Genomic DNA, 72,089 nt, shown 5'->3' with positions numbered 1-72,089 from the left:
TTAGGTATGGTCTCAAGACCCCTAACACCTGGGGCTTTTTGCAAAGCCCACGAAAGGTCCAGAAGTATAATCCATATCTGGGGGACAAAGACACCAAAAGGGGATAAAAGAGGGGCTTCCACCATATTGGTTTACTCAGATTTTGGAGGTGACTCTGCTGAGATCGCCGGTGTAATAAAGCTGTGTAACTCCATTTCTCTGTTGCTTGGGTTTCTTTGGTCTTCTACAACATGACAAGCCAATTCCCTGTGCCATTGACTCTCGCTACCACAGAGCTGAAATAATTTAGCCTTTCTTCCTCATTTGGCAAACATCTTTGAGTACATTCTCTGTGTCAGGAGAAGTGATAATCCTGGGGACACAAAGGCCAATAAAATCACAGACTAGTAGAGAAGGCAACACTCAAACTGGAAAGTGTTGAGTCATGGGCATGAATAGATAGCTGGATGGGATGGGTGGGGACCCAGCAGAAGGAATTGGTCAAAGCGGGGAGTCAGGGAAGGCTCCCTAGAACAGGTGAGGCCTAGCTGGGTCTTGAAGGATGAATAGGAGTTCATGAAGCTGAGGGAGTGAGAAAAGGAGGGAGGAATAGCATTCCAGGTGGGGGACCATGTGGGCAAAACATAGACCGATGTCAGCCTGGCTCGTCAGGGGAATTCAAGGTGCTGGGCATTGCTGGGTCAGGATGCCACTTCGCCCAGGTGCTCTGATTTCAGAACCTCCCAGAACCAGTGGAAAGTTTTGCATGCTTTGAACATGTGCCATCAAACAGGCAGATGCCAACTGCTGTGCTTGTTTGCCAGTTACTGCAGCAAAGCAACTCAGTGGAAAGTTCTCGGGACTGTCAGCCCTGGAGGACCTGCTGTAAGTTAGAACAGCAGAGAATGAGAGAAATCGTTTCCATTTGTGGAAAAGATTGTTTCATGCTTCATCCCTGTAGGCAAACAGTTTCATGGTTTCAGGGACCCCTCCCCAGTTGCTCTCAGATGGGGTGTGCAGGAGTGTATGTATGTCTGTGTGTCATTTTCCTTTGTTTTGGAAAAGTACACTCCCCACTAGGATCAGCAGGCATACATAGGTCTGAGAGAACATGTGACTCACAGGCCTGCCCGCACCAGTGAGTTGAAAGGCTGTGTTGAGTTTTCAGCAACGTCTGCCACCCCGTAAAATGTGCTATACCTTTGATGCTCTGGAAAAGTAATATGGTAGGGTATTTATATGTGTAGTTTGTGAGGTTTGTCCTGTGTGCAGCTTTACTGTTTTAAATGATATATTCCTTTGGGGTAGAGACTGTGCTAAGCCCTCCCTCCTGTCCCGTGCATAGACACTGCACATGAATATCTGAAACATGATAAAAACCAGGGGAAGAAAGTGGGGCTGGAGGGAGTAGACCCTAAGGTACCTCCTGCCCTTTGCCTTTCCCTCTTCTCCCTCTCCACAGTCCCTCAAGACTTGTTCCCTCCCCTCCACAGTCACTACAGATTCCATGTGTCCCTCTGGACAGCTGGGTGGGGAGCTGAGGGCTGAGCTCATACCTGGAAATCACCCAAGATGGAGAGAACCTATGTGGGCCCAGCAGGAGGGGGTATGTTGGGGGCTGGAGTAGAGTCTGCCAGGAGAAGGCAGACAAGGTCTGTGCCTGATGGTTGGCAAAGGTAAGTGATGTCAGATAAGAGACTCTTTTCCAGCCCCGGAGCAGTTTCCAGGCGTGGAAGGAGGCCTGATGCCAACCTTTCAAGTCATGTTCAACAGACAAGTTGTAGATTGAGCTGCAGAGAGTGGGCCTGGATGGGAGAGAAGTAATCCAACCAAAGTGGTGTAGCCTGATCCTTCATGATTTCATCACTCAGCCCAGCTGGGAGGAGGACTAGAGCTGCAGCCCTGGGCCAATTTCATGTTGGTAGGGGGGAGGGCCCTGCTTCTGACTCCCACCAGGCTTCCACAGAAGAGAGAAGGGAGACGGAAAGGCAGTGGGCCTCAGTCTGGGTTGGTGACTCCAGGTTATCTGATAACAGAGTCCAGTTCAGCTCCTGATTCAACTGGGGTGGACAAGAAGTTAGGAGCTCCCCTCCCCACCCAGACAGGGGTGTTGCTGCTGACACTGTGATGTAGGTGACACTGTCACCTTCTTACCCCTGCCCCCACTTGCTTTGTCTGTACTTGTTAAGAGCTGGCCCTACAGTCACATTCATGACTTAGATTCTGATTCTTCAGGAGTTGGAGGTGCAGGCTGCTCTGGCCAGCTGGGCCTGGGGTTAGAGGCAGATTCTGACCTCTGTATGCACAGTTTCCCTTAAGCAGCTACAATCTGAGAGCGAGGGCTTGTGGCCCAGACATCCAGACAGAAGCTCTGGTCATATTGCTAAGCATCTACATTCAACATTTGTCTGTAGAATGTACGGTATTATTTCAGTTTTGGTCTCTGTAGATATGACATCAAGGATGTGTACTCCTAATGGCACACATCTTTCTTTCTTTTTCAAAAAACAGACTTTATTTTTTAGAGCATCTTTAGGTTCACAGCTAAATTAGGTAGACAGTATAGAATTAGGTAGACAGTATAGAATTCTTATATCTCCCCCACCTTATATCGCCCCCACATAACTTCACCTATTTTTTTTGTCTTTAATTTCTTTATTGGTTAAGGTATTACAAATGTGTCCTCATCCCCCCATTAATCCCCAACCTCCCCCCTGCCCCCCACACTCATGCTCTCATCCCCCTGTTGTCCGTGTCCATTAGTTTGGCTTATATGTATGCATACCAGTCCTTTGGTTGATCTCTTCCCCTTACCCCCACCCTCCCCTACTTTCCTTCCGGGAATTGACAGTCTGATCACTGTTTCTCTGTCTCTGGATCTGTCCCTGTTCATCAGTCTATGTTGTTCTCTATATTCCACAAATGGGTGAGATCATGTGGTATTTCTCTTTCTCTGACTGGCTTATTTCACTTAGCATAATGCTCTCCAGTTCCATCCATGCTGTTGCAAATGGCAAGAATTCCTTCTTTTTTTACCACAGCATAGTATTCCATTGTGTAGATGTAGCACAGTTTTTTAATCCACTCAACTGCTGATGGGCACTTAGGCTGTTTCCAAATCTTAGCTATGGTGAATTGTGCTGCTATGAACATAGGGGTGCATATATACTTTCTGATTGGTGTTTCTGGCTTCTTGGGACATATTCCTAGAAGTGGGATCACTGGGTCAAATGGGAGTTCCATTTTTAGTTTTTTGAGGAAACTCCATACTGTTCTCCACAGTGGCTGCACCAGTCTGCATTCCCACCAGCAGTGCCAAAGGGCTCCTTTTTCTCCACATCCTCTCCAACATTTGTTGTTTGTTGATTTGTTGATGATAGCCATTCTGACAGGTGTGAGATGATACCGCATTGTTGTTTTGATTTGCATCTCTAGTATAATTAGTGACTTTGAGCATGTTTTCATATGTCTTTTGGCATTCTGTATGTCCTCTTTTGAAAAGTGTCTATTTAGGTCCTTTGCCCATTTTTTGATTGTTTATCTTCCTTTTGTTAAGTTGTATGAGTTCCCTGTAAATGTTGGAGATTAAACCCCTATCGGTGATATCATTGGCAAATATGTTCTCCCATGCAGTGGGCTTTCTTGTTGTTTTGTTGATGATTTCCTTTGCTGTGCAAAAGCTTTTTATTTTAATGTAGTCCCATTTGTTTATTTTCTCTCTAGTCTCCATTGCCCTAGGAGCAGTATCATAGACGAAATTCCTTCGGCATATGTTTGTGATTTCACTGCCTGTGGATTGCTCTAGTATTTTTATGGTTTCCCGTCTTATGTTTAAGTCTTTTATCCATTTTGAGTCTATTTTAGTATATGGTGTGAGTTGGTGGTCTAGTTTCATCTTTTTGCATGTATCTGTCCAATTTTCCCAACACCATTTATTTCAGAGACTGTCTTGACTCCATTGTATGCTCTTGCCTCCTTTGTCAAATATTAATTGGGCATAGTGGTTTGGGTCGATTTTTGGTTTCTCTATTCTATTCCATTGACCTATATGTCTGTTCTTGTGCCAGTACCAAGCTGTTTTAAGAACAGTGGCTTTGTAATACAGCTTGATATCTGGTATTGAGATCCCACCTACTTTGTTCTTCTTTCTCAGGATTGCTGCAGCTATTCGAGGTCTTTTTTTATTCCAGATGAATTTTTGGAACGTTCGTTCTAGATCTGAGAAATATGCCATTGGTATTTTAATGGGGATTGCATTGAATCTATAGATTGCTTTGGGTAGTCTGGACATTTTGATGATGTTGATTCTACCAACCCATGAACACGGTATGTTCTTCCATCTGTTTATGTCTTCCTCTATCTCTTTTTTCAGTGTCCTGTAGTTTTTCGCATATAAGTCTTTTACCTCCTTAGTTAAGTTTATTCCTAGGTATCTTAATTTTTTTGGTGCGATGGTAAATGGGATTGCTTTTTTAATCTCTCTTTCTGTAAGTTCACTATTGGTGTAAAGAAATGCCTTAGATTTCTTGGCATTAATTTTGTATCCTGCTACATTGCTGAATTCATTTATTAAGTCTAGTAATTTCTTGATGGAGTCTTTATTGTTTTCTATGTACAGTATCATGTCATCTGCAAATAAGGACAGTTTTACTTCTTCTTTTCCAATTTGGATGCCTTTTATTTCTTCTTCTTGTCTGATCACAATGGCTAGTACTTCCAGTACTATGTTGAACAGGAGTGGTGAGAGGGGGCATCCCTGTCTTGTTCCTGTTCTCAGGGGAAATGGTTTTAGTTTATGACCATTGAGTATGATGTTGGCTGTGGGTTTGTCATATATGGCTTTTATTATGTTGAGGTATGATCCTTCTATTCTTACCTTGCTGAGAGTTTTTATCAAGATAGGGTGTTGGATTTTGTCAAATTCTTTTTCTGCATCGATATGACTATGTGATTTTTATCTCTCAATTTGTTTATGTGATGTATCACGTTTATTGATTTGCGGATATTGTACCATCCTTGCATCTCCGGGATAAATTCCACTTGGTCATGGTGTATGATTTTTCTTACGTATTGCTGGATCCAATTTGCTAAAATTTTGTTGGGTATTTTGGCATCTATGTTCATGAGGGATATTGGCCTATAATTCTCTTTCCTTGTGTTGTCTTTATCTGGTTTTGGTGTTAGGGTGATGCTGGCTTCATAGAATGAGCTGGGAAGTGTTCCTTCCTCTTGAATTTTTTGGAATAGTCTGAGGAGGATAGGTTTTAGTTCTTCCTTGAATGTTAGGTAAAACTCCCCTGTGAAGCCGTTTGGGCCCGGGCTTTTGTTTGCTGGGAGCTTTTTGATGACTGCTTCAATTTCTTCCATAGTTATTGGCTTATTGAGATTTTTAGAATCTTCCGAATTGAGTTTTGGAAGATTGTATTTTTCTAGGAATATGTCCATTTCCTCCAGGTTGAGTAGAGTTGTTCATAGTATTTTTTAACAATTCTTTGAATTTCTGTGGGGTCTGTTGTTATTTCGCCTCTTTCATTTCTGATTTTGTTTATTTGAGTCCTCTCTCTTTGCTTCTTGGATTCAGTCCTTTGCTTTGCAACACTTTGTATACCTCCTTCCATTCCCTTCTAGCTTGATGTGTTTTTGTTGAGAAATCATTTGATAATCTGATGGGGGATCCTTTGTAGGTAACTCTTTGTCTCTCTCTTGCAGCCTTCAAGATTCTCTGTTTGTCATGTACATTTGCCATCGTTATTATGACATGTCTTGGTGTGGGTATTTTGGGGTTCATCTTGCTTGGGACTCTGTACTTGTGTAACTTTTTTCTTCCCAATATCTTGGAAGATTTCTGTCATTATTTCGTCAAATAGATTTTATAATCCTTGCTGCTCTTCTTATCCTTCTGGCAGCCCTATTCTGCGTGTTACTTCATTTCATGTTGTCCCAAAGCTCCCTTAGGCTTTCCTCCTGCTTTTTAATTTTTTTCTCCAGTTGCTGTTCAGATTGAGCTTGTTTCTCTACTTTATCTTCTAACTCACTAATTCGGTCCTCTGCTTCTTCTAGTCTACTGTTGAAACCTTCCATGGTGTTTTTGATTGTAGCTATATCATTTTTCATTTATTCCTGATTCTTGCATAGGTTGTTGATTCTCTCATCCATCCGGTGAATGAATTGTACAACCATTACTCTGAATTCTTTTTCTGTCATGTTGCATGCTTCAATTTCATTAATTTCCTTTCTTGGAGACTCCTCATTTTCTTTCCTCTGGGGATTGTGTCGTCTCCCCATTCTGACTATCTCCAGATGGTTCAAACGTTGAGTTGCATGTTGCATGGGTCTGGGCCATGTGCAGTGGGAGCTTTGCACCACCCTAGTGTCACTGAAGAGCTCTGACACTAAGATGTGTGGTTGTGGTGGGTTGGTGGGAACCTGGCTCGCTCAGAGTCAGTGTTACCAGCGCTCAATGTGGCCTCGTGTGCGCACTTAGAATCAGGTACCCCGCCTGCACCATGCTGAAACAGAGACTCCCCTGGAGTGTGTTGAAAATCAGAGCCCCCTAGTGTGTGCCAGGAGTCAGAGCTCCCCAAGAACCCAGTATCAGAGTCTCTGTTGTTTCGTGTGGCCTCACATTGAGAATCAGGGTCCCTGTGTGCACATGCACCAAGAATTGGAGTCCCTGGCTCTTAGTGTGAATGCACAAGGAATCAAGGATCCCAGGTGCAGCTGATAAGAAGCACAGTCAGGTCACTGGTGCTTGGTGTTGTCCCCCACCAGGAGAATCGGGGTTCCGGAGCCCCTGTTGTGGGGAACAAGCCCCCAGTGTTCATGCACTTCCAGGCCAAGACTCCTGCAGCCTGTGCTGCAGGGAACAAGCCCCCAGTGTTCACACACTTTCAGGCTAAGACTCCTGTAGCAGCACTGAGGTCCGGGCGAGGGGTGGGTCTATCAGTTACTATGGTGCTGCCCGCGAGCTTGCAGGGAAGGGGGATGGGCTCTGTTACAGAGATCTGCCACAGGGATGTCTGGATTCTTGGTGTCCCTGGGTCTGTAGCTGTGGTTGCAGGTCTCCGTCCCCAGTGGCTGCAGGGTTCTGGTTTGTGTCGGAGACCAGACTGGGTGGTGCTGAGGCCAGGATCTTAGTCTCAAGCAGCTCTGTTTCTCAAGATGGTGTGGTCTCTGTGCCCACGCTGGAAGCCCAGGAGTGTTGGCGCTGGGAGCGGGGCTCCGCTGTCTAAGACAGCCCGGTTTTGCAGCCCCTTAGAAGACCTATAGAATCTAATTGTCCCTAGCTCATACACATGCACACCACATACGTCCACACACTCCTCTATCACTCCCTCACGCCCTCACTCTCTCTCCCTCCCTACCTTCCTGCTGGTCGCCATCTTCCTCCATAACTTCACCTATTATCAACATCCCAAATCAGATACAGTGGAACTTAATTTCTCAAACTTAATTTGTTCTGGATGGCTGCTTGGGAAGTGATTTGTTTGAAAACTGAATCATTTTTCTCCATTAGAAATAATGCAAATTGAATTAATCCCGCCCAGACCCCGAATGATTCTGTTTTAACCTTTCTTTTATATAGTACATGTCTAATGTACTATCTATATATATAAAAGGCTAAGTAACTGACCATCTGTCCATCCAACCATCTGACTGACCCACTGGCCAGTACATATGATGTGCATTTGCAATTTAAAAATAAACGTTGACTTGCACGTGTGTGATACATATAAAGGTTTCACTGATGCCAATTGCACTTGTGTGTTTCAATCTGTCATTGTCGATCATGAATTTGGTTGACACTTCTACTATAGAGAAAGGGCAAATAGTGATATTAAAATATTTCTTCCAATTTCCTTTCAATGTGCATGAATCTGTGCACTGGCCCACTAGTTTAATCTACGAATAAACACTTCTTTTTAAAAATTTATGGAACCACCCCCTCCTAGCCTTAAAACAAATTTTTCATATATCACTGCCACCAAAATACTATCACTGGCTAACTGCTTTTCTTGTATCCAATCAACAATTTTTCTACCTAGTCAATTGCCTGTGATTTTTTTTGAGCACTTTCACACCCGTAGATACATTAGCACTCTTTATGTTTTAAAATTGTGCTAATCATATATTTAGCCAGCAACAAAAGCATTCTCTCCTTTGTTTGTTGCCTGAGAGATGCTTTTTGTCATGCGGAGGTATCAACATGAAAGGGTGGCCAGGTTAAAAACTGAAGATTTGGTTGTCAACCAAGATATTTTTTTCTGTGAACAACTTGGTTGAGAACTGAATTGTTTGAGATGGAAGAAGTTCTAGAAATGAGGTTTGTAACAAATGTCTATTTGTTACAATCGATTCACCCGAAGTCCATAGTTGACATTAGGGTTCACTCTTGGTGTTGTAAATTCTGTGGGTTTGGACAAATGTATAATGACATGTATCCACCACTAGTGTCATATAGTTTCACTGTCCTAAAAGTCCTCTGTGTTCCACCTATTCATCACTCTCCCACCCTCAATTCCTAACAGCCATTCATGTTTTTACTGTCTCTACAGTCTTGCCTTTTCCAGAATGTCTTATATTTGGAATCATACAGTGCATAGCCTTTTCAGATTGGCTGCTTTCACTTAGTAAATGCATTTAAGATTTTTTCATGTCTTTTCATGGCTTGCTGGTTCATTTCTTTTTAGCACTGAATAATATTCCATTGTCTGGATGAACCACATTTTATCCATTCACAAAGGGCATCTTGTTTGCTTTTAAGTTTGAGTAATTATGCATAAAGATGCAGGTTTTTGTGTGGACATGTTTTCAACTCCTTTGAGTAAATATCGAAGAGCATGATAGCTAAATCATATGGTAGGTTTTGTAGTTTGGTAAGAAACTGACAAACCATCTTCCAAGTGGCTGTGCCATTTAGCATTCTCACCAGCAACGAATAAGACTTGTTGCTCCACATCCTCACCAGCATTTGGTGTTGACGGTGTTTTGGATTTCAACATTCTGATAGCTCATTGTTGCTTTAATTTGCAATTCCTTAGTGATATGGTGTGAAGCATCTTTCCATGTGCATAATTTGCCATCTGTACTAGTACATCTTCTTTGGCAAGGTGCCCAGGTCTTTTTCCTATTTAAAAAATGGTTTGTTCACTTTACAAATATTTTTTCCCTAGTCTTTGGTAAGTGGGATTTGAATGTTTTCTCACTCACTTCAGGCAATTTATTTTTTATAATTTTCTGAATTTTACAAATTTTCCATAATACAAATGTATACATTTTAGCATCAGAAAATGTAACTTTTAAAGCGCTAACGTTTTACTTTGATATTTTATTATGGCCTGACTTCTGCATTGGAAAGATCATCTGGCTGTGATATGGTGGTGAGAGTGAAGTGTGGCAGGCAGTTAGGAGGCTGTTGCTGTTTTTAAGACCAGAGCTACTGCAGCTAATACTAACTTGGAATAATGAAAGTGATGGGCAATGGTAGGATTCTAAATTGTGGAAGTGGAGTGACATGGCTTACAGATGTAGTAGTCATGGGGTAAGAGTGAGTTAGAAGAATCAGACTGGATGAATGGTCATGACATTTACTGAGTTAGGAATATTAGGGGAGGAAAGGATTAGGGATGGACAGCAAGTTCTCTTGGGTCAAGTGGGCATGTCAGATAGGCTGCTGGGTAGTGAGTCTGGAGCTCAGGGAGGTGAGAACTAAAGATATAAATTTGGGAGTTGTTGGGTGTTGGTGATGTTCAAGTCATGGGAATGGATCAGATGTCCCAGGAGCATAAAAAAGAAGTCTGGGGACTGAGGCTTGTGGCTTTACAAAATTTAGATCTAGAAGACAAGTGGCCAAAGGAGAGAAGATGCTAGGAAGGTAGAACAAGGAGAAACATGGGAGCACAGGAGTTGGAGGAAGTGGTATTTTCAAAAGGGAGGGGTGGTGGGTTTAGTCAACTTTTCTTAGAGGAAGTTGGAGAGTTATGATGCAGAATGAGCTGGGCTGCTGGGTAGTAGCATAAACTCAAGATGGTTGGGTCCAAGGTGAAGAACAGACAAGGTCTTCCACCAGAGGTGGATCCCTGAGTGGTGGTAGCCTAAGGTGGGATTGGGGTGTGTGTGGGGGGATCCTGGGGTGACAAGCATGTTTGGTTCAAGAGCTACAATGCAGGGTTGGTACATTTCATCTCAGCTTTGCCACATACCAGCTGTGTGACCTAGGGCAAGTCACTTGATGTTTCCTGATTTCAGATGCCTCTGCTGGTAAGGAGGGAATCAGAGTAATGATCAGTCTAACTTAATTAATCTATCTTTGCTTGCCCTGCTCAGTGAAGGAGGAAAATGAAAATATTTTCACCTGCCCCCAGCAGCAGCTATGGAGAAATCGGAATTCCATGGTAGATTATCAAAATTATTTAAATGTAGCTAATTTTGCCTTACTTTCTGGTCTATTCAACAACACAAACATTACCAGATATTTTAATGCTAGTTCCTTTCTTAAGAGGCAGGAATGTGGTTAACAAAATGGTCTTTACTGGAAATTCTCAGGGTTGGGTTTCATGGAATTACTTCATTGGGTGAACTGGAAACATACCTTTCTCTCTGCTTCATTTTATACAGTTGTGGATCCATGTTTGTGTCAGAGAAAAAAGGGTAGGCAAAGAAAACAAGTAGTGGTAGAGGGAGAGAGACATTGGGAAAAGAAAAGTAGAGAAAAGGGCGTGTGAATTAAACCAGAGTCAAGATTAGTCTAATACTACTGCCAAGCTGTAATGAAGAGGATGTTGAGTGTCAAATTTAGGCAAAAGGTTTGAGTTTCTATGAGATGGTAAACAGCAAACAGCAAAGGCAGCTGTGTTTGATCAACATTCTGGCCTTACTTTGGAAAGTGAAGGCTGGGGGCTTGGAAGGTGTTAAGAGGTTGAGAACTTGAAACTTACTAGATACCTGCAATTCCTTAAGTTCTTTTCCTTTTTTAGTGAAAAGTTTCAAACATATACAAAAAGATATGCAAAGACTACAATGAATTCTCAATATATCTCACCTAGCTTCAGAAATTCTCAGCTTATGGCCAATCTTATTTTATTTTTAGCTCCAACTATTTTCCTGCCCTGTAATTTTGAAGGGAATCCTAGAAATAATACAATTTTATCAATAAATATTTCAGATTTTGTCTTTAAAGGTAATCAGAGTACTACTGTTAAACAGAAAAATAAAAGTACTGAACTTCAAATATCCAGTCAATAGTGGATATTTGATTGTCTTGTTAAAAAAGTTTGTTTGATTTAGGTTCCAATTAAGTCCATACATTGCAATTCTTTGATATGTCTCAAGTCATAGTTAGAAACCTGAGATACCTAAATTAGAATTTGAAATTAATCAAATTCATCAGAATGCTTTGCTATTAGCCTTACAATCACATCCACAAAGTGGCCAGATATTCAGCTGTCTTCAACTCAATTGCTGTTTGTGATTATACTTCATCCTAAATGGCTTAATAAGATGCACAAAATGACCTAACTAAATCTTTCTTATTCATCAATTAATTGCAAAAGTTTATGTATAATTTTTAAAAACTTTTGTGAGGTCTGCCAGTACTTCATCTTACCAACATATTCTGGCAAATGTCCCCCAAATATCCACCAGCCAAGAAACCTTTAAGGGTGATTGTTTGTGTGCTTTTTTTAATTGTATAATTCATTTATACAGAGAAATCATTTGGATTGATCTATATACAGTCTTTTTCAATTTCCACTTCCCCTGGCCAATTATAGTTCACATACCAATCAACATTTACTTGAATTGATAACCATTATAAATTTGCCATGACACAGGACGTTTAGTTCGCAATTACAGACTAGGATCTCATTTGAACAGGAACACTTTATAATAAAAGATTAATAATCAGTCTTTTCCCCCCTCTTATGAATAAATTCACCAAAATTGATCTAATATGGTCAAAATTTCAACATATTCCATTGTCTTTTCAAACCCATTATTTGCAGGCATTATAAACCAAGGCAAATAAAGTCCACTTCCCCCATGCCTTCTACAACTTACTACACACCCTCAAGTTTAGCTTTTACTATCTCCTTTCACATTCTGGCACAACCAGATAGCTTTCCTTTAAGACAAAACTACTCTCTTTTCCCTCATTTTTTTTTTTAATACTTATTACCAGTCAACTGCCTTCCCTCTTGCTTCTCAGACAACACTAAAACTTTCAACAAAATTCATAAGGTGGTTTTTCTTTCAGTAATCTAGTATATACTGTCAGTTCATGTGTGTTCATCGCCTCAAAATGCTACACTTTAAAAATGGCAATTTTCTTAATTGGCTCAAAAACAGTATGGCTTGGTTTCACTTGGTAAAGTTAATATGATTTAAAAAATATATATTTATATATATATACACATATGCACACAAACACATTTTTAAATCAAGGAAACAAAATACTTTAAAGACATGCCAATCTGAAAGGCATCAAAGTAAAAAAATAAAAGCAAATCCTAAAAACTACAATAAAAAAATTAAATAATTGGCAGGTTAAATGAACGAAAATGAGGAATGTGTAGTGGAAAAACAAACTAACATAAAGCATTCCAGTTGATAAAATGGAAAACCTATTACGTTTTATGGTTTGTTTTCCAAGGAACTTATGTTTCAATGTAAATTCTGAAATATTACATGTATTCCATGTAAACTTTAGATGCCAAAGTTAAAAATTCAAATTCTGCACACAAAGCTTATCAAAATAACACTGGTAAAATCCTAGTATTTGCAAAATTTTAAGTTTTGGCAAATGCTGTAAATTCCACAATTGGTTAGTATTGAAAAGTCATGATGAATGCAGAATGAAGAGAAAACCCATTTCATAATATTTCATTTGACTGAAAATATCAGGCTTGAATGTTCTAAATAATTTTGAGAAAATATCTGGGGGGAAAAAAAGGATTGCAGTTTAACAGCAATCTGTGTATATATATATATATATCTTTAGCTGCCTTAACAAAAAAAACAAAACAAAAAAAACAAAAACAAAAAAAAAAAACAAAAAAAAAGGGAACAACCACCAAAACCAACCAAAAACATAGAAAATGTTAAGACTGGTATTAAGTAACCCTGCAATGCTCCCATGCTCACATTACAAGATAAAACAAACTGTACACATTTATAAATAAACAGTTTCTCCACTAGTTAACACTCTTTATACCAAAGTCTCTTTCCGTTTGCCACTAAAGTGGGCTTTGTCCCTTGATTTTCGGAAGCCGGATTGTGTTCGGTGTGCTTTGACACTCTTAATGTTGTCTGCGGCGAGCACTGGGGAGCCACATTCTGAAGTATCTCCATCAACTTCCACCTGAGTCACACTCGACACCGTAGATGACCTTCTCTGGGCTCTGATGTTCCCGGCGGCAGGGTTGTTCTCTTCATACTCCTCATGGAGCTCTGGCAAACCTTGCAGCTCAGGTGAACTAGTAGCCTGCTGGAAAGGGGCAATAGCAGTGCGAATACAATTGAACCACTGCTGTTTGTGGAACACATCATTTGCTTGTAGAGTGTGTGACTGGCCCGGAGAGGGATCTTGGAAGCGAACTCTAAAGATATTTTTAGCTAGAGAAATAAAAATGAAAAAAATAAAATAGCAGCTTTAAATAAATAAAAAGATTATTCTAGATAACATGGTCCTACTATCTTAATAAGGGTGCTGGTTATCCTATATAATAAAAGGCTAATATGCAAATTATCCCCTTGATTGGGAGTTTGACCAGGGGGTGGGGCCAGTCAACCAACCTCCTGTGTCCCCTCCCTCCAGCTGGACCAGCCCCCTAGTTTATATAATATGCAAATCAATTAGGTAGATACATGATACAAAGTTTATACATGACTTATCAGATACACCTGCAGGTGTTAGAGCAGCAAAGCACTTTACACATTAATGAGTATAATAGTATATATAGGACAATGGAACCTATTTCATTTCTAATTTTTTGTGTAGGAACAGAATTCTTAAAGATTAAAACAAAATATATTTAGATTCTGAGTTTGTTTAAACTGTTTTAAAGCTAGTATTTTTACCTTTATCTGAGTTGCTGAAAGCCCCTCGAAAGGATCCTCCCATTCTCACATCTCCGTCCTGTAGGTCTTCCAAGACCAGCTCTTGGACTGGGATAGGCTGCCGGTAAACCTGGTAAGAGTGACGGTCATTTCGTGTAACAGGCCGGGTCAAAACCAAGATGTCTTGAAACAGGAAAATGTAAAGTTTCTGGAGAAAGGGAAACAAATGCTTCTTAAGTATGGCACTTGGTGACTGTAGGTGATTGCAATCCACTGTTAAAATAACTTGATTTGACATTAATTTCATCACATTAATTTACTAAGATACCCTTACAAATGACCCCATAGAGATGGTTATTCAAGGCTATGCATATTCTACACAAACAGCTTTTCTAATCTTAGACTACATAAAACCTTTACAATTGGTGTGTAACATTAGATTAAGCAGTAGCTGAGTAAATGCTACTCCCCACAAAGACCTGATTATCAGTAGTAACATGACTAGAAACACCATTACTGTATTCCATAGTTTTCTAACAAAGGAAGAATTAAAAAATGCAAGCTGATAAAAATGTTAATTAATGGTTCTGCTTTGTCACAAATAAAAAAATCAGAGATATCACACTTCAACTTTTTCCAAAAAGAACCTCAACTTATAAACTGAGCTTTTGGAAAGCACTTCATGAAACAAAAATACTATCTATCCAAGCTTAAACTTAGTTCTAGCTGGTGCTTTTGTAATTATTTAAAAAATAAGTTTGCTTTCATTCAATCTGCTGCAGAAATGTGTTCAGTAGTACTAAGAAAGACTTCAATCACTATAAAATAAACTCTACATTTTTTGAATATTCTTTGTTATTAAATATTATGAAACTAACAATTTATTTAGAAAGGAATCTCCTAGCCAAACAAGTTGATGACTTATGCATCAAAACGAAATATTATTGATTCTCCACTAAGGCATTTAAGTAATTCATGAGAAATCATGTTTGTTTATCAAATAACATGAAATAAAGACCAGTAACCTTCTTTCATTATGTGATAAATTTAAACAGGGCTGGAAAAGAAAAATAATAGCTCACTTTATATTAGCATTTAAATGCACTCACATGTCCATTTTTGTTCTTCAGTTCCCCGTGACAAAGCAATACTTTGCTTGCCTCAATTCTAGGATCCTTCTGCTTTTCATCCAGATATTCCAGTTTGTCAATGTAATATTGGCATTCTGATTCGCCTTTCTTCAAGTTGATATCAGAGAGAACGCCTTGTATTATCAGTACCTAAAAATTATCAAAATATTGATGAAGCATTTTCAGCTTACTAATTTATCCTGCTCCCCTATAAGGCTAAAACATCTTTTAAAATGATAAAATTTTAAAGCTTACAGGGACCCTAGAAGTCAGTAAATTCAATCAGTCCCTTCATTCTATATATAAAAAAACAGCCTCAGCCAAATTGGGTGATTTGCCCCAAGTCACATAGCTAGCTAGTGAAAGAGATCAGATTAGAATCCAGTTTTGTGATTAAAATATATTACGTCTCTTTATACTATGCAGTGCACTACGATACTGGGTACTAAAAAAACAACAAAAACACTTCACTATGCTGGTGTAATATGCATTAAATTTGTGAGTATCACTGTAAATCTTTCTAAGGCAAGCTAATATATAAATTTGCAAAACATAAGTGTCATGTATTTGACTACTTACAGCTTCTTCCAGAAGCTGGACATCAGGATGGTCTTTTGGAGTATGTCTAAGAATTTCTTTTAACAGTAAAGGGTATTTGACTAGGCGACTTCGAGGAATATCTAGGAAGCTCCAAAGATCTAGTTTTCGACTGAAGGGAGACTCAAGACATCGCTGGAGAAAGTCCTGGACTCTTGGATCTTGTTTCTTTTGATCAAGAAGAGCTTTGGCTGCTAGCTGGTTACTACAATAGCCTTTGTAGGCATTCAAGCCTGGCAACTACAGAGTAATTAAAGAAAACAAAGTATGGTAAGTTTCTGTTACGATTTAGTCCATTAGTAAGCCTGTGAACACGAAACACAAAAACTACAGCTATTCTTAAAAGTTTTAACAAGCTGTGAAAATTTTCCTGCAGGTGACAATGGGGGAAGGACAGTGTTTTGGGTTGATATCAGAACACCCTATTCTGATAATTTGACTAAATTCAACCAAAGACTCATGACTTCCCCCAAATTCAGTTAGATGCTATTCTTCTGTATTCCCAGGACACCTGAGTGTTCCTCTGGCACATTTGTCACCAACCCTGAGACTTTTATATAGTTGACAGATATTCTTTCACTAGATTTTAAATGTACAAACTGTCTTTCATCACTGAATCTCCTGTGATCCCTCCTAGAACACTGCCTAGTATCTGGCAGGCACAAATGTTAAGCAAAAGAATGAAACAAATAATTAATGACATATACTGTGGGGATTCTGTCCAAAGAGGGAATATATATACATACATACATATATATATTTAAACTATCATTCATGAAGTATTTGTTTTTTAAACAGAGACTATACTAGTAACTTCTTATAGCTACATAAGTTTGTTCAGTTTTAATGTCTTATCTATTTTTATAATCCAGTTACTGGATCAAATCATCTGATATTCATAAAAAATGACAAGTATAGAAAATATGTAAAAAACTATCTGAAGCAAACAACTCGCTACATACCCAGTTCACAAGAATGTCACCAATCTGCTCTATTGTTCCAGAAGGTTTGGTTGCTTCTCCTAATCTTGCCAACAAATCTGAAGTATAAAAAAGTAGAAATACCAATAGTAGGCTTATTTTTAAAGTACTTCAGCATTAAATTAGTAGTTTAGATGCAAAATTATCTGTGTTATTACTGTTCAGATACTAATAAAAATTAAGGAGCATGTTTTACCTTCATGAAGAGGTATATAAGCATCCAGATCACCAAATATTTGTGTTAGTTCCTCTTCTGACATAATAGACAACTTTAACATGGGGTCATGGTAGGCCTATTAGATAGGAAGAAATGTGTCACACAAAGATATTGAGCAAATAAACACGAGAGGGTCTGTATTTGAATGTAATTATTCCTTTTTCTTAAAAACTAGCGGGGAATTCTATTCGTTACACATAAAAGACATTAAGGTATATATTAATCCCCAAGTAGATGCTCTTACTGATATTCATACTTGAAGAGATGTGTTTAATAAATCTCATCTAAAAAAAGTATTCACTAGTAGGTATTTTCTACTTTTCTTCTTGTAAAGGTTAAGAGAACTATCCTTTAGAATTTGTGAAATATTTTTAAAAACTAGGGCATATAATAAAGTTATTTACTGACCTTTCTTGCAAGCTTGAGATCCTCAATTAAATCCTGTTCACCTCGAGACATTTCATATATTGCCTAAAAAAAAGTCCAGCAAACATGAAAGGTCATTCCTTTTTTGAGAAAAGAAAATTATATACAATTGATATTTAGAACACTGCTTTTTAAAGTGACTCAGTCTGAAATCTGTAATTCAGAATGGAATCTCAAATAAGAGGCTGCCATGTTTCATAATTTTACCCTCTCCTTAAGAGTTGTTAAGTTTGATGACCATTACCCATCAAAAAGTGCTACTCGGATACAGAAATGCAAGTTGATTTTGTCACAGGCATTAATTTGCTATTCTTCTTGCAAAATACGTTTAAAAAATAGGGACTATTTTAAAAAATATAAGTCAATAAATATGGCCTACTGGATGCCAGCATACCTCCTGACGTTTAATTTCTTTGGTAGTTAAAGACTCCTTCATGCTGACGTCTAACATCTCTGACCACAATACACTACTTCTCCTTTTAGCAGGTGTTGGGACTGTTGATCTGCTAGACCACTTCTGGGCAGAAGCTGGAGATCTATTGTCACCACGAAGGGTAAATGACTTAAAAGAAAACAAACAAACAAAAAGAGGTGGATAAAAGAGAAAAGATTTGGAAGACACAGTAATTATTCCCTTTTCTTAATAAACAGACAAATTAATACCAAAGTTCTGAGAATTTCTCTATGCATAAAAGAGCCATTTATCCAAGCTTTAATTTATCATTTTAAAGTATTTATCAGCCAAAATTACTTTTTGGGAAGAAAAACAATCCAAGACTAAGATTTGATATAAGATACAAAGTAATAAAATGAAGCCACATTAGTATGCTCTGGTAACAATATTTCTTACCAACATATTCCAAAATGAAAAATTATGTTTAAGTATAATAATATAAACCTGTTTGTACAACTCAAAGAAAAATACAAATCTGAGGCTTCTGTAAAATGTCCCTGTCACTGCATTACTGCTCCCCATCCCCTCCCTCACTGACCTGTATTGTTTGACCAAAACGTCTGACTGCTCCATTTCTTACGGGAGAGATTAAATTTGCCAAGGATGTGACCCGAGCTAGAGGTCGAACTCTTTTATTGCTTGGCTCCTGTAAAAACAAATACAGATTATGTTAAAATACTAAGAATACTTATCTTATATAATAAAAGCCTAATATGCTAAGTGTCCGGTTGATCAGTTGGCTGTTCAACCAATCAAAGCGTAATATGCTAATGATATGCTAAGGCTGCTCAACCGCTCGCTATGACGTGCACTGACCACCGGGGGCAGACACTCAGACTGGTAGGTTAGCTTGCTGCTGGGGTCTGGCCAATTGGGACTGAGCAAGACGGGCCAGACACACCCTAGAGCCCTCCTGCGGTCCCTCCCTGGCTGGCCAACCTCCCACATGTCCATCCCTGGCCCCAATCATGCACCGAGGGGTCCCTTGGCCTGGCCTGTGTCCTCTTGCAATCTGGGACCCCTCAGGGGATGTCGGAGAGCTGGTTTTGGCCTGATGGCAGAACAACTGGCCGCTATGACACGCACTGACCACCAGGGGGCAGACGCTCAACGCAGGAGCTGTCCCCTGGTGACCAGTACACTCCCACAGGAGGGAGCATCATTCAGCCAGAAGCAAGGCTCACAGCTGGCAAGTGCAGTGGTGGTGGCGGGAGCCTCTCCCACCTCTGCAGCAGTGCTAAGGATGTCTGACTGACGGCTTAGGCCCGCTCCCCTAAGCCGTCAGTCAGACATCCCTCAAGGGCTCCTGGACTGCGAAAGGGCATAAGCTGGGCTGAGTAACCCCCGCCCCTTCCCCAAGTGCACAAATTTCGTGCACCAGGCCTCTAATTAAAAAATAAGTGGTATAAAAAGCCAGTCAAATATCTGAATTATCACTGGGCACATGACAAATATCATTAAACAGAAGAAAAACTAAAATTAAAACAAAAAATAAGTGGTATAAAAAGCCAGTCAAATATCTGAATTATCACTGGGCACATGACAAATATCATTAAACAGAAGAAAAACTAAAATTAAAACAAATTAGATTCTAAAACCCTATAGAACTTCTTAGTTTAATATAGAGATTAACTTTTTAAAAACCATAGTATTATGAAAATTATCAAACATACATAAGAATGGAGAATAGTATAATGGATCTCATGTGCTTATCTCTCAGCCTTCAACAGTTTTGGTGGAAAAATTTGTTTCATGTCTGCCCCTACTGGAATATTTTAAAGCAAATCCAAAACTCTGTATCATTTCATTCTTAAATACTTCATTTAGTGACTAGCTTTTAAATGAACATGTATGACACTGGAATGGATCATAGGCGTGTTCAAGCAGAGGCAGGGGTCAGTGGTTAAGAGCATGCAGGCTCTGGAATAAGACTAGGCCTAAATCCTGGTTATAGCACTTGCTAGGCAACATTGTGGGCCTCAGCTTTCTTATCTGTTAAATGAAGTTAGTATTAGAACTTCTCTTATAAAGTTGTTATGAAGGGTAAATAAAATATGTTTAAAGGGTTCAGATTAGTGCTTGAAACATACTAAGTTTTATTTATTACTAATATTTTTTTCTCAGAAATATTTCCACTTACTATGTAAATTCTGGGATTTAGAAATAATTAGATCTTCTCTTAATTTATTAACTTAAAGGAAAATAGAGAGACATGCAGAAGAAATACTTATTTTTCTACATGTATTATTTAAAAAATAACAGTATATAGCAAACACATCACTTATTCAAGGATCTCACAAGTTTACTAATTTTACTGCTAGGAAAATGGAGGCATACCATTAGGTGACTCATACAACTATTGAAATAAAGGACAGATCATAAAACAGGCCTATCGTTTATGTCTATGGAGTATAATTATTTGTTTGTATTTGATGCCTTTGACAATTGTGGCATCTTGACAAAATAATTTTGATGGGTATTCAGAAGGATCTATAATTAAAAATTTATATTAAAGTTAGCACTTAAAAATAAAAACTACCATTTAAAAATGATGGATGAAATTTTTTTTTTCTAAAAATTCTTTGATATGACTAAAGTCATACAAAAAAAGTAAGGGCTGTGGAAATTGAGTAAAAATAATCTCTTAAAGTAATTTAAGAATAAACTGACAGAAAGAGTTAAAATTCTCTGGAAAGAAACTTATATGATTCAAATAGTCAAAGAAGCAATTAGACTTATTAAAGCTACTACATATATTATCAACCTTTTTCAATATATATATATATATATATATATATATATATATATATATATTGAAAAAGGTTGATTATATATATATATATATATATATATATATGAACAATACCTACTAAAGTAAGGAGACTTTGTAGATAATCAATTCAGGCCTTTGAAGGCCTTAAGAGGAACTCTAGACCAACCCTCCCCCACCAAAATAATTAACTCCAAAGTAAAACTTTGACTATAAAGCCACTAATGTGCAAAGGTTAAATGAACTGAAAAAGAAACCTTCAAGATATGTTGTAAAATGACACACTGTGTGGCTGAGGACATGTGTGAATGCCTTTACAATATACATCTGTGCAAGACAGAAGTGACACATGCATGGGCAGAAGGTCTAACATAAGGCATTCCTTTCTATTTAGTAAAGACAGAACAAAGAATCTTCTGTTTGAATGGAGATACAATTACCTCACAAAATAAGATATGCCAACATTAACTAGAAACAAAGCAGATGTCAGAAATTCTGTTCTACTTTTTGGAAAAAGGTTAATTCCTCTTCCTTGTTTAAAACATAACAAATTTGACTTCCTAGTAAATCACAAAATATTTAATTTCAATTTAAAAGTCTATGGAAAGGTACTATTCCCAGGAATTTGAAAGGAAAAATTAGTTTAGCTAGGAAGAAGATAATATTTGATATCTTATTACATAAGATCAAATTAATGATAAAAAGTCTTTATAGGGTCAGTTTACTATACAACTATTTTCCTGATAACTCAAATTATGTGACATTTAAAACTAAAACTACAGAATTTAGATTTAGATAATTAAATGTAAATATATCAAAAGCATCTTTCTGAAACTACTGTGGATTTTGTTTATGCAGTCTCTTTAGGGTGGCAGGATATCATGCTAAAGCAGTAATCTGGTGGTTAAAAATGTTCCACAGTCCTTTAGAAACCCATCTATAATCTCACTTTTTCACAAAGGATATATTAGTCTTAAGAGTTTAATCTAATCTAAGATGTCCAGGTAAGAGTGCCTAGCTAGCTCAGTAAGTAGAGCATGAGACTTAAAATGTCTTGTTAAGAAAGTATGGTACTAAATCAGGAAATGTGGGTGGTGGCGGTGGGGGTAATGGGAGGACACCTTTGTACTTTTCACACATACTTTTGGGGATCCAAGGACATACTGAGTGTTTGACAGAAACAACACAAATATTTAGCATATATATTTCAAAAGTAAAAAAAAAATTAATGAATGACTTGGAAAGTGTGATTGAAATGTGAAGATGTAATACTGAATTATGATTCATTACTAATTTCAGGATATATACACTATTTGAAAAAAATATAATACAAATACTTTTGTGGAAAAGTGATATGGATTGATTAGGCATTCATGAGTCACCCAGAGGACTGGGACGAAAATCTATCTTTTAAAATACAGGTTTGGATTTGGCTCATGTGAGCTACAACCAGAAATAGTTTTCTTTAGAGATTCAGATGAACATATTTAATTCTCATAGATTGGTTAATAAAAACCTAAACATTCACACTGTTGAAAACATATTTTGAAGACAAAGTTTTTCGAGAATTGGTATCAAACCTACCCTTTGCATAGATATCAAACCTACCCTAACGATGCAGGTACAGTGTTTGGAGGTGATGAAGGAAGAGAGGGGGCAGGAGTCTACCTATCTTATCATCACTCAAATTAAGGCTTACATAATGGTTTTGTTGCTGCTGTTGTTTAATTTTATTTGGAGTGCTGTTAACAGCATTATGGTGACTACAAGAAGCTTAAAAAACAGGTACCAGATATTGAAACTATATAGCTCTGCAAAAGACAATCTGAAAATCTATGTGAACAAAGAATACCAAGAAGTTTTACATGCTAAAGGAACTTTCTATCACAGGCAACCTTTCACCAGGGCAAAGTTCACTTAGATGGGGAAAAACATTCAACAACCTCTACCATAAATTTATGTTGTTTATTTAGGTTAGCTTTTAATCAAACTATCTAGTTTAGCTAGGGGAATCTGCCTTGAGACTGAGCTTTTAATCAATCTATTTATTTTACTAATCCACCTGTAGTTAGATTTTATGCTTTAAAATATTTTCTAGATACTTATCTATAAACAGAAAAAATGTTTTACTGGGATGTACCTTGCACATAAAAGCAACAACATGGAAAACTTCTATTGTGAACTGAGTTTGTGTGTGTGTTTTTTTGTAAAAAGGTTTCTTCTACTAATGGTGTCAAATGGTGTCATATAAGAGGATATATATTACTAATGAATCCCAAACTGTACTTTATAAATAAAAAGAGTACGGGTTTGGTTCACTAGTTTGGGTTACTGGATAAATAATTTTCTCTTCTACTTGGCAAGAACTTTAAAATAAGAAGAATGAAAAAGTTACTTATAAAAAGATAAAAGTGAGTTCAGAGCACATAGGATTTATTCCCTTTCTACTTAGTAATTGAAATAGCCAAATTTAGTTATTTATTTGAGGCTGTGTTGCTAGCACCAAAAACCTGACAATATCCCGGTTGTTTTTAATCTTTGGAATAAAGGTACATCAGAAACATGGCTAGTGTCTAATACCAAACAAAAAAGGTTAGTTTTTTTATGGTCCAAAAGATGATTAGTTTCAGTATTTACACTGGTCACCATGTATGACTTGCTCTAATCAATGAAAATGCTTAGATTATTTTGAGAAAACTGAAACATATAAGCAAAAACCAAACAGAGAAACAAAAACCAAAGTTAAGCCACACCAAAAGAAAGCATACCTTCTAAAGCTGGCAGCTATTTTAACAACCAAAAGGTGTATGTATGTATGATTCACAGCTTTACTTAACCTTAAGAACTGCACATATTTAAAATATGTAATTCACAAGTTTTGATATTTGTATATAGCCACAAAACTATCACCACAATAAAGTGTATACAGTTAATGAAGTACAGAAACATTAAATATACTGTATTCTGTAGTATAAGTGGAATATTCATATGATATTAAATCAACTGTCAACATTAAATAAAATAGCATAAAAATCACAACTTATTTTGATAAATGTTCATACAGATTTCTAAAAACCACACTGACTTCAAACAATTAAAGCCAGGAGGGTGGCTGTAGCTAAATAATAATTCACTGGTTTAAATATTTTAACATATTTTTCTTTCTGAAGAAAAAAAAGTTGCATACAATTAACTTATTAGATGTGGAAAGAAAAATAAAAACCAGCACTAGATCAGATCGCATTTTAGTTGCAGCTTGTTCACTAGTTGGCAGAGGAGTCTTATTTATTCCATAAAGTAGTTTCTAAAACTAGATAACATAAATGTAAGTTAAAAAAATAGTAACTATTTAATAAGCATTAGAAATGTGACCAATTTAACCAAATTGAGCAGCATAACACTTAAAATCTTTTTCTGTTTCAAGTTTGCATACACTCATACTATGCTATGTATAAACCTAACTATAACATAGTTCCTATCTAAACTTTACCAAAGTTCCTGAACACACTTCAAACTTGCATTTTAACACTCAGCAAGATCAAAAATTAACTTTAAAATTATACTGTTTATAAATTATTAAAAATCTTAAAGTTCTGTGGAATTAGAAGACATCCTTTTGGCTTAATTTTTCTCTAAAAGTCTTACCTCTGGTTCTCTGAAGGACTGATTATTCACATCTAGGACTCGTATAGTCCTTTTAATAGGTAGGAGACCACCAATCTCATCATGAGCCACCATGCTTCACCAAGTATCCCTTAAAATCCTTAGAGTTAATCCACATCCAAGTCGCCCTATAACCAAGCACTACTCAGACACACAGGCTTTTCTTCTGAGTGTTCAGCCACCCTTGGCAGCCATTTGCCCATGCCTCTTCCTTGTGGTGGAGCTAACTGCCTCTGGGAGCAGCAGTGAAAAAGCACACAGAACTCAAGGCTCTGTGGGAGGGGCTTGCTTCGGACCAGGCTCCAGTGGGCGGGCACCTAACAGACACGTGACTACAGCTAACTGACAGCTGGGCACACCTAGGCTTCTCATTTTTCACTGTGCAAGAGAAAGCTCTTTATCAAGAGGTTTGGAATGTCTACATTAAGACCAGAAGGGAAAAGGAAACTGGGTTAATGTAAAGCTTTTCCTGATTTAAAAGCACTCCCAAAGGGAAATTAATCGCTTATTTAGGTTACTTACTCTAGTACTTAGTCATAGACAGGAATCCTTTTTCTATAAAACCATATTGCCTAGAAAGAAATTTAGTATGGGCAAGTTGACAACTTTAAGAAAATAATAATTCAGAATTAAATAAGTGTATATACTGAAGGAAAGCCTAATTATCCTGGGACCTTGCCTTTATTTTACTTAAGTATAAGTATATTCACAATTGTAAAATTATGTAAGTCTTTAGAAACTGGTTCCCACCAAGTTTTCTTCAGACTAACAGAGTAAGTGCAGTAGGCACACTTCAGGTCACTCTGTTCTTGAATAAATGTGAAGTATAATTGGGCTATCTCACAGTTTAAAGTTCAGTATTTCTTAAGACTTAAAGGCAGATACTTTTTCTTTGTTTTAAAATTTTGATATCTGTGTAATAGATTTTTATAACAAATACACAAAAGGTGATTTCTGTTCTAAAAATGTGTAACAGGGTCCTTCTCTATTCTGAATTAACCTTGATATAGTCCTAATAGGGTCAAAAATCTACATAAAAAGTCTTGCATTTTACAGCTGAAGAAATGAAGTTCACAGAGTTGAAGTGAGGTCACATACTAGTGACAGTCTCTAAATTTCTAGTCTAAATCCTTTCTTCTCTGGAAGAACACTACTTCTGTTGGTTTGGTAGTCCTGCTATGAAACCGATTTTCTTCTTTAACATAAAGTACTGTATTCTATTTTGAAATGCAGGATTTTTATCCTAACTATGGGAGGCACACTGCTGGTAATCTGCAAAAATACTTCCATTCTTAGGATTTATTAGGAGCAGAGAAATCTGAAAAATCTACTGTGTAGAAGGCATTATTCTAGATAATGAGGGTGGTACAAAAAACAGGTTTCATATCTAATCCTAAAGTGCTAATAGGCCACTGTGTAAAGGTAGGGCACACGAAGAGTTAACTAATATAAGACAGCTTCTGAAAATTCGAGAATAACCTATATAGCTAGTAAGTGTTACAGGAGTTCAGAAGGAGAAACCACTCCTGGTAGTTTTCTGAGCTGAGATGAGGAAAGATGCTAGGGAAGAGGCTTTAAGATGTTATTTCATGCCTTGAAGGTCATGTTATGTCTTTCATAGGTCTGAGCAAGGGAAGAGTGCAAGGCTTTCTCAAAGGAACAAAATGAATTCAGTGCGAGGTCACGGGCTATGGATAAAGACAAAGGAGCAGAGGGTTTTATTGAGCAGATGTGAGAGATAAATGAGTTATGTTGTAAAGTGGTGTTGAAGATGGTTTTAAAGATGACTGGAAACAATGCAAAAGTCACAATCAGGTATCAAGAACTCTGTGTAAGGTAGGAAACTATATGCAAGAGACAATATATGCGAGAAGTCTAAGATGCCTATGATTTTCAAGTTCAGAGGGGTAACTGTTAATGCAAATAAAGAAATATGGAGGAATGAGCTTTGAAAGAAAATTCTGAGTATCATTTTAGATGAGTCTGAGGTGGTGGAAGAACATGCAATTGAAAATACTGACCTAGTGCTTGGAAATGCTTGGCAAGGACTTGGAAGAGGTCAGAGGATAGAATTAGACTGTGGAGTCAGACACAAAGAAATCAGAGTTGAAGTTTTGGGAGTGAATGAAACACCTGGGAGAGAAAATCTGGACAAAAAGAGCAGGGGTCCAAAGATCTAACTTTGGAGAAATGCTAAGGGAAGAAGAAATTTGCAAAAGGAGCAGTCAGAAAGAAACAAAGCAAGATGCCAAAGGGAGAAAAAGTATTAATTACAGCAAAAAGGTTAAGAAGAGTAAGAAAAGATTCATGGATTTAGTTTAATTGATAAGTTTAATGAGGATTTCAAGTGTGCTAGTTCACTGAAATAAAGACAGAAGATTACAGAGGTTGAAGAGTGAATAGAGCAAATAAATAGTGAGCATAGCCCTAGCTGGTTTGGCTCAGTGGACAGAACGTCAACCTATCAAAATAAAACAAAACAATAAAGTGGGCATAGACTATTCATGATGACAATCTATACAAAACAATTTACTAAGGTTTGCCGGACAATGTTACTTCTTGCAAGAAGAGCCAACACTGCTCTTCTGTAAACACCAATGTGTTTTGTATTCAAGATGATGCTAATAATTCATCTTTCTGTATTGAGGCTTTTTTTTTTAATCCTCACCTGAGGATATTTTTCCATTGATTTTTAGAGAGAGTGGAAGTGAGAAGGAAAGACAGAGAGAAATATCAATGTGAGAGAAACACATTGATTGGTTGCCTCCTGTAAGAGCCCCAACCAGGGCCCAAACTGCAGAGGAGTCTGCAACCGAGGTACGTGCCCTTGACAAGAATCAAACCTGGGATCCTTCGGTCCACAGGCCGACACTCTATCCACTCAGCCAAATAGGCTAGGGTGTATTGAGACTTTTTTAAAAAAAGTAATGGTGATTGGTTATATTTCATCATCTCTCATTTATTACCCAGTCACACCTGAGCTATACGTAATGTGGTTGGCCTTAAGAATGGTTGACTGTTTGTAGAAGATAGTTCTATATAGTTTTAAAGTGGGATCACCTTAGAGATAATGAAATCCAGATCCCTAATTTTATAGGTAAGAACACTGATGTGCCCAAGTCCTTAGAGATAGTAAGAAAGTAGATTAGAACCCAGTAGTCTGATTCAGTTAGTTTCTTCAGTTCAAAAATGTAAGGTCAATACTTTATGACTACTTAGCTTCATAAAGGAATAAAGAGCTATGAACAGTGAGAGGAAAGAAACTCCTGGGGCATTCTCATGGGTCTCTTACCTAATGTCTTTCTCCAAACTATGTTCTTCTATACAGTTCTGATACAGGTAAGGCCAAGATAATGAGAGGAAGAGATATCTCTCATTTCTCTCTTGTAGTTGAGGACCCATGAGGTAAAGGTAGAAGTCTTTATATATATAAAAATGAAAAGCCTACAGAATCCAAATAAAGTCTAATAGTGATAGTCACAGCACAAAAATCCTGGCTCACCAACTCTAAAATCATATTTTCATTTGGAATGTTCAGGTTTATGTACTAAATATAGACAATCGTAGATAGCATCAAAAAAAGCAACAATGAACACAGCATGTTCAATTAGTACTCTGAGTGATGGGCTTGCGACAGTCTTGACTCTAATAATACTCAATGAAAATCAGAGGGCTGGAAAGGTCCTTTGAGATTGTTAACCCATCCTCTTCAGTTTTCTTAGGAGGAACTTGAAAGATATCGTGAAAAAGAAACAGGAAATTTGAGTTTTTACTCTGTGCTAGAAGCTTTATGCATGCTATCTTATTTAACCAGCTTTATAAAATATGTATTATTACCTCCATTTTGCAGGTGACAAAACCAGATTCAGAAAGTTTAAGAAACTTGTCCAAAGTTGCATGATTAATCAATGGCTGAATAGGTCCGAATCTGGTCTATTCAACTCATATTAGAATATAGTGACTTCCAGAGAAGTCACTAAATGTAACACCTTTAGTACATGTTGGGTGCATGCTCAGTGCTCACTGTCATGCTGTGAATCAGGGGCAGAGCTAGATTTAAAACCTTGGTCTCCTAGTCTCAGGCCAATGTTTGTGAATAACCACCAGCATTTTATAGAGAAGGAAACTCCCCAAAAGTTGAGAGATTATCTACTCTCTATCCTTTGTATATCAAGGCAGGTAAGTAAAAAGATAAAATAGTTCCAGCTGCTTAAGTTTTAGAAAAGATCCTATTTCAATTGATGATTTATGTAATGATCATATTATTAATAGCAATTATTTATATAACTTTCTACAAATGACATACTTGAAGAAGACTGTGTCTTCTATGTATGTAGAAAATCTAGAATTTATAAACTGAAACCTGAGTTATCTAAAAATAATGCAGCTTTGTAAAGGATATCAAGTTTTGGGTAAATCTGGTTTCCAAAGACCAGGTTTAATTATAGCCTGTTCTGCTTTATGGGCCTGTTGATGCTTTCTTTCCTAAAAAATGATTAAGGAGAAAGATAACATTGTTTCCCTTTTCCAAAGAAAAAGAATTGTTATGCTGTACTTAACTTTTTTCTCCCTTTAATGTAAAATTAGACTTCTGGAATTTAGAAACAAATGAGAACTGAAAAATAACCTTTGCTTTTTTTTAGTCTAGATATTATTACTTGTTTCCATTTACTTCTGTCTGGAACAAGTAATTAGAAATTAAGCCATGATAGGTAGAGAAAACTAAATCTAAGCTCTCTGCTGCCCTCTACACGTGATAATGTGAAATGCAACTGCCAACCTGCTTTTTCCAACTTTGTCATTGTTTTTAAGGATCTTATATTGAGGAATACATAAATGATCTTTTTATTCTGTAGAGAAATATCGATGACAGTAAAATTTGTATTTTCAGCCCTTGTGTACTTCTCATGTTTTATATTACTAAATTAAACATATATTTAAAAATATATACAAGTGTATAAAAAGATTCCACAAGTTCACAATAAATATTTTAAGCACTTTTTCTAAATATAAGAAAACTATGTTCCACTTTAAAACACTAGAGGTAAAGATACAAATAACTACTATGTATCTCACTTAAAATAGGTTAGTTAAAAATAGAATTTCAAATCTTACTTAAAAGGAGCACTGATTGAAATATTAACAAAATAGAACTTTTTAGAAACCAGTGTTCCAAATTATCTAGTAATGAGTTAAAACAACAACATCAAAGAAGATGTGATAAAGTTAATATGTGGATTTGAGTTTTTAGAAATCATCTAGAATAAAAATTTGATTGTTTCCAAGCTTTACTAAGAATTTGGTTTGGGAAACGATAATTCAGATAAATTAAATACTAAAAAAGACTACAAAAAGAATAGATGAAGACTAAGAAGTCTGATATTACTGAAAACATGGTTCTTTTTACAATTTTAATACAAATAGCAAAGAAAATGGGGTAGTGGTGCTGGCTGTTAGTGGTGACTTTTTACCTCAAGTACACAGGATAACAATAATTTCCAGTATAATAACGTAAAATCACTTATGTTCATGTAACAGGGTGTTGAGTGGGACTTCCCCTTGAAACTAAGGTAAGGCCAGTGCTCAGCCTCCTATTTTCGTAGCCCACTTTTTACTTCAGTCAGTTGTTGCTCCAGCAGCTACCAGCTCCAGGACAACTTGCCTCAGCTGAAACATGTATCTCTTGCTTTCCACCCTGGGTTTCTCGGATGCCAGTGTGGCCTTTAACATGTGCAGCCTGGAAGTGTGTGGAATTAATAGCCAATGGGCCTGTGAAATATGCCGTTGGTATTTTAATGGGGAGTGCATTGAATCTATAGATTGCTTTGGGCAATATGGACATCTTGATGATGTAGATTCTACCAATCTATGAACACGGTATGTTCTTGCATCTGTTTATGTCTTCCTCTATCTCCTTTTTCAGTGTCCTGTAGTTTTCCACGTACAGGTCTTTTACCTCCTTAGTCAAGTTTATTCCTAGGTATCTTAATTTTTTGGTGTGATGGTAAATGGGATTGCTTTTTTAGTCTCTCTTTCTGTAAGTTCATTATTGGTGTATAGAAATGTCATAGATTTCTTGGCATTAATTTTGTATCCTGCTACATTGCCGAATTCATTTATTAAGTCTAGTAATTTTTTGATGGAGTCCAGCAATCCTGAGGAAGAAGAACAAAGTAGGTGGGATCTCGATACCAGATATCAAGCTGTATTACAAAGCCACTGTTCTCAAAACAGCCTGGTACTGACACAAGAACAGACATATAGATCAATGGAATAGAATAGAGAACCCAGAAATTGACCCAAACCTCTATGCTCAATTAATATTCGACAAAGGAGGCATGAACATACAATGGAGTCAAGACAGCCTCTTCAATAAATGGTGTTGGGAAAATTGAACAGATACATGCAAAAAAAATGAAACTAGACCACCAACTTACACCATACATTAAAATAAACTCAAAATGGATAAAGGTCTTAAACATAAGATGGGAAACCATAAAAATACTAGAATCCACAGGCAGCAAAATCTCAGACATATGCCGGCCGAAGCAATTTCTTCACTGATACTTCTCCTAGGGCAATGGAAACTAAAGAGAAAATAAACAAATGGGACTACGTCAAAATAAAAAGCTTTTGCACAGCAAAGGAAACCATCAACAAAACAAGAAAGCCCACTGCATGGAGAACATATTTGCAAATGTTATCACTGATAAGAGTTTAATCTCCAACATTTACAGGGAACTCATACACCTTAACAAAAGGAAGATAAACAACCAAGTCAAAAAATGGGCAACAGACCTAAATAGACACTTTTCAAAAGAAGACAGAAGGCCAAAAGACATATGAAAACATATTCAAAGTCATTAATCATCCAAGAGATGCAAATCAAAATGACAATGCAGTACCATCTCACACCTGTCAGAATGGCTATCATCAACAAATCAACAAACGACAAGTGCTGGCGAGGATGTGGAGAAAACGGAACCCTTGTGCACTGCTGCTGGGAATGCAGACTGGTGCAGCCACTGTGGAGAACAGTATGGAGTTTCCTCAAAAAATGGAACTCTCATTTGACCCATGATCCCACTTCTAGGAATATATCCCAAGAAACTAGAAACACCAATTAGAAAGGACACATGCACCCCAATGTTCATAGCAGCACAATTCACCATAGCTAAGATCTGGAAACAGCCTAAGTGCCCATCAGCAGACGAGTGGATTAAAAAACTGGTAGATCTACACAATGGAATACTATGCTGCGGTAAAGGAGTTCTTACCATTTGCAACAACATGGATGGAACTGGAGAGCATTATGCTAAGGGGAATAAGCCAGTAAGTGAAAGATAAATACCACATGATCCCACTCATTTTTGGAATATAATGAACAACATAAACTGATGAACAAAAACAGATCCAGAGACAGAGAAGCATCGATCAGACTGTCAAACCTCAGAGGGAAGGTAGGGGAGGGTGGGGGTAAGGGGAAGAGATCAACCAAAGGACTTATAAGCAAGCATATAGGCCTAACCAATGGACACAGACAACAGGGGGGTGAGTGCATGAAGGGGGGGGGGGGGGTTTGAGCGTAACGTGGGTATAAGGATACATATGTAATAACTTAATCAATAAAAAAAATTAAAAAGAAATAGCCAATGGGGTAACTGTTGTCTAATGTAGCTGGTGGATAAAAGCTCCTTGTTCAGTCCCTTGAGAAGAAAATTCTGCAGTGTATTTTACACAGCTCTACAGAAGGTCCCAGCAAGATTAAGCTTCAGTTGTATCCAGTGGTGACCATCTTAATTATTGACACTTGCATAAACTACTCAGGCCCTGATTTCTGGAGGGAATCCTGGTTAAGACACTGACACTGAGGCTAGCCCTAGTGATCACACAAACAGGATGGGATTCTGGAACTAGGTGACTCATGGTAAATGGTGATAACAACTACAGGTGTGGATTGGATACAGATGGAGAGGTGAAGTAATGGCATTTGTAGCAGTGGTGGCAAATGAACAACACAGAGACAATAGTAACTGTAAGAATTGTAGAGTTGGTTGGCTTTGTTAATTGCTTTAAAAATCTTGAAAAAGCAGCTGGTAACCTTTATAAAGTTCTCAAAGTCATTATGACCGGAAGGGCCAAGTGGTAGCCCCTGAAATTTTATCCCCTAGACCTGGGCCAAGATAATAAATAGAAGCACAATTGCACAGTAAGAGAAAATACAGAGATTGTCATCAAAGTTACAGCAAGCAGGATTGGTAGTCTCCACTGCATCTCCATTCAATTAATCTGTATGTCTTCTACAATGAGAGGGATTGTGATGACTAACAGTGAACTACTATAAACTTAAACTTCTTTTTAATATTTTTTTAATTTTTTATTTTTTAATTAAATCTTTATTGTTCAGATTATTACAGTTGTTCTTCCCCCCCCACCCCCCCCACACAACATAGCTCCCTTCCACCCGGTTCCCACACCACCCTCTGCACTTACCCCGCCCCCCATGTCCTCATCCATAGGTGTACGATTTTTGTCCAGTCTCTTCCTGCACCCCCACACCCCTTTCCCTCTGAGAATTGTCAGTCCACTCCCTTCCTATGCCCCTGATTCTATTATATTCACCAGTTTATTCTGTTCATCAGATTTTTTATTCACTTGATTTTTAGATTCACTTGTTGATAGATAAGTACTTATTGTTCATAATTTTTATCTTTACCTTTTTCTTCTTCCTCTTCTTAAAGAATACCTTTCAGCATTTCATATAATACTGGTTTGGTGGTGATGAACTCCTTTAGCTTTTTCTTATCTGTGAAGCTCTTTATCTGACCTTCAATTCTGAATGATAGCTTTGCTGGGTAAAGTAATCTTGGTTGTAGGTTCTTGCTATTCATCACTTTGAATATTTCTTGCCACTCCCTCCTGGCCTGCATAGTTTCTGTTGAGAAATCAGCTGACAGTCTTATGGGTACTCCCTTGTAGGTAACTAACTGTTTTTCTCTTGCTGCTTTTAAGATTCTCTTTATCTTTTGCTCTTGGCATTTTAATTATGATGTGTCTTGGTGTGGTCCTCTTTGGATTCCTTTTGTTTGGGGTTCTCTGCGCTTCCTGGACTTGTAAGTCTATTTCTTTCACCAGGTAGGGGAAGTTTTCTGTCATTATTTCTTCAAATAGGTTTTCAATATCTTGCTCTCTTTCTTCTTCTGGCATCCCTATAATTCAGATGTTGGTTCGCTTGAAGTTGTCCCAGAGGCTCCTTACACTATCTTCATATTTTTGGATTCTTTTTTCTTTTCTGGTTGGGTGTTTTTTACTTCTTCGTATTTCAAATCTTTGACTTGATTCTTGTGATCCTCTAGTCTGCTGTTGTATAATATTCTTTATTTCAGTCAGTGTATGCTTAATTTCTATTTGGTCCCACTCTGACTACTGGGAACACTGGCACTTGGATCTCTAAGGAGGTGCTAATTTAGCCTCTGCCTGAGGCTACCCAGCAGAAACTACGGACAGATCTGCAGATTCCTCTTGCTTGGGATTTGGAGGTGCCCAGATGAGGCCCAGCTGTGAAGCAATGCAAGCTGCTGTGGGGCCTTGGGCCTTCTTTTGGATGTTCTGGGTCTCTCTGACCCACTTGCAGTTTGTTAGGTAATTTTAGATAGCAAAGGGCCAGGTCATTCATATGCAAAAGCCTCTGCGCACAGCTTGGGTGGGGCGGGGTCTCAGGGAATCAACAGAGAGGAGCAAACAGCTATGACTGATCCTCAGCCCTGCCCTAAGAGGCCCCGGGTCTCAGTGTCCTGTGGTAATGGCTGCAAGCACCTCTGAGAGAAAGCCACCTTCAAGTTCTGCCCAATGCCAGACAGTCCAGTTTCTCCCCGTATGAGTCTGGGTCCCCACAGACTCGCCAGAAACTGGAGTTCAGAGCAGGAGCGTGTGTCTCCCTCCTGACTGAAAAAGACAACCGCGTCTTCAGTTGCCAGCCCTTTCTGCGCGAGCCTCCATACCTCTGCACTTTACTTCCGCACCTCCTCTGAGTCTCAGTGTGCTTTTCTCTTTCCTTCTAGTTGTAGAATTTCCACTCAGCCAGTCTTCCTGTGGTTCTGGATGATGTCCGTTTTGTCTTTTAGTTGTATTTTTGAAGTGGTTGTGCGAGGCAGCAATTTCAGGTGTTTACCTATGCCGCCATCTTGGTTTCGCCTAACTTAAACTTTAATCTCTGCTATTGTGCAAGATGTAGAACCTTTACTGGAACAGATCAATACATCCTCCAGCATTTGGTATATAGCTAGGATCTGGCCCCTGTGTTCTTTTCAATTCCTATTAATAAGGAGGACCAAAAGTAGTTAGCTTTTACATGAGAAGGACAGCAATCTGTATTTCATGTCCTGAGGCTATTAACTTTCTGTTCTCTGTCCCAGAGTGTCCACATGGACTTTGATATCCACAGAGAGTAATGTTAGTCTAATACACTGATGACATCATACTAACAGGACTTGGTGAACAGGAAATGGCAAATATTCTGGACACGATAGGAAGTCAAATGCATGCCAGGAAAATGAAGGGCTACTAGCACACCAGGCCTGGAATCTCCCCTCTAAGGTAAAGGACAAGTTACTGCATTTTGCATGCTCTAGTATTAAGAAAGGGGCATGGTACTTGGTAGAACTCTACCTGTTGGAGGAAGCATATACTGCATTTCCAAATGGAAATTCTGTGGTGCAAGGTGCTCTGCTGCTCATGCCATGTGACCCAGCATTCTGATTAATGTTGAGGTATCTATGGTAGACAAGGATGCTGTATGCTGTCTCCAGCAAGGCCAGGAAGAGGATTGCAATGAAGTCCCTAAGGTTCTGAAGCTAGGCTATGCTTTCCAAGGCAGGAAATACTTGCTGTTTGAACAGTAGAGCCTGGTGTGCTAGCAGCCCAAGTAAACACTGTTTCCTACAGTCCTTTAACCAGCTTTACTATTCTGTCAGTTCACTCATTAATATATTAAACTAGAAGTCTGGTGCACAAAATTTGTGCCCTCGTGTGTGTGTGGGGGGGGGGGTGGGGAGAAGTCCCTCAGCCCAGGCTGCGCTCACCGTGAGCCAGGCTGGCTTCTGGCTGAGCGGCACTCCCTTTGTGGAAGTGCACTGACCATCAGGGGGCAGCTCCTGCGTTGAGCGTCTGCCCCCTGGTGGTCAGTGCATATCACAGCAACCAGTCATCCCACCATTCAGTTGATTTGCATATTAGCCTTTTATTACATAGGATCTTTGACAGGTCTTCACTCTTTAAAGAAAAAAAAAAAAGCAGATAGAGCAATTAGAGTAACAAAACAGAAAACCTAATCTACAACAAAATGAAAAGACAATGTTTCCTCCAAAACCTTTTTTAGTGATATTCAGCTATGCACCCACATGGTATCAGTCTTTGTGCACAAAGAAGCAAAAGTAAGGCAAATGGGCTTCTCTAATGGCCCAGAGAACAGGGGAACCCCAACAATGGCATGCTAGTCTGAGAACAGTGGTCTAACATGGAAAGGACACTAAGGATCAAATTCTTAGGCTGAGGGCAAGAACACTGCTATATAAGGGGTTTATAGGTGTTGAAGCAATCTGGAACATTTATATTCTCAAAACTAACACAGCTATGAGAAAAACTGCTAGGATTAGGATCCAAATTGAGCAGAAGAAGGCAATAACAGCAAAGACAAGAAAAAGTCCAGATAAAAGAGAAGGGAGCAGAAAGGAAAGATCTCAGAAAGCACAAGGATGAATATTTATTTGTTTGTTTATTTACTTATTTATTTTAATCCTCCCCCAAGGATATTCTTTTCATTGCTTTTTAGAGAGAGTAGAAGGAAAGGAAGGGGAGGCGGGGAGAGCAACACCAATGTGAGAGAGACAATTGGTTGCCTCCTGCATGAGCCCCAACTGGGACTGGAGATCAAACCTGCAACTCAGTACATGCCCTTGACCAATAATAGAACCTGAGACCTTTCTGTGAGCAGACCAATGCTCTATCTGCTGAGCCACAGGGCAGGGCTTATTTATTTTATCCCTGATCTGGAATCAAACCTTCCATCTTTCGGTGCATGGGATGATGCTCCAACTGAGCCACACCAGCCAGGCTGGGGGAATGAATTTTTAAAAATCATTTGATGAAAACAATAGAAGAGAGAGCTCTAGAGTTATGAAGCTGAAAACAGGCTATCTTGGCCTAAAATTACAGGAAATACAGGCCTTAAAAAGTGAGCAACAGAAAAGAATCATTATTCTGTGAAGTAGCATAAAGCTATTCTATAGCATAAAGAAAATTACAGAAGCTATGAAAGAACATAAAACTCAGAAATTAGGTGAACAGAGAAAGGTGATATAACTAAGAATTAAAAATAAAAAAAATTATTTTAGGATAAGGGAAAAAACCGAATGACTAACACATTAAGAGAAAAATGAGATAAAAGGAAGATGAGTTTAAAAAAAAAAAATCCAAACTAAGTATAAAGAGCAGGGAGGGAAGACAAAACAAGCCAACTTTTCAAGACTGGCTCTTTATGCCAGAAAAGAAACGGAGTAAAATATTTAATAAATTCAAGGAAAGAAAATGTGAGGCATGGATCTCATCTCCATTCAAACTAACTTTAAAGTATAAAGATTGCAAACAAACTGATATGCACATTCAAATCACTCAGGGAATATGGTATCCATGAACATTTCTTCTGAATTCACTCAATTCTGAAAGAACGGTCAGCAAACTTTTTCTAAGTAAATATTTTAGTCTTTGCAGGTCATTTAGTCTGTCACAACTATTCAACTTTTGACACTATAATGTTGTTTTTAAAAATCATTTATTTATTTATGTATTCATTGGTTGATTCTTACATGTGCTCTGTTTGGGGCAACACTGGTGTATTGGGAGAATGTTCTAACCAACTAAGCTACCTGGTCAGGGACTGCCACTGTAGGGTTGCTAAAAGCAGCCATAAGAGACGGAGAGGCCAGTGCACTTTGGAATGGGGGCCTGGAACCACCTGTGCAGAGTGACAGAAATATAGGACATACCACCGCTTGTAGATTTGAGTTTTCTTCCCTGTTTTTTTTCCCCCCTCCCTTTTCCATCTTCTCTCTGCCTCCCCAGAAAGAAAAAAAAAATCCCCTGGTTGTCTTAAAAAAAAAAAAAAAAAAAAAAGGAAAAAAATGGTTTTAAATGGAATACCAGAGATTGTCAGACCCCCTGTAACTATAGAGCTAGCTGCCTGTTGCTAGGTGTTGCTGAGGGTTGGTGTGGTTTCTCAGGATGGCAGGAGGCTGGAGTGGAGGCCTGAGATAATGTATGGAAAAGAGCCATTGGTGATCATTCCTCATGCCACTGCCACATCAGAGCTGGTTAGAAAAACCTTTGCTGCTGAGGAGGCTGGAAGCATCTTCCCTGAGAGCCATACCCCAGGTGCTCTCTCCCTCCTACAAGGGACTGGGCAAGTTCCACCTCACAGACAAATGGAATTGACATTTGCAAGGAGGGAGGGGCACAGTAAATGGATTATAGTAAAAGGGCCTCTACTTTGGGAAGGAAGGTATGTTCTTCTGAGGCAAGTGACAAGGGAGAAGCTGGGGATGGGTGGCCAGCATGTTCTCTCCCAGGGGATCCTATTTATAATTTGCTCCAGATTGTCTAAGGCTCCCTGCACTGTCATGGGTTTGCCTCTCCATCAGGCTGTGTAGTGCTTCCCAGGCCTCCCACCTTCAGGCATAAAAGTGCAGACTGGCCAGAGTCCTATTGCTGTGGCCAAGGCCAAAGCCTGCTCTGAGCCACAGCACTTGAAAGCCCCTTCTGGGGCCTGGTCCCCCAGATAATCTCTTGTCCTTGGCTAGCACAGGGAAATCCAGACTCAGGGTTCCAAAAATTCCCCATTCCCAAAACAAACAAACAAATCATGGACCTTCCCATTAAGAGATAGAATCAGCCTCTTAGAGTGCAAGATTCTGGAAAGGGGACATGTCCCATATAATCAGCCTTCCTTCTTCTTCCTTTGGGGCAGCAGTCCTCCTGTCCTGCTCCTGTGCTGCTGGGCAGCAGTGAGGGCCCACCTGGTAACTCTGCAGTCCTTAGAGAAGTGACAATGGCTGTAGGCAATTCAAGGGTACTTTCCCTCAGTAAGCTTTGATGTGGTCCCAAAACAGCCTTAAATCAAGAATATCTGTGGTGGAGGTGGGTCTGGGGGAGGGGTGGATAGTTTAGGTTTGTGCTTTGTAATCTTGGTTGGCATCCATGCTTTGTGCCTGCCTGCCTTCCCTCTCAGGTGTAGGGCCATGCTTGGCTCTGCTAAAAGCTGCTAAATAGATTGTGGTGAGTGGTGGGGATGAGACCAGGGAACTCTTCTAACCCTTTTTGGAAGCAGTTCTCCGGTCAAAGACAAGTTCTGTCTCAGGAAGATGGCTCCTATCTGTGCCTGGGTGTGGTGAAAATGTGGCCCAGAAGCTTTCTATGGAGCAACAATTCTAGGCAAAGCCAAGACCATCTGAACACGTGTCTGAATTCCCAACGTGTAGTCCTCTGCACTCTGTGTGGTTTTCCCATGCAGATAGGGAGAAGTCAGTCTAATTAAAGACTGTGCATTTCTTAGTGACAGGTGCCAAGAGGTTATGATCTGGGTTTCTTGGGTCTGATGTACACTGGGAATAAATGCTTGTAGCTCTTAGCCCTTTTTTGATCAATGAAGCACTTGTTTAATTAATATTTTCCTTTGTATGTAAAGGAGGACTCTAACTCTCCATAGCTGTACATATAACCCTTTTTTTCCTAAAGAGGAGTCAGTCAGTGTGCTATATTTTCATAGTTTTGTCAAAGCAAGAAGTAAATACTTTAGAAATTCCAAAATGGCAGCGGAGTAAGTGGAGGCTACACTGACACTCTCCCAGGACCAAACTGAAAATACAACTAAAATACAGAAAAACCACCCTGAAAAACCAACTGAAGACCAGCTGGAAAGAACACTGATAACCAAGGACGGAAAGTGGATACCACATAGAGACTGGTAGGAAGTGCTGAAGGCATGAAAAGGCTGGCTGGGCTCCCACAGAGAACCCTGGGATCTAAATTCCAATCTGGGCTCCCCTGCCCAGAGCACCAAAACTGAGAACAGTGCCCACATAACATCTGGTTGTGAAAAGCAGCAGGGTTACTGTCTATCTGGGAGACAGCTGGAAATGCAGGCACCATCTTAAAGGGCCAACACAAAATGTTGTGTGCAGTCACTCATAATCACTGCCATTATACACATAGAAAAGAACTAGTTCAGTAATTTAAAAACAGGGATTTTCACATTCTTACTATATATAGTCTGCGTGTCAAAACAAATAAACAAAAACCCCTGAAAAATAAAACATGAAAGGTTTTCAGTAACTGTATCATTTATAGTAATTTTTAGTAATATACACTGTTGTCCTAGAACCATGGGTAAATCAAATAAATAATTATGTCAGTATTCCCAAAACCAAGATTTTCAGTGCAGTTGAAAGAGATCAATAAAATTGATGAGATTAAGTAAAAATCTTTAGCCTTGAATTTAAAATATCAACATAAACTCATAATTTTATCTGAAAGATTATATATATTTCCTAGCTCTGTCATTAAAAAGGCCTAGAATCAACAATCAATCCAGTAGCAAGTAGTTCATAATGCCCAGATTTTAACCTCTACCATTTCCCAAGGAAATTAGAACTTTTAAAAATGATCAACTACAGGTGTGGAATAAAAAAATGGCACAAAAAAACCCCTGAAAAATAAAACATAAAATGTTTTCAGTAATCGTATCATTTGTATTAATTTGTAGTAATACAGACTGTTGTCCTAGAACAGCCGTGGGCAAACTATGGCCCACGGGCCGGATCCGGCCCATTTGAAATGAATAAAACTAAAAAAAAAAAAAAAAAAAAGACTGTACCCTTTTATGTAATGATGTTTAATTTGAATTTATATTAGTTCACACAAACACTCCATCCATGCTTTTGTTCCGGCCCTCCGGTCCAGTTTAAGAACCCATTGTGGCCCTCGAGTCAAAAAGTTTGCCCACCCCTGTCCTAGAACCTGGAATAGCTTGTCAATCAGGAAGAAAAGGAGGTTATTAAGCCTCTAGATATGTCAAAAGGATGTGGGAAATCAACACATTGTACACCTTAAATTTACACCATGTTACATGTCAAGAATCTACACTAATAAAAGAGAAAGATGCAAATTGACCATACTTTGCGACACCCACCAGCCAATCAGGAGTATGCAAATCAACCGAATAAAGATGGCAGGTTAACTTGCATAGGCAGGCGCCGAGAGGCCGGGGGGTAGGGCAGGACACTTGCGTCATCGCCATGGTGCGACACAGACGTTTCGCACTGTCCCAGCCACTCTGGGCCTCTGGGCAGTGTGGGAAGGCGGAAAGGCAGCTCCAGGCCAGAACAAAGGCAGAAAGGCGGATCCGGGTCTCTGGGCAGCGTGGGAAGGCAGAAAGGTGGCTCTGGGCCTGAACAAAGGCAGAAAGGTGGCTCTGGCCGGAGCAAAGGCGGTGCCAGCATCCAGGGGAAGGAAGGCCCATTCTTGCATGAATCTTCGTGCATCGGGCCTCTAATATCTTAATAAAGCTGGGGGAGGCGGTGAAGGGAGAAGGACACAGGAGCCACCATGAGGTAGCCTCTAGTGACCAAAGAAGGGATAATTTGAGAATACTGAGAGTAATAATAAAAATGGGTCAAAATACAACAAATATGTTCACATCCATGATTTCATATAATATTATGAAGAAAAAATCAGTTACTTTTAAAGAAATTTAAAAACTCATTATTTTTGAAAAGTGGTAAGGGAAAGGAATCAAGCACTTGTCCTGCCTTTATTATAAACTAGCGCCCAGTGCATGAAATTTGTGGATGGAGTCGGGGGAGGGGGGTGGGCTCCCCTCAGCCCAGCCTGCACCCTCTAATCCAGGACCCCTCAGGGGATGCCAGACTGTTGGTTTAGGCCCGATCCCCGGCAGTCGAACATCCTTCTCACAATCCAGGAATGCTGGCTCCTAACTCCTCACCTGCCTGCCTGCCTGATTGCCCCTAACTGCCTCTGCCTGCCAAATTGATTGCCCCTAACTGCGCCCCCCTGCTGGCCTGGTCACCCCCAACTGGCCCCCTCTGCTGGCCTAGTTGCCCCTAACTGCCTCTGCCTGCCGAATTGATTGCCCCTAACTGCCCCCCGTGCTGGCCTGGTCGCCCCCAACTGCCCCTCTCTGCCAGCCTGGCTGCCCCTAACTTCCTGCCCCCGCTAGCCTGGTCACCCCTTACTGCCCCCTTTGCTGTCCTAGTTGCCCCCAACTGCCCCCTCTGTCAGCCTGGTTGCCCCCAACTGCCCCCCTACTGGCCTAGTTGCCTCCAACTGACCCCCCCACCGGCCTGGTTGCCCCATGCAGCCTGCTGGTTGTTACTGTTACTGTGATAGCATCCTGGACAATTTGCATATTCCTGTATTATTAATATAGATCAGTACCTTGAAGTGACCAAATGGTTGATGAAGGGAATTTTCTCTTTACAGAAATATTCCAGATAATAAACTGAGGACTGATAAAGGCACAATATTATAATATTGCAACCTCCAATAAAAAAACTGATCTAAGCAATAATAAATTTTGAAAACATCACAGAGAGACATGATATACCCTCTGAAGGAAGTACACAGCCCAAAACAAACAACTTCTACATCTAACTACCAATTTATCATAAGTACAAGAAATAGAGGAACATAGGAAATGATACCAGGGGAATGCAATCATGAATATTCAGGCTATGGAAAGTTCTACAGGAAAAAAACATGGTTCCTTCAACAACAACAAAATGACAAGAAAACAAAGAGTTAGAGAGGAAACCTACAGTTTAAAAGATACTTAAGAGATATAATCAATCACAATGTATGGGCCTTATGTGAATTGAAATTCAAACAGACAAAATGAAAAAAAGTTGTATAAGACAATCAAGGAGGAGAGAAAGAGAAAAGAACATAACCATGCTGATCAACTGAAAAAAAAAAAGAAAAAAAAGACAATCAAGGAAAGTATGGGCACTGAATCTAATAATACAGATGAAATGACACAATGTCTAGGGCATACCTAAAAATACCCAGGATTGCCATTTCATACTTCTTTCTTTGAGTACAAGATTTAAAAATGTAATTGAAGCTGTTTTGCAAAAACACACAATTCTATAACATTATGTGTATATGTGTGTGCACGTGCACTAACGCACGCATCACACACGCACTCACACCAACTTGCTAGATTTGCTGAAATGTTAATGGGCAGACCTATACAAATTTAAGTTTTAGAAAATACTTTGTCTTTAAAAAGCAAGCGCTATCATTGAACACAATGTCAAACTATTTTTTAAAATCTCATTAAAAATGTATACCTTTTTCATAATGATCTTTAAAAAAGGTTCCTTAGCCCTGGCTGGTACGTTCAGTGGTTAGAGCATTGGCCCATGGACTGAAAAGTTGCGGGGTTGGATTCTGGTCAAAGGCACCTACCTCAGTTGTAGGTTGGATGCCCGGCCCTGGTCAGGGTGCATGAAGGAGGCTGCCAATAGATGTGTCTCAAATCAATGTTCCTCTCTCTCTCCCCCTATCCCTTCCACTTCTCTCTAAAAATCAACGGAAAAAATACCCACAGGGGAGGATTAACAAAAAAATAAAATAAAAAAAGGTTCCTTAAAACCAAGAGTTTGATAAAATTTGCCAAATGATAAAAATGTAATAAATAATTCTAAAGATACCAAGCTTTTGGACTTAACTACAATTTTACACCAAAGGACATAATTATTTTCAAGTATGCACTGAGCTTTAGTTTTTCATAGGTCATACACTGAGAACTCATGGATAGCATCTGATTTGCAGATGAGTTATTTGGCTTATATGTTTTTTTTAGAAAAAATTTGACCCAATTTTTAAAATTCAGAAGATTTCACATAAAATCCAAATTTGATAGTTCTACCTGCAGCAATGGGCTTGAGCACAGTAGCAGCTTCCTCTTTCAGGAAGGGTATGGCACTCTTTCAACAGTCCTTATCCTACTTCCTTTCTCTGCATATATTCTAGGCTAGTCTCCTTAGACATTTGAATTTGTTACCACCAGTTATAACCTAACATTGTTCTGAGGGAGGTCTTCTCATTCTTAATAAAGCAGAACACAAAAAAGAGGCTACTAGTATCTATAAGAGCCAATATCATTTAATTTAATACTTAAAAAAATGCAAAAAAAAAGCATTTATTGTTATTGTAGCATAGAAATAAATGCTACCTGCATACTGTTAAATGCTTTTTTTTGACAGAGCAGTAAGGCTTACCTTCAGATCAAGGCTGCTAAGGCTTACGACATCATCATCTTTTGCTCTTCGTTTTCTTTTCTGTAAGACAAAGAAAATCTCATTCTTATATAAAAGGAATGCATGTTACCCCATTAAACAAAGACTCCATACAACCAGAAAAATCACTTTAAAAAGTGAAGCCTTTGGCTATATTCAGAAGAATATTTTTTATGAGGAATGTTCATAAATTATCTCTACCATATATACTGTTTAAACAGTACTCCCAGATTAAATTATCTCTTGTGAAGTGATTCCACTCTATTAAAAAACTTATGTAAAATTTTTGAGAACAGTGCTCTTGTGTAAGTCAAGGGCTGTTTGTACTAGTTAGAGAAAAAGTAAGTATATTTTATACATAAAAGCAATTAAGTTTCTTTAAAAAAAATGAACACTTTTATTCTATGGGAGAAAGGAAGTCTTCACTAGAAAAAAATAGGCTTTTTTCATGGCCCCACATAATCACCCACTTTGAGAAGAAACTGGTGTGAGTAGAATCACAATTGAGCAAGACAGGGAAAAAGGGAACTAGGGAAAAAGAAAAAGTCCAGACAGAAGTGGGGAAAATATGTGGAGCCTGAAAGTCTCAGAAGCAAGCCATCATGAAAACAAGAGGGAGCTCCATGAAGTTAGAAAAACTATCTAAACCAAGTCTCTTTGTTAAAAGTTCAGGAAAGCTACATTCACATTAAAATGAACAGATAATCCTCAAGTCAAATCCTATACAAAATAACTCTAAGAAGAAAGAGAATAAGGGACAGAGTAACAATCCCACAGGGAATGAAGGAACCTTAGGAGAATATGTCCAAAGAAGCAGAGAAAAACTATAATGTACTACTTCAAATTTAGCTACAAGACATGAAGAAAATGACAGAGAAAACATGAAAGAACAATATAAATCAAAATTAGAAAAACTGCAAAATGAGGTGACAGAATTTAAGAAATCTTAATTAATCCTAAGGTCATATCCAGAAGATGCAGAAAAGTACGAATAATATGATCCTAACTTTGAAAAGCAAACTAAGCAAAAATCCTGCATATGTGTATCTTATTTGTGAGGCTGTTATTTGTAAATAAGTATATGAAAAAAATATTGAGGGATACATAACGGTTTTGTTGACATGGGTTAGAGTGGAAGTTGGGGGATAGAAAGATGAATACAGAGAGGAAAATGGGGGCACAAACTATTGTACTGAGGGGGGAAAAAAAGGATTGTACTGAGGGGGAAAAAAGCACATATTAGTATATAACCATACTTATGTACTTATATGAAACTGGAGGCCCAGTGCATGAAATTCATGCACTTGGGGGGTGGGAGTGGAAGAAGCCTTCAGTCTGGCTTGCGAGGGTGCAGGCCAGGGTGAGGGACCCCACTGGTGCATGATTGGGGCCAGGGACGTGGGAGGTTGGCCAGCCGGGGAAGGACCGTGGGAGGGCTTCAGGGAGTGTCCACCCCGTCTCACTCAGTCTGAATCAGCTGGGCCCTAGCAGCAAACAAACATACCGGTTGGAGTGTCTGCCCCCTGGTGGTCAGTGCATCTCATAGAGACTGGTCGACCGGTCAACTGTCTGCCCCCCTGGTGGTCAGTGCACATCATAGCAAGTGGTTGCGCGGACTTAGCATATCATTAGCATATTACACTTTGACCGGACAACTGGATGACCAGATACTTAGCATATTCGGCTTTTATTATATAGGATTGTATATGTACGTAGGCATATGTGTATATATATGAATATGTCCATATATCTATACATATACACATATACATATATATATATCCAGTCATGACAGGATCAGGAGGAGGTTGTGCGTGTAGATGGGTGGGAGGTGATTGCTTGCGCTCTGAGGCAAGTGGGAGCAGAGAGACAGGGGGGTGTGCCCAAGCCGCCACCTCCAAGAGACAGCGCCCCAGCAGGCCCAGAAGCGGGAGTGGAGAGGAAGGAGGGCCTGCCCAGGCTGCTGCCACTGCCTGCTGGCCCCAGCAGGCCTGGTAGCAGGAGCCAAGAGGCGGGGGGGCGTGCCCAGGCCACCGCCGCCAGAAGACAGTGCCCCAGCAGGCCCGCCTCTGTGCGTGACCTGTAGAGGAAGCACCCTTTCTTACAGCTCACTGGCTAAGATCCTGGTACACCACTTGCAGTGTTCTTGATAACTTCGGTGATAAGAATCCAAGAAGGTGATTTAGAGTTTTTCTACCTCACTCCTGGAGGAAAAAACGAAGGTTCACTGCTGGAGGGGCTGAGAAATGTCATATCCTGCCCTAGCCAGTTTGGCTCGGTGGATAGAGCCTTGGCCTGTGGACCGCAGGGTCTGGTTTTGATTCCGATCAAGGACATGTACCTAGGTTGCAGGCTCTTCCCTGGCCAGGGCCCACGTCAGGGCTCATGCAGGAGGCAACCAATCGAAGTGTTCCTCTCACATTGATGTTTCTGTCTTTCCCTCTCTCTTCCACACTCTCTAAAAATCAATGAAAAAATACTGTTAGGTGAGGATTAAAAAAAGAAATGTCATATCCTATGAAAGAAACATCTTGAAAATGCCTAGAGAAAGTTGTCATTTTTTTCTGGTGAAGGGACTAGAGTCTGTGTTGATGAAAACACCTTGGCAACTGGCAGTGCAGCAGCAGTGGGGTGATGGGGGTGGCGCCTTCCCCTGATCAGCCCGCAGAGGGATGCCAGACTGCGGTTTAGGCCCGCTCCCAGGGAGCGGGCCTAAGCCGTCAGTAGGACATCCCCTGAGGGCTCCCAGACTGTGAGAGGGGGCAGGCTGGGCTGAGGGACACCCCAATGCATGAATTTCGTGCACCGGGCCTCTAGTATCTATATATAAAGAAATTTAACAGATTTTAAAACATCCTACTATATTTTCTTTTCATTATTTTAAAGGCAAAATAATGTTTTCATATTTATATATTCAATCCATCTAGAATTTTACTTTTGTATGTGGTACAAGGTAATAACTAACATGTCAGTCCACTCCTGATACTATTCATTGATAGCACCATTTCTACATAATGCTTACGATATAGTAAGTTCTCAAATATACATAGGTCAGTTTTTGGGTTCTCTGTTTTGTTCCATCAGTTTATTTATCCATACCTGCACCCATATTATGCTGTGTAATTATAGTACCTTGGTAGTAATGCTTAATAACTAATACAGTAATTCATATGCTCTACAACTTGTACACTACATTCACTGTTCTGGGTTTTCTATTTTTCCATGTGAACTGAGAATGACATCTGTTATACTCTAATGGGATTTCTATCAGAACTACACCCTGAATTTATTAATTTGGAGAAGAACTGATGTTTTTTAAAAAAATGTATTTTATTGATTTTTTACAGAGAGGAACGGAGAGGGATAGAGAGTTAGAAACATCAATAAGAGAGAAACATCAATTAGCTGCCTCCTGCACACCCCCTACTGGGGATGTGCCCACAACCAAGGTACATGCCCTTGAACGGAATTAAACCTGGGACCCTTCAGACCACAGGCTGATGCTCTATCCACTGAGCCAAACCGGTTAGGGCAAGAATTGACATTTTTATGCTATTGAGTATTTCCTTGTCTGAATGTGGTATATCACCATGTAACTAAGTGTCCTATGTTCTTTACTAATGCTTTCCAATCTATATACATAAAAGGTGAATATGCAAAGTGTCCCTTTGGGAGTTCGACTGAGAGTTCAATCGCTTGTTATGATGTGCGTTGACCACCACGGGGCGGTGCAGAACGAAGGCAGGCCCTGGCCGGCAGCCAGGGAAAAAAGGCCCTGGCCAGCAGCCAGAAGGTCCTGATTGGCCCAGATCACCAGCCAGGTCTAGGGACCCTACCATTGCATGAATTTTGTGCACCGGGCCTCTAGTATTTCCCATAAAGTCTTACAGATCTTAAAAAAAAAAAAGTCTTGAAGATCTTTTCATAGATTTATTCCTAGATTTTAAAATTGTTTTTATTATAATAAACTAGAGGCCTGTTGCACGAAGAGATTTGTGCAATAGGCCTTCCCTTCCCTTGGCTACTAGCACCAGTTTGCCTCTGGCACCCAGGACCCAGGACTTCGCTCTGGCCAGGCTCCGGCTGGAGCCAGCCCCGGAGCCGTCAGGCTTCACTGCTCCGGCCCCGGGGCCGTCAGGCTTAGCTCTGCCGTTTGGAGCCTACATATGCAAATTAACCTCCATCTTTGTTGGGTTAATTTGCATACTCTCCTGATTGGCTGGTTAGCGTAGCGAAGGCACAGTCAATTTACATGTTTGTCTATTATTAGGTAAGATGCATCTTTAAAGTTACATTTAACTGTTTACTGCTAGTATATATACACTAGAGGCCCGGTGCATGAAAATTCGTGCACTTGGGTGGGTCTCTCAGCCCAGCCTGCAAGTTCTCACAATCCGGGACCCCTCGGGTAGGTTCCAGTCCCATCACAGCATGGCTCTGGTTGCCCAGAGCCTACGGGCTGGGTGTAAGGACCAAGAGGCCAGTCCGATGGCAGCATGGCTCTGCTTCCCCAGAGCCTGCGGGCAGGGGTAGGGACCCAGAGGCCAGTCCAATGGCAGCATGGCTCCGTTCCCACAGCTCCATCCCGCCACCGTGCCACGGGTGGCCGGGACCCAGGACCGACTCCCGCCGTGGGCAGCCGGGACCCAGGATAGACTCCCATTGTGGGCAGCTGGGACCCAGGACCGACTCCCACCATGGGCCACACCAACTGGGAGCCTAGCCTGGTGCTCGGTTTTCCATCCTGATGTTTCAGTCATGACGGACCCAGGCTCTTTATATATTAGGATTCTATTGATTTTTTTAAAAATTAAGTTTATTGGGATGACATTGGTTAATAGGATCATATATGTTTCAAGTGTACATTTCTATGATACAAGATCTGTATATTGACTGTGTCCACACCACCCAAAATCAAACCCTCTTCTGTCACCATTTATTAGGTCAACTCCAACTCCACGATCCATCCCACCACCTCCTTCTCTCTGGTAACCATCACACTCCTGTCTGTCTCCATGAGTTTCAGTTTTATATCCCACATATGGGTGAAGTCATGTGGTTCTTAGTTTTTTCTGACTGACTTATTTCACTTAGCATAATATCTTCAAGATCCATTCATGTGTTACAAATAGCAGTATTCTATCTTATATGATGGCTGAGTAGTATTCCATCCTATATAAAAAGCTAATACGCTAATTTGACTGAAGAGCTGAACGACCTTCCAGACATCCTTTCAGACAAACTTCTGGACGAAGCCAAGGGTGTGATGGCTGGGCAAGGCTGCGAGGGGCTGCAAGGGGCAGTGAGGGCGGGCTGAGGCTGAGAGGGGATGTGAGGGCTGGCCAAGGCAGCCAGAGCTGTGAGGGCCAAACCCCGTGCACGAATTTCATGCATTGGGATTCTAGTTATATATATTTACCACATCTTCTTTATCCAATCCTCTATCGAAGGACACTTTAGTTGTCTCCATGTATTAGCCAATGTGAATAATGGTGCAATGAACACAGGGGTGTATATATCTTGGTGGATACATATTTTCAAGTTTTTCAGGTACATACCCAGGAGAGGGATTGCTGGGTTCTATGGTAAGTCTATTCTTAATTTTTTGAGGAATTGCCAGACTGTTTTCCAAAGTGGCTGTACTAGTCTACAGTCCTAGCAACAGTGAATGAGGGTTCCCTTTTCACTACTTCTCTACAATACTTATTTCCTACTAGAGGCCCGGTGCACAAAATTCGTGCACAGGTAGGGTCCCTAGGCCTGGCCAGCGATCAAAGCCAATTGGGTCCTTCCTTCCCCCAGCTGCCAGCCAGGGCCTTCCTTCATTCCATGATGCCCCCTGGTGGTCAACACACATTATAGCAAGTGGTTGAACTCCCGAGGCGACAATTTGCAAATTAGTTTTTTATTATATGGGATAAGATTTTGTTGATAATAGCCATTCTAACAGGTTTGAGGTGGTATCTCATTGTAGTTCTGATTTCCCTAAGAGCTAGGGAAGTTGAACATCTTTTCAAATATCTGTTAGCCATTTATATGTCTTCTTGGAAGATACTGATACCTTTTTTTAAAATATATTTTTATTTCAGAGAGAAAGGGAGAGGAAGAGATAGAAATATCAATGATGAGAGAGAATCATTGATTGGCTGCCTCTTGCACGCCCCCAACTGGGGATCAAGCCCACAACCCAGCCATCTGCCCATAACCAGAATCGAACCTGGGAACCTTCAGTCCACAGGCCGATGCTCTATCCACTGAGCAAATCCGGCTAAAGCCTGATATCTTTTGATAATGTTTATAGTCAGTAACCTTGCTTGAACTCTTTATTAGTTCTAATAGCTGCTATTAATATTCTCTTATGGATATTCTATGTAGACAATTATGTTTTCTCTAAGAAATGAAATCATACTGTCCTTCCTTTTCTAATTTGTATATACTTGTTTTCCAGTCTTACTGTGCTGGCTCGGAGTACTAGTATAATGCTAAACAGACACAGCTATAGATTTTTTTCCTAAATTTGAAAGATATATTTAAACATTTTACCATTACCATCACGTTTGTTGTTTGTGAAAAGTCTCAGACTAAGGAAGTTTTCTGTTTTATAACTGGTTTGTCAAGAATTTCATGGGTAAATTTTATTTTTTTCTCACTATTACTTTTCCTTCTATTTCCTTTGAGTTACTTCATTGTTCTTTTCCTAACCTCTTGAGGTAGATGCTTAATTTTTGTTTTGTTTTTTAATATTTCAAGAAAAACGATCTTAAATATAATAATGTTACAGCAATAACATTAATATCTCAAGAAAAACAATTTTAAATATGATGTTGCATGCAATAAACACCAATTATTCATAAAAATGATCTTACAGCCCTAACCGGTTTGGCTCAGTGGATAGAGCATCAGCCTGCAGACTCAAGGGTCCCGGGTTCGATTCCGGTCAAGGGCATGTACCTTGGTTGCAGGCACATACCCAGTGGGGATAGTGCAGGAGGCAGCTGATCGATGTTTCTCTCTCATCGATGTTTCTGACTCTCTATCCCTGTCCCTTCCTCTATGTAAAAAACCAATAAACTATGTTTAAAAAAATGCTTTTACATATAGTAATATTACATGCAATAAACATTAATATTTCAAGAATAAAAGAATTTTAAGAGTAATAATATTACCAAAACTGTACTAACATATTATGATATCACAAAAGTTGTGGGAAATATTAAAAATCTGCAAATAACAGGGTTACTTCTATTATATTCTAGTATATTTTCTCCCCTCTAGTTCTATTTTTGTTCATCAGTTTATGTTGTTCATTATATTCCTCAAATGAGTGAGATCATATGATATTTATCTTTCTCTGACTGAGTTATTTTGATTAGCATGATGCTTTTAAAGTCTATTTTGTTGGATATGAGTATTGCTACTCCAGCTTTTTTTTTTTCTTTTCCATTTGCATGGAAAATTTTTTTTTCCATCCCTTCAGTTTCATCCTGTGTGTGTTTTGTTTTGAGGTGGGTCTCTTATAGACAGTATATAGTTGGGTCATGTTTTTGTATTCATTTAGCTACCTTACACCTTTTGATTGGAGCTTTTAATCCATTTACATTTAGGGTTACTAATGAGATGCTGGGGTCCAACCCCAGCGGGTCCAGGGGTCCCCAAAGGTGTGGACGGAGTCGGCGAAGAAGGAGTGACACGGAGACAGCGTTCAGTTGATCAGCAGCCTAGCCAGGATCTCCAGCCAAGTTCTGGTCTGGATCTCCAGCAAAGTTCTGTTTAGGATCTCAAGCCAGGTTCTGTGTCCATGGTCTCTTGCTAGGTTCTCCAGCCAAGTTCTCCAGGTTCTCCAGCCAGGTTCAGTCACCAGGTTCTAGTCAGGTTCTTTTGCCAATTTCTGTACTCAGGTTCAGTCCAGGATCTTTTGCCATGTTCTCTCGCTAGGTTCTGTCTCTAGGTTCTGAGGCCAGTTTCTGTCCAGGATCTTTTGCCATGTTCTCTCCAGCGAAGTTCTTCTGTCTCTAGAGAACGTTCTGTGTAGGTTCTGTGCCTAGGTTCTGTCTCTCCCTGTCTCTTGCTGTCTTGTTACATCTGTATTTATACCAGCTGATTCAATCCTATCAATCTCTATTACAAAGGTTAGGGCGTTTCTTATCTCCATTCCAGGGAGTAAAGATTATATAGCTTAAGCATGATTGTTCATAGTTAAAGTGATTAATTACCCGCCTGGCACTTAGTTAAGAGGTTTTATTCCCCCCCTAACTTCAGGGGAAAATCTCTACCTGGGGAAACAACCTTTCTCAGAGACCTTGGTTAAAACACATAGTGCCAAGAAGGTGAGCAAACATATTAAGAACGGTATGCCATATATGCCAGGTCCCTTGAAACAGCAAGCATGGACCAGCTCCCGGGAATGAGAGGAACTTATTTATAGCCATTTTAATTCTGTATGGCTAGGTTTCTCTGTTTTTTCTTCTCAGCTAGCGGTTCTCAACCTGTGGGTCGCGAACAATGAAAATACATCCTGCATATCAGATATTGACATTACGATTCATAACAGTGGCAAAATTACAGTTATGAAGTGGCAGCGAAAATAATTTTATGGTTGGGGGTCACCACAACATGAAGAACTGTATTAAAGGGCCGCGGCATTAGGAAGGTTGAGAACCACTGTCAGCACTTCTTGTAATGCTGGCTTGGTGGTGATGAACTTCTTTAGCCTTTTTTTTTTGGCTGGGAGGCTCTTTATTTGACTGTCTATTTTGAATGATAGCTTTGCTGAATATAGTAATCTTGGTCTCAGATCCTTGCTTTACATTACTTTGAGTACCTCATGCCATTCCCTTCTGGCCTGTAGAGTTTTGGATGAGAAATCAGGTGTCAGCCTTATGGGAACTCATCTGTAGGTAATTTTTCTTTTCTCTTGTTGCCTTTAAGATTCTCTGTCTTTAATTTTTTGGCATTTTAATTATGATGTGTCTGGGCATGGGTCTGTTTGGGTTCTTCTTGTTTGGGGTTCTCTGTGCCTGCTGAACTTGTGTGACTTTTTCTTTTACCAGGTTACAGAAGTTTTCTACCATTATTTCTTCAAATACCTTCTCTATTCCTTTCTCCCTTTCTGCCTCGTCTGGCATACCTACTATTTTGTATATCACTTGTATATGATAAAATATAGTAAAAAAAACCCTATATTTTACTAACATTGTTACATTTCACATCGTCCCACAGCTCCCTTAAGCTGTCCTTCTGTTTTTTAATTGTTTTATTCTTTTTGGTTCTCTAATTGAGTGATATTTTCAATTCTTCTAATTTACTGATTCAATCCTCAGCTTCCCCTAATCTGCTGTGTATTTCTTCCAATGTTTTCTTTATTTGTGTTATGTCATTCTTTATCTCAGACTGTTCTTCCATAGATACTATATCTTTTTTCATACTGTTGAGCATTTTTAACATTACTCTGAACTTTGTTTCAGATAAATTTCTTATCTCTGCCTCATTTATCTCTTCTTCTGGAGAATTCACTAGTTCTTTCATTTGGGGGTTGTTTCTTTGTTTCCTCATTTTGGTTGTCTGTTTGGGTTTGTGACTGTTTTATGTTGATCCTCCACACCTCTCAATCTCTAGTGCAGGACAGTGTTAAAAGCTATTTCTGACTAAATGGATCAGGCAAAGACTCAAAGTCTCCAGAGACCACCTCTGTCTACAGACTAATAAGATTCTGACTTGAATTGCCCCCAGGCAATCGTCCTCAGGTGGGAGGAGAGTTTTTTCAACAAGGTGAGGCAGTTGCTTCTGCCTAGAGGCTAATTGTTACTTTTAATCTCTTAAGTGGCCTCAGGGCAAGATGTTTTCCAATAAGGTGTGTCGTCTCTCCCCTCCATCCCCCCTGCAAGGCAAATGTCTATGTGGGAAAGATGTCCTCCACTGTGTGAGGGAATGACTCAGACCAGGAGACTTGGGGTGTCTGCCTTCTGAGCTCTATCCCGTGAGTCCTGGGTTCTGGTCTCATAGCTCCATTCCACTTCCCCCTCCCTCTGCCAGAGCACAAGGTGGGTGGCTCCACAGGGAATTTTTGTGTGCTGACTCTTTAAGAGGGTGCCCAAACTTTCAGCTGCCTCTCCTTGACAGATAGCACCCTACTGTTTTCACAGCTAGATGTTATATTGGGACCTTCCTCAGTTTTGTGCTCTCTGCTGGGGAGCCCAGCTTTGGGATTTGATTCCAGAATTCTCAGTGGCACCCCCCATAGCTGAGATACTCTCCAGGACTTCAGTTGCCATCTGTGGGTGCCCAGCCAGCCCTTTTGTGCCTCTGCCCCTCCTATCAGTCTCTATGTGGTTTCCATCTTTGGTCCCTGGGTATCAGGATACTCTCCTGTGAGTTTTCCATTGATTATTCAGAAAGCCTTTCCATGTTTCAGTTGTAATTCCAGCTTGTTCCTGGGAGCATGTCCTTGCAGCATCCTCCTACTCTGCCGCCATTTTTAATTCACCAATTTTTGTTCTTTTCTTAAACTATGTATTTAAAAATTATAAACATCCCTCTTTCAATTCCTTAATGACATTCCAAAAGTTTTAATGTATAAACAATAAGATATTTCTTTTGTCATGGCAGACCTCTACAAAAGTGTTTTCCCTAGTGGGATATACCCATCCAGGAGGATATGCAAGATATCTTCCCTGGGGTGGGCAGCAGGAAAATGTTAGAACTTTTATTTTTATGTATTTCTTAATCCTTAAAAATAAACTTTAAATATTTAATATACGAATGATAAGTTAATCAGTACTCACATTATATGGGTAAGAAAAATAGCGATCTAATCAGATCCAATAAGAAGTGAGTCCCAAACTGAAATTATCATGGCTACCTGAAATATATTTTTATGTCCAGTATCATTAACTTCACTCTTAATGTGTATTGTGCTTTGAGATAATCCTATCTAATAAAAGAGAAACATGGTAATTGGCGTACGACCGCTACCCTTCCCATTGGCTAATCAGGGCAATATGCAAATTAACTGCCAGCCAAGATGGCGGCCGGCAGCCAGGAAGCTTGAAACTAACATGAGGCTTGCTTGCTTCAGTGACGGAGGACTCCAACGTTCCCCACCTGCCTTGCCGGCCTCTGAGCTTTCAGTTTAAGAAACATTGTAACAAATACAGAAGCTAAACAAAACCCCAGAAACCTGCTTTCAGCGAGCCCGGGATCTCAGAGCTGGAGTTGATACAGTGTTTCGATTATAGAACCCAAACAAATCAGAAACCTTCTTTCAGCAGCAGAGGCCTCAGAGCTGGAGCCAGAGCTAAAGCTAGCCCAGAAAAGAAAAAAAGGAGCAGTTGGGAGCTTCAGTCCCAGCCTGAAAACAGCCCTCAGCCCCTCACCCAGACTGGCCAGCCACCCCAGTGGGGACCCCCACCCTGAAGGGTGTGTGACCAGCTGCAAACAGCCATCATCCCCTCATCCAGGCTGGCCAGGCACCCCAGTGGGGACCCCTACCCTGATCCAGGACACCCTTCAGGGCAAACCAGCCAGCGCCACCCATACACCAGGCCTCTATCCTATATAGTAAAAGGGTAATATGCCTCCCAGCACCGGGATCAGCGGAGCCGCAAGGCCTCCCTGAACCGGGATCAGCGTGACAGGGGGCAGGACCCAAACCCCCTGATCGCCCTGCGGCTCTGTGTGTGACAAGGGGCGGGGCCACAACCTCCCTATCGGCCCTGCTCTGCTCATGACAGGGGAAGGCGCCCCAACCCTCTGATCAGCCCTGCTCTGTGCCTGATAGGGGGAGCTCCCCAACCCCCTGATCGCCCTGCGGCTCTGTGTGTGACAGGGTGTGGCGCCCCAACCCCCTGATTGGCCCTGCTCTGTGCGTGACAGGGGGTGGCGCCCCAAACCCCTGATTGGTCCTGCTCTGTGCGTGACAGGGGGTGGCGCCCCAAACCCCTGATTGGTCCTGCTCTGTGAGTGACAGGGGGCAGCGCCCCAACCCCCTGATTGGCCCTGCTCTGTGCGTGACAGGGGGTGGCGCCGCAACCTCCCCATCGACCCTGCCTTGAGTGTGACAGGGGGCGGTGCCCCAACCCCCTAATCAGCCCTACCCTGAGCGTGACTGAGGGTGGCATCGCAACCTCCCGATCCGCCCTGCTCTGTGCATGACAGGAGCGGTGCCCCAATTCCCCAATCAGCCCTGCTCTGAGCCCGACCAGGGGCTGCACCTAGGGATTGGGCCTGCCCTCTGCCACCCAGAAGCAGGCCTAAGCCAGCAGGTCGTTATCTCCTGAGTGGTCCCAGACTGCAAGAGGGCACAGGCCGGACTGAGGGACCCCCCTTCCCCCCAAGTGCACAAATTTTGGTGCACCAGGACTCTAGTCCTATATAATAAAAGGCTAATAAGCAAATAGACTGACAGCGGAACAACCAAACATTCGGTCACTATGATGTGCGCTGACCACCAGGGGGCGTGTGGAGAACATGGTGTGAATTGGCCATGGCGGGATGGTGGAGGTGAGTGGGGGCACCAGACCAAGGCGGGGTGTCTGTCACTGTCATCGGGGTGAGCCTCTGTTGGTTACTGAAAATTCTTTGCTCCTGTGCCACGGTCCTGCCTGGCACTCACACCCTCAGCCCGTGCCATAGCTAATACGTGCACCTGCTGCCGGTGCCAATCCCAATCACAAGACGCCATCAGCGGGTGCAAGTGGCACCTGCTAGCCTTGATCACCCCTGAGGACTTCTCCACCTCCCCTTGTTCCTGAGGGGATATAGGGGCAGCAGCCGCCACTTGTATCCACTGACAGCGCCAGCCCCGCTCACACCCGCTGATGCTGGCCCCAATCACTCCGTGCCATCAGTGGGCGCGAGTAAGGTCAGTGCTGTCATCAAGCCAGGGCCGGCACCATCAGCACGTGGGAGCGGTGGTGGCGAAAACAGGGCTGCCTGCAGACGGGACAGGGGACTGCAGTAGGAGGGGCTGGGCAGGGTCATGGAGGTTGGGCTGAGACCTGCCCCTGTGCCTACCACAGCCTCGTGGCCCACAGTTCCTTACAAGGTGCACGAATTCATGCACTGGGTCCCTAGTTAACTAATAAAGGTGGTATATACAAAAGTTATAAATAAATATACCAGGGACATATGCTCAAATATTTTTGCTGATAGGTTTGCAAATCAAGTTTAGAAACACTTCTAAACTTTTTCTGTTTAAGTGTAGGCTCATCAGATAGTAAGGGAAAAGGATCAAGATGAAAAAAATTGCAAAGGAAATACAGAATTGCATTAAAATCAAAAGATACTTTCTTTGAATGCTTATCTCGCCAATTAATGTATATAATTAGTATAAGAGTACAGAAGTCTTGAACAGGCGTCCCCAACAGAAATATAAATTAAAGACAAAAGAATAGAATACAAATTAAATATGTATTGATGTATCCATCAGCACATAATTACGGGCACACAAGTAAAGTTTAGCATGCTAGAAATAGAGTCACTTTTGCTATTTCAAATAAATAAGAACAGCATAAAAATCATGCTCTATTTGCACATACTTTGTTTAGGTGAGTACTAAGAGGTAATGTGTTTTTAATTACAAAAAGATTAATTTTCTGGTGTCACTTTGCGCAAAGTTAGATGTCTCTATAAATCTCATTCCAAAGATAATGAAGAAGTCCCTCTATACTAAAATGATTAATAACAGAAAGCAATTCATTCTTCATATCCTACATTTTTATATTTTTCAACCAAGAAAAAAGCTGCTAGAGTATGTAAAAAAAATAAATTAATGTTTCATAACATTCTTTTAACACATTGTTTGCGGGTAGTTTTTATCGCGCGCTAACAGGTGGCACGGGCCATTTTTGCTAATTTTTTGCGCAAATGGCAACGTTCAGTAAAATTACGATAACTTTAGTTTACGTATTTATACGTTACCCGCATTCTACCGCTAGTCTATAAAAAACGTATTAATACGTGTCCCGCGCTCTACTACACTGGTAGAACGTATAAATACGTAAAACGTGTAAACACGTTTCCCGCATACAATGTGTTAACTTTAACACTGGTGGGAATAAGAGAAAGGTTTACATAGAGTTAAAGATGAATGTTTCTTTCCAAAACATGTTTTATATTTAGTTGAAATAAAAATGTCTTTTAGTTTGTTAGCAGGATAAATTAGGATACTAAAGATGTTGAGAGAAATACAGACAACTGAGCTGTATACCAGACTGACAGACAACCCAGGAAATAATTCTATCTAATGTCTTGAAATAAAAACCTAGACATCTACTCACCAAAGTGAAGTCCCAGTGGGGTCCAGGTGTTAAAAATGTGAAGGAGCTACCTCTCCTAAGGGAATATCTGTTAACAGAAATTAAAACAACAAATAGAGAATAATGTCAGTAAAATAAAGCACTAGACATATAAAAAACTAATTCTTTTCAGTTTCAAAACTGTTTAATGTAGCCTATTAGTCATTCAATCATAAAAAAAAAAGCAAGGTACAGGTCCTAATTACTTTTAGAATATTCATAAAATTGACAGAACCTTTATAACATTAGTGAATAGATTAAGAGTATTTTAAAAAAATAATTACCAAACCAAGCAGTTTATTTTAGGGACATATACAAGGTTCAATTATATGGAATCTCTTTATATATTACACTAATAGGTTAAATAAAAACAGTAAATGATCGAAAAATATTTGATAAAACTTAATATTCATGTTTAGTATTTTAAAAACAATAAAAAGGTATTCTTTTTAAAAAATGTTTTATATATATATTTTATTTCAGAGAAAGGAAAGTAGAGGGAGAGAAACCATTAATGATGAAAGAGACTCATTGATTGGGATGGGCTGCCTGCATGTCCCCTATTAGGAATGGAGCCCATACATAACCCAGGCATGTGCTCTGACTGGGAATTGAACTGTGACCTCCTGGTTCGTGGGTTGACACTCAAGCAAGGTTGATGCTCAACCACTGAGCCACATGGCCGGGGCTAAAAGGGTATTCTTAACATCTGTTTAATATAAGCCTAAGCGACCGTTACAGCAGAACAACCGGTTAATATGATGCACACTGAGCACCAGGGGGCAGACGCTCAATGCAGGAGCTACCCCCTGGTGGTCAGTGTGTTCCCACAGTGGGAGCGCTCCTCACCCAGAAGTTAGGCTCATGGCTAGTGAGTGCAGCTGCCACGGCGGGACCCTCTCCTGACTCCGCAGCAGCACTACTGAGCAGTGGCAGCACTATTGAGTAGCGGCAGCAGGTGCAATGGGCCAGGATGAGCGTGAGTGGCATGATGCCGGGCCCCAATTCAGGCTCCTCCCTGGCTGCCTGCCGCTTGGCAACTGCTACATCCCCCGAAGGGTCCCGAACTGCAAGAGGGATGCCTGACTGCCAGCTTAGGCCCGATCCCGGTGCCGTTCTTTGTAGAAGGAAGTCAGTCTGAACAACTCAGTGACTCAGGGAAGTGCAGGGAACTCAGGGTGAGCCTGCCTCTGCGCTTGACTTACCTACTCGAGGATATTCGCAGGAGAGACCATGGTGGCCCAGCCCGTGCACATGCAGCAGCTGCTGAAGCTCAAGCAGCAGGCCATGCAGCAGCAGCAGGCCATCCAGCCATAAGCCAGCAGTTGGACATCCCCCAAGGGGTCCAGGACTGCCAGATGGCGCAGACAGGCTGAGGGAGCCCCTCCCCCCAATGCACAAATTTCGTGCATCAGGCCTCTAGTAATAAATAAAATCTAAATGTATTTAATTTGCAGTTCACATTAAATTTCTTTCATGTACTGATTTTTTAAAAATTATGATTTAATAAAGCAAATAAAAGGTTCTGAACAACTATATCTGATACAAAGGTCTTACGATTACAATTTGACTAGGATTTTGTTCTTTAGTAAGTGACAGATTTTTCTTGTCATCTTTCCATGCAATGTAAATAAATAGAGAGAATCCTTATGACAAAATCCTGTCTTCAACTTTATAAAATATAAACCTTAATGTTTATAAAACATGGAGAAAAATCGCTAAACTAGCACAGGAAATAAAAATAGTTTGTAAACTATAGTTGTTGCTAATCATTTCAGATGTAAATAGTTTTTTTTTCTCCTTTGTGGAAATAAAGATGAACCAAATGAGAAAAGTAAAGGCTATCACTTGTATTTGGCAGACTCAAAAGCAGGCTGAGGAGGGAAAGCTTTATAGTAGGAAAAAAGAGACAGCTTTAGATCTGCCCTGGTTTGGAGGCTACTGGCAGGCTAACCAGGAGCAGGTATCCTATATGCTTTATTGGGGTGTAATTTGGCTTGCTCTATCTGGATGTTTCTAAGTTAGAAGGAAGGACAAAATTAGGGAAGCTGGCAGGAATTGATCAAATCCTGGTCATTTGGGGCCAAATGTTATTAAAGTTACTGTTTGGCTTCCTGGATTACCAGTCCATTCTCCAATTTTATATTCCACTAGAGGCCCGGTGCACAAAAATTGGTGCACTCGGGGGGGAGGGGGGCGGTCTCTCAGCCCGGCCTGTGCCCTCCTGTAGTCTGGAACCCCTCGGGGGATGACCACCTGCTGGTTTAGGCCCGCTCCCCGGGGGATTGAGCCTAAGCTGGCAGTCAGACATCCCTCTGGCAGCCCGGTAGCCCTCGGGGGATGTCCACTTGCCAGTGGCCTAAGCTGCAGTCGGACATCCTTAGCGCTGCTGAGGAGGCAAGAGAGGCTCCCACCACCACCACCGCTGTACTGGCAGCCGTCAGCCTGGCTTGTGGCTGAGCAGAGCTCTCCCTGTGGGAGCGCACTGACCACCAGGGGGCAGCTCCTGCATTGAGTGTCTGCCTCCTGGTGGTCAGTGTGTGTCATAGTGACCAGTCATTCCCAGGAGTTCTGCTGTTAGGGTCAATTTGCATATTACCCTTTTATTATATAGGAGTGCCTGGCCAGCCTGGGTGAGGGGCTGATGGGTCGCAAGGCTGCGGTAGGCACAGGGGTGGATCTCGGCCCATCCTCTGCGCCCCCGCCCGGCCGCTCCTGCCACAGCCCCTGCTCCCCTCTCTACTGGCAGCCCTGCTCCCACTGCCATTGATCCCACACACTGATGGGACTGGCCTCAATCAATTGTGCTGTTAGCAGGTGCGAGTGGGGCTGGCACCGACAGTGGGAGCAAGCAGCAGCTGCTGCTCCGATTGCCCCTCAGGAGTACGGGGAGGTGGAGAAGCCCTCAGGTGCAATCAGGGCCGGCAGCCACTAGCAAATGCGAGTGGCAACTCTGGGTGCAAGCAGAGCCAGCGCTGGCAGCGGGTGCGATCAGCGGCTCTGGGGCCAGGAGTGAGTGCAAGCAAGGACCTTGCCAGCAGTGGGTGCGAGCAGCGGCTGCCGACCCTGATCACCCCTTAGGAGCAGGGATAGGTGGAGAAACCTTGAGGGGCAATCAGGGCTGGCAGCCGCTGCTCACACCCGCTGATGGTGCAGAGCGATCAGGACCGGAGCTGGGTGCCAGTAGTGGGTGCGAGCAGGGCTGGCACCAGCAGCAGATGTGAGCGCCGAGCGAGATTGCAGCGCGTGTGAGTGAAGAATTTTCAGTAACTACCAGAGGCTCTCCCCGATGACAGCAACTGGTGCCCGCCCTGGTCTGGCGCCCCAGCTCACCTGCTCCATCATCCTGCCATGGCCAACACCCGCCATGTTTTGCGCTCTGCTGCCTGCAGCTGATGCCAGCCATGTTCCATGCGCCCCTCCACCCCCCAGTGGTCAGCACACGTCATAGCGACCGGTTGTTCGGTTGTTCCACTGTTCAGTCTGTTTGCATATTAGGGTTTTATATAAATAGATGATTGGGTTGACAACAAGATCAAGAAAGAAATAAAAAACTTGCTGGAAAGAAATGAAAATGAACACACAACAACCCCAAATCTCTGGGACACAGCAAAAGCAGTCCTGAAATGGAAGTTCATAACACTACAGGGCTACCTCAAAAAAAAAAAACCAATAAAAATTAATAATAAACTATTTATCACTACAACTTAAAGAGAACAACAAGAAAAGCCCAGAGTAAGTAGAAGGAAGGAAATAATAAATATTAGGGCAGAAATAAATGACATACAAAAAACAATACAAAAAAAATCAATGAAATCAAAGGCTGATTCTTTGAAAAGATAAACAAGATTGATGAATTGTTAGCTAGACTCAAGAAACATAGAGAGAGAACCCAAATAAGTAAAATCAGAAACGAAAGTGAAGAAGTAATGACTGACACCACAGAAATACAAACGATTTTAAGAAAATACTATGAACATGTGTCAATAAACTGGACAATGTGGGTGAAATGGACAAATTACTAGACAAATGCAACTTCCCAAAACTGAATCAGAAAGAATCAGAAAACCCAAATAGGCCAATAATAACTGATGAAATAGAACCAGTAATAATAATAATAAAAAAAAAAAACTCCCAGCAAACAAAAGCCAGGGTCTGGATTGCTTCACAAGAGAGTTTTACTAAGCAGTCAAAGAAAAACACCTATACTCCTGAAACTATTCCAAAAAATCCAAGAGGAAGGAACACTTCCAAGCTCTTTTTATGAGGCCAGTATTATCCTAATTCCAAAACCAGATAAAGACACTACAAAGGAGAATTACAGGTCAATATCCCTGATAAACATACACGCTAAAATCCTCAACAAAATATTAGCAAATTGGATCCAGAAATATATTGAAAAGACCATACAACATGACCAAGTGGGATTTTTTTCCAGGGATGCAAGGCTGGTACAATATTCACAAATCAATAAATGTGATAGATCATGTAAACAAATTGAAAGACAAAAATCACATGATCAACATGCAGAAAAAGCATTCAACAAAATCTAATACCCATTTCTGATAAAACCCCTCAGCAAAGTGAGAACAGAGGGGGGGGGGATATCTTAACACTAGAGGCCCAATGCACAAAATTCATGCAAGGGGCTCGGCTCTCACAGCCACAGCGGCTGGTCTTGGCCCTTGCAGCCCAGGCTTCGCCCAGAAGGATATCCAGTCTAATTAATATATTATGCTTTTATTATTATAGATGATAAAGGACATATATAACAAACCTACAGCGAACATCATACCTTATGGGCAAAACTAAAAGCATTTCCCCTAAGAATAGGAACAAGACAGGGATGTCCACTTTCACCACTCTTATTCAACATAGTACTGGAAGTCCTAGACACAGTCATCACACAAGGAAAAGAAAAGGCATCCAAATTGGAAAGGAGGAAGTAAAACTCTCATTATTCACAGATGATATGATATTGTACATAGAAAACCCTAAAGACTCCACCAAAATACTTCTATCTCTTATATATAAAAGGCCCGTGTCCGTCATGCCGTAACACCGTCATGACCAAACAAGCAGCGACTCTCATGTCGGGCAGAAGCTACTAACGGCGGAGAGCTACAAGCAGTGGAGGGCGGGGCAGCGAGCTACTCACCCATGATTTTGTGTGCGCTGGGCCTCTAGTATTTAATAAATGAATTTGGCAATGTAGCAAAATACAAAACCAAACCCCCCCCATAATTGATGGCTTTTTTATACACCAATTAGAGGCCCATTGCACGGATTTGTGCACCAGTGGGGTCCCTCGGCCTGGTCTGCTCCCTCTCATAATCTGGGACCTCTTGGGGGATGTTGGACTGCTGGTTTCATCCTGATCCCTGCAGGCAGGCCGAGGGACCCCACCAGTGTACGCCTCTAGTATGCATATGAGATCTTTGGCTAATCTCTTCCCGTCCTCCCCCTCGCCCCTGAGATTCATCATTCTGTTCCATGTTTCCATGCCCCTGCATTGAGCGTCTGCCCCCTGGTGGTCAGTGTGCGTCATAGCTAATGGTCGAACAGTCGCTTAGGCATATACACACACACACACACACACTAGAGGCCCGGTGCACAAAAATTTGTGCACTCGGGGGGGAGGGGGTGTCCCTCAACCTGGCCTGTGCCCTCTCACAGTCTGGGACCGCTTTGGGGGTGATCACCTGCTGGCTTAGGCCCACTCCCCGGGGGGATTGGGCCTAAGTTAGCAGTCAGATATACCTCTGGCAGCCTGGGAGCCCTTGGGGGATGTCCACTTGCCAGTGGGGAGCAGGCCTAAGCTGCAGTCGGACATCCTTAGCACTGCTGAGGAGGCAGGAGAGACTCCCACCACCACCACTGTACTGGCAGCCATCAGCCTAGCTTGTGGCTGAGCAGAGCTCCCCCTGTGGGAGCACACTGACCACCAGGGGGAAGCTCCTGCATTGAGCGTCTGCCCCCTGGTGGTCAGTGTGAGTCATAGTGACCAGTCATTCCCAGGCATTCTGTTAGGGTCAATTTGCATATTACCCTTTTATTATATTGGATAGAGGCCTGGTGCACGGGTGGGGGCAGGCTCGTTTGGCCTGAAGGGTGTCCCGGATCAGGGCGGGGGTCCCCCTGGGGTGACTGGCCATCCTGGGTGAGGGGCTGAGGGCCGTTTTCAGGCTGGCCACACCCCCTTCAGGGTGTGTGGGGGGGTCCTGCTGGGGTACCTGGCCAGTCTGGGTGATGGGCTGGTGGCCGTTTGCAGGCTGGCCAAGCCCCCCAGTGGGGACCCTCACCCCATGAGGATGTGGCCATCCTGGGTGAGGGGCTGATAGCTGCTTTCAGGCTGGTCATGGCCCCCAGCCACCCAAGCTCCCAGTGGAGGCTGGCTGGAAGAAGGTATCTGGGATTTATTTAGCTTCTATAATTTAAACTTTGTTGCCTTGAACAGAGGCCACAGCCTGTCAGGGCAGGTGGGAAGCTTGGCTTCCTCCATCGCTGGGGAACCAAGCCTCCTGCTTGCTCCAGCTCTGTGGCTGCCAGCTGCCATCTTGGTTGGGTTAATTTGCATATAGTCGCTCTGATTGGCTGGTGGGTGTGGCTTGGGGCATAGCACAGGTGTGGTCAATTTGCATGTGTCTCTTTTATTAGATTAGATAATTAAGTCTCAAAAAGAGAAACTAAACAAACAATGCCATTTACCATTGCAACAAAAATTAAGATAATTAGAAATAAACTTAACCAAGGAGGTAAAAGACTTGTACTGGGAAAACTACAGGATGTTGAAAAAAGAGATAGAATTCATACACAAGTGGAAGAATATATAGTATACATGGATTGGTAGAATCAACATCATTAAAATGTCCATACTACCCAAGGCAATCTACAGAATCAATGCAATCCGTATTAAAATATCAACAGCATAGAAAAAACACACCCCTCTTGAGAAACTAAGATGGCGGCATAGATAAACACCGGGAAATAGTCGCCTCCCACAACAATTGAAAATTATCCCAAAGGACGGAGCAAACATCGTCCAAAACAACAGGAAGGCTGGCTGAGTGTAATTTCTACAACTAGAAGAAAAGAAAAGCACGCTGAGAGCCAGAGGAGCTGCGGAGGCTGAGTGCAGAGGTACGGCAGCGGCTCGCGCGCGCGGAAAAGGGGTGGCACCTGAGGACGCGGCTGTCTTTTTGAATCACAAGCTCCCGATTGCTCTGAACTCCGGTTCCGGGAAGTCTCTGGGGACCCAGGACACATACGGGCAGAGGCTGCTCTCTCAGGCGGCAGCGGGCGAACTTGGGGGCCGCTTTTCCTCAGAGGTGCTTGCAGCCATTGCCGGGACACTGAGACGCGCGACTCCGGGCGCGGAGAATCAGCCATGGCTTCTTTCTCCAGCCCTTTGACTCCCTGAGGCCCCGCCCCACCCAGGCTGCGGCAGAGGCTTTTGCATGTGAATGCCCCAGAACTTTGCAACCTGATAATTACCTAACTGCAGCCGGGCCAGCCAGACCCGGAACTTCCAAGAGAAAGCCCAAGGCCCCGCAGCAGCTTGCATTGCTTCACAGCTGAGCCTCTTCGTAGTTCCTGCTGTGTGGCCTCAGGCAGGGGCTGAATTAGCACCTCCTTAGATCCAGGAGCCACTGTACCCAGTGGTCAGAGGGGGACCATTCTCCCACTTCAGACACAGCTGCTTCCCACAGCCAATTGGCCTGGAGGTCAATTCCTCCCAGTGATCCTACAACAACCAAGGCACCAAGAGTGTCCACCCCAGGTAACTGGGGAGGCTGAGCCACTGGGCCCTACAGGACACCTGGCGCGCAGGGCCACTCTAGCAACACAGGGAAGCAGCCAAAATGCGGAGACAGAGAAACAGGTCACAATTGGCAGAAACGGAGGAGGACAGACGACTGGATATAGAGTTCAAGGCCACGTTTATAAGGTTTGTCAAGAATTTTATGGAAACTGCCGATAAATTTAATAAATCCCTCAAGGAGTATAGTGAGACCATGGAGGTCATGAAAAAGGACCAACTAGAAATTATGCATACACTGACTGAAATAAAGAATACTTTACAGAGATCCAACAGCAGACAAGAGGATCCCAAGAATCAAGTCAAAGATTTGAAATACAAAGAAACAAAAAATACCCAACCGAAAAAGAAAAAAGAAAAGAGATTCAAAAAATATGAAGATAGTGTAAGGAACCTCTGGGACAACTTCAAGCGTACCAACATCAGAATTATAGGGGTACCAGAAGGAGAGAGAGGGCAAGATATTGAAAACCTTTTTGAAGAAATAATGACAGAAAACTTCCCCCACCTGGTGAAAGAAATGGACCTACAAGTCCAGGAAGCGCAGAGAACCCCAAACAAAAGGAATCCAAAGAGGACCACACCAAGACACATCATAATTAAAATGCCAAGAGCAAAAGATAAAGAGAGAATCTTAAAAGCAGCAAGAGAAAGACAGTCAGTTACCTACAAGGGAGTACCCATCCGACTGTCAGCTGATTTCTCAACAGAAACCATGCAGGCCAGAAGAGAGTGGCAAGAAATATTCAAAGAGATGAATAGCAAGAACCTGCAACCAAGATTACTTTATCCAGCAAAGCTATCATTCAGAATGGAAGGTCAGATAAAGAGCTTCACGGATAAGAAAAAGCTAAAGGAGTTCATCACCACCAAACCAGCATTATATGAAATGCTGAAAGGTATTCTTTAAGAAGAGGAAGAAGAAAAAGGAACTCTTACCATTTGCCACAGCATCGATGGAACTGGAGAGCGGATAAATACCACAAGATCTCACTTATTTGTGGAATATAATGAACAACATAAACTGATGAACAAGGACTGATCCAGAGACGGAGAGGCATTGATTGGACTGTCGGGCCTTGGAGGGAAGGTAGGGGAGGGTGGGGGCAAGGGGGAAAGATCAACCAAAGGACTTATATGCAAGCATATAGGCCTAACCAATGGACACGGACAACGGGGGGGTGAGGGGGTGAGCGGGGAGAGGGGGGGTAGAGGGTACACATATGTAATATCTTAATCAATAAAAAATATAAAAAAAAAATATCAACAGCATATTTCACAGATCTAGAACAAATATTCCAAAATTTTATATAGAACCAAAAAAGATCCTGAATAGCCACAGCAATCCTGAGAAAGAAAAACAAAGTTGGAGGGATCACAAGACCAGATATCAAGTTATACCACAAAGCCACTGTAATCAAAACAGCCTGGTACTGGCCAAAGAACAGACATAGAGATCAATGGAACAGAACAGAGAACCCAGAAATTGACCCAAACCATTATACTCAATTAATATTTGACATGGGAGGCAAGAGTATAAAATGGAGTCAAGACAGTCTCTTCAATAACTGGTGTTGGGAAATTTGGACATATACATGCAAAAAATGAAACCAGACCACCAACTTATACCATATGCAAGAATAAACTCAAAATGGATAATAGAATTAAATGTAAGTCGTGAAACCATAAAAATCCTAGCAGAAACCATAGGCAGCAAAATCTCAGCCATCTCTAGTAGCAATATGTTTAAGGATATATCTCCTAGGGCAAAGGAAAACAAGGAGAAAATAAACATATGGGACTAAATCAAAATAAAAAGCTTCTGCACAGCAAAAGATACCATCAACAAAGCGAAAAGGGAGGTCACTATATGTGAGAACATATTTGGCAACGATACATCTGATAAAGGGTTAATATCCAAAATATATAAGGAACTCATACAACTTAATAAAAGGAAGACATCCAATTAAAAAATGGGCAAAGGACCTAAATAGACACTTCTCCAAAGTGGACATACATACAGATGGGCAGGAGACCTATGGAAACATGCTCAAAGTCAGTGCTCATCAGCGAGATGCAAATTAACAATGAAGTAGCACCTCACACCTGACAGAATGGCTACCAGCAACAAGTCAATAAATGACAAGGGCTGGCGAGGATGTGGAGCAAAGGGAACCCTAGTCCAATGCTAGTGGGAATGCAGACTGCTGCAGCCATTATGGAAAACAGTATGGCTTTCCTCAAAAAATTAAATATAGAATTGCCATTTGACCCAGTGATCCCACTTCTAGGAATATATCCTAAGAATCTTAAATCAGAAAGAATGTATGCACCCCTATGTTGGTAGCAGCACAATTTACAATAGCTTAAGATCTTGGAAACAACCCATCAGAGTGGATTAAAAAAAAGCTGTGGTACATTTACAGCATGGAATACCATGCAGCAGTAAAAAAGAAGAATATCTTATACTTTAAGACAGCATGGAGGGACGTGGAGAGAATCATGCTAAGTGAAATAAGTTAGTCAGAGAAAGACAAATGTCACATGACCTCACTCATATGGGGAATCTTAGAAAATAAACTGATGAACAGAATGGATCCAGAGACATGGAAGCATGGAACAGAGTGCAGAATCTCTGAGGGAAGGCGGGGGAGGGAAGAACTTGTATTCATATATGCATAACCCATGAAAACAGACAATAGGGAGGTTAAAGCCTGGGGTGAGGGGAGGGGATGGGCTGGAGAGAGTCAGTGGGGGTAAAAGAGGGGACACATGTAATACTCTCAACAATAAAGATTAAAAAAGAAAGAAGTTAATGTGAGCATTCTTTTATTTTTAGCAACTATCACTATAAATAGTAATAATAATGACAGTCGTGGCTTATCAAGAACTGGCTCATTTGTTTAAAATAGGTTTTGAAAAAACGGTCCACCCCCAAAATTAAATTCCTTTAAAGGGAACAATAAACCTCAGATCTGAGTTTATACAACAGCTAGCCTGACTTGAGAGTACCTTTAATCTTGGCTATCCAGTCTACAGATTCATTGATTTTACTGGAAAAACAAAATTCCAAGAGTAAGTCCTATCACTATCGGTATATTACAGATCACAGTATTATTATCTTTCTATCCATGGATAGCATTACTCTTAATCCGTTTAAAAGGAAAATATTACAAAACCCTTAAAAGGGTATGCACTTATATTCCTGCCATACAGGTGATATGTAACGTTCAATGGATTTCCCTAAAGTCGCACGGGGCAAAGATAGATGAAAACGCTATTTCTATTCGATATTTATAGTATTTGCAAAGAACTGCTCCTTAACTGTGGCTGTGTGCGTGAAAATAACTGTTTCACTGGTTAAGATTACTAACAGAACTCTTTAGAGCCCTTCAGTGGAGGGAGCATGGCAAACAGCACGACATCAGGAATTAGGAAATACAGGACGACACATTCCCAGTATCCAGCTGTGAAATTTCACTGAGCTTCAAAAAGCCTAATATATAAAAGAAGCTGTACCAATTTTTAAGGCTCTCTCTCTTTCAACACCAAAATGGATGAATCAATGATTTTCGTTTGTTTAACAACAGCAAAAAATGTGCCGAATGCTTATTATGGACCAGACACTCTTCTCAGCATTTGAGATGCCTGTGTGAGCGACAAGCTTTGACTCATGATCCATCCCCACGGCGACTCCACAGGGTAGGGAGCACCACTAGCCTCACTTCATGGATGAAGCAGCGGGGGCCGCGCACTCACTAACTGGGTCAAAGCCTCGGAGCAGGCGGCGGCAGAACCAGGATGCAAATCCAGGGAGCCTGGCTCTGGAATTATCGCATGGCCCTGGGAGTGTCAGAAGTCCCCGCGCTCAGGTAACATTCCGCTCCCCCAGCCCCGCGGGCTCCAGGGCGGGTTCGGCCTCCTCCGGCACTGCCCCCTTCCGGTAGCTGCCCAGTCGGCGGGGACTACCGGCCTCCGCGGAGCGGCACGGCCCGCCTCCCGAGCGGGGAGGCGAGTGACCAGCCGGAGTCCGCAGCCCCGGCCAGAGGGAGGCCGAGAGGAGGAGGATGACCGCCCGCCACTCCGGCCACCTACCACCTACCACCCTCTCGGGGCTCTGACCAGCGGCCCGGGTCCCAGTCGTTGCCGGCGCCCGCGTTCACCTGCGGTCCGGCTCCGGCCCGGGGGTGTCAGGTGAAGGGCCCGCGGCGCCGCCCGCGCCGAGCTCGGAAGTCCGGCGGCTTCGTCTCGGCGGCTGGGGTGGCTTCTGGGCCGCCAGCTCGGGCTCCATGGCGCGCAGGGGGATGGGGCAGTGGCCGGGTGCCCGGGAAGTCCGCCGGGACGGGCACCGTGCCCAAGCACTTCTGTCCGGACAGAAGTTTCTGTCAGGAATGAGCCGCCGCCGCTGCCGCCGCCATCTTCCGGGGTTTGAAAATGGTGACCGCTCTGCGGCCAGCCAATCATGGGACAGCCCGGCGGTTGCTAGGAAACGTGAATCCCGCCCCCTCCCTCTCCCCGCCCCTCCTGGCGCCCTAGAAGCGGGAAAGGGAAGAAGGCTGGAAGGAACAGCCCTGCAGATTAGTTGGGTGGCCTTGGATTTTATTCTATTCCTGAATCCCAAGGCCCGATACCTATTTCACTGCTCATTAGGACTTTCACCGCAGGCCAAGGCACAAGAAAGGTCGAAAATAATGACCTAAGATGAGGTTTGGGGCATGTACGCTAAATTATTCATGTAAAATAGCCCCCCAATTACCAAAGGTAATGGGAAGTATTAGGGCTGTCTCTAGGAAACCATTAAAATCAAATGATGAGCCCCCTTGTCTCCCAGAGCGGAAGAGACAGTCTCTCTTCAGCAAGAGAGTGAAGAAGGCAGCGAAAGAGTGAAGAAGGCAGAACATCAAAATAAGGACCTTTTCAAATAAAAAAAGACAATTCCTAAGTAGCACATTGTTTCCTATTTTAAACATTGCTTTTTATATGTACAAGGCTTTAAATTAACCTCTCCTGTGACACTATGATTCCGTTTCTGGGAATCTATCCTAGGAAATAGAACTACATGTACATTGAAGGGTGGCAGAATATGTCACCCAAAATATGCTACTTGGAGACTAGGATTATTTTGAGCTACAGGCACTTGAAGAACACCAAGTGCAAGAAGAGTATGCTCACTTTCCCCTTTCTTCCTGAAAGTGGGAGGTAGAACTCCCATGTGAAAGCTGCCTTCCCTATACCTGGAGGAGAGAAACATTATTCCTGGAATGGGAGGAGCCAAGAGAGAGTGAATTCTGTACAAAAAGACTTTATTAAAATAACTCTTATCTTCTTCTTTAGTCTCTCTCTCTCTCTCTCTCTCTCTCTCTCTCTCTCTTTTTATATATATATATATACACACACACATATATACATATATATGTTAATTTTCCCCAGTTGCCTCTCTTCCTTTGACCTAGCATATAAGCACTAAGATTTTGCCTCTTCTTTGGGTCTTCATTTTCCTATGGGGGCTCCCATGTACATGTAAAAATCTGTTTGCTTTTCTCCTATTAATCTGTCTTCTGTCATTTTAACTGAAATACTGAACCAGATATCCTAAGAGGACAGAAATAAAGTTTTGTTTCCCCTACAATATGAAGATGTTAATGGCACTGTTATTTAATGGCATCAGAAAAAGTAAAGATTATCTAAATATACAATGATAGGGAAATTGTTAATTATGGTGGATCCACTGGAAAGAATATTTTGGGGCAATAAAAATTAACTATGGCCCTAAACGGTTTGGCTCAGTGGATAGAGCATCGGCCTGCGGACCAAAGGGTCCCAGGTTCCATTCCGGTGAAGGGCATATACCTTGGTTGCGGGCACACCCCCAGTGGGAGGTGTGCAGGAGGCAGCTGATCGATGTTTCTCTCTCATCAATGTTTCTAACTCTCTATCCCTCTCCCTTCCTCTCTGTAAAAAAACAATAAAATATATTTAAATAAAAATTAACTATGAAGTGTGTACAGAATAGTATATTGTGATTTTTTAAATAAAAATCTGGTATATATAGGCACATTAATATATTCAGAGTTATGAAGTATAAGAGATTTAATAAAGGAAAAGATGAAATCAATATATTAAAATGTCTGTAACCAGTATCACAATTTTCTTCTTATATTTATAATTATTTTTTAATCATGTGGCACTGAACTTGTATTACATTTATAACACAAGGGAAACAATTTTAGCTTTAAGAAAAGCTTAAGAAGTTAAGAGAGTAAGATGCCTATAGTTAAGAACTACCTCTGTTCTACCTTATCCTACCTCCACCCCCAAAATTAAAGAGGAAAGTA

General features: G+C 41.1%; 1 protein-coding gene across 2 annotated transcripts; it reads right to left on the bottom strand.

Annotated features, from left to right (window-relative positions):
• Nucleotides 1-12,745: 12,745 nt before the first annotated feature.
• Nucleotides 12,746-70,045, bottom strand: NET1 (neuroepithelial cell transforming 1; the record flags this gene model as incomplete). 2 transcript variants are annotated; one of them, XM_081093922.1, is made up of 12 exons in its annotated part: nt 12,746-13,590; nt 14,056-14,242; nt 15,144-15,314; nt 15,744-16,001; nt 16,724-16,800; nt 16,938-17,034; nt 17,367-17,429; nt 17,779-17,946; nt 18,377-18,484; nt 43,624-43,683; nt 57,918-57,984; nt 69,918-70,045. In XM_081093922.1, the coding sequence occupies 12 exons, from the start codon at nt 70,043-70,045 to the stop codon at nt 13,184-13,186; spliced, it is 1,791 nt and encodes a 596-aa protein (XP_080950048.1). In that variant the 3' UTR covers nt 12,746-13,183. The 2 variants fall into 2 exon arrangements, with proteins under 2 accessions (XP_080950048.1, XP_080950049.1); XM_081093923.1 differs by lacking the exons at nt 43,624-43,683; nt 57,918-57,984; nt 69,918-70,045 and adding an exon at nt 24,254-24,346.
• Between the last annotated feature and the right edge of the window lie 2,044 nt (nt 70,046-72,089).

The sequence above is a fragment of the Myotis nattereri genome, assembly GCF_964212035.1.
Source record: "Myotis nattereri genome assembly, chromosome: 1".
NCBI lineage: Eukaryota > Metazoa > Chordata > Mammalia > Chiroptera > Vespertilionidae > Myotis > Myotis nattereri.
Note: the sequence above shows the minus strand (reverse complement) of the source record. Positions and strands in the feature narration are given on the sequence as shown.